The sequence below is a fragment of the Apium graveolens genome, chromosome 6, assembly GCF_009905375.1.
Source record: "Apium graveolens cultivar Ventura chromosome 6, ASM990537v1, whole genome shotgun sequence".
Taxonomy (NCBI): Eukaryota; Viridiplantae; Streptophyta; class Magnoliopsida; order Apiales; family Apiaceae; genus Apium; species Apium graveolens.
The window spans coordinates 274,996,734-275,068,822 of NC_133652.1; the positions used below are offsets into that span (position 1 = coordinate 274,996,734).

The 72,089-nt window shown below is 33.6% G+C and overlaps 4 protein-coding genes across 8 annotated transcripts; all 4 read left to right on the forward strand.

Moving 5' to 3' along the window:
• Positions 1-11,615: 11,615 nt before the first annotated feature.
• On the forward strand, positions 11,616-12,350 carry LOC141666073 (secreted RxLR effector protein 161-like). Its single transcript, XM_074472056.1, has one exon. It carries the CDS (start codon positions 11,616-11,618, stop codon positions 12,348-12,350), a length of 735 nt encoding a protein of 244 aa, XP_074328157.1.
• Positions 12,351-38,912: 26,562 nt separating this feature from the next.
• Positions 38,913-45,326, forward strand: LOC141663841 (uncharacterized). Of its 5 annotated transcripts, XM_074469677.1 has the most exons (7): positions 38,913-39,091; positions 40,589-41,839; positions 41,945-42,075; positions 42,759-42,898; positions 43,198-43,291; positions 43,357-44,513; positions 45,059-45,325. In XM_074469677.1, exons 2-6 carry the CDS (start codon positions 41,080-41,082, stop codon positions 44,170-44,172), a joined length of 1,941 nt encoding a protein of 646 aa, XP_074325778.1. In that variant the 5' UTR covers positions 38,913-39,091; positions 40,589-41,079; the 3' UTR covers positions 44,173-44,513; positions 45,059-45,325. The 5 variants fall into 5 exon arrangements, with proteins under 5 accessions (XP_074325778.1, XP_074325777.1, XP_074325781.1 ...); XM_074469676.1 differs by having other exon boundaries at positions 40,589-42,075; positions 43,357-45,326; XM_074469680.1 differs by lacking the exon at positions 45,059-45,325 and adding an exon at positions 43,047-43,116 and having other exon boundaries at positions 40,589-42,898; positions 43,198-43,496.
• A 1,716-nt stretch (positions 45,327-47,042) lies between these two features.
• LOC141667607 (uncharacterized) lies at positions 47,043-50,452 on the forward strand. The gene is made up of 6 exons (XM_074474157.1): positions 47,043-47,163; positions 47,627-47,815; positions 47,916-48,133; positions 49,443-49,670; positions 49,743-49,934; positions 50,034-50,452. The coding sequence occupies exons 1-6, from the start codon at positions 47,097-47,099 to the stop codon at positions 50,349-50,351; spliced, it is 1,212 nt and encodes a 403-aa protein (XP_074330258.1). The 5' UTR covers positions 47,043-47,096; the 3' UTR covers positions 50,352-50,452.
• Positions 50,453-70,729: 20,277 nt separating this feature from the next.
• On the forward strand, positions 70,730-71,464 carry LOC141666075 (uncharacterized). Its single transcript, XM_074472057.1, has 2 exons — positions 70,730-70,790; positions 70,980-71,464. Exons 1-2 carry the CDS (start codon positions 70,730-70,732, stop codon positions 71,462-71,464), a joined length of 546 nt encoding a protein of 181 aa, XP_074328158.1.
• The last annotated feature ends 625 nt before the right edge of the window (positions 71,465-72,089 follow it).

Consider the following 72,089-nt stretch of genomic DNA (forward strand, 5'->3'; position numbering starts at 1 on the left):
GGAAATGAATATTAACTTAATTTATTGTTATTAGATGGATTTAAATATAATCTAATAGATATCGAGGGGAGTTTTTAACCAAGGTGTTGTATTTTCTTGTGATTAAAATCAAACATTCTCATTATTAGACATTTTCATTGTCATTTTCTCAAACTCTTTGTGTGTTGAATTATTTTCTCAAACTCTTTGTGTGTTATGACATTTTCATTGTTTAAAGATTCAATTTTATTTTATATTAGAAATAAAGATATTTCAAAAAAATAATTTAGTAACGTGGAGTGCTTTAAAATATAGAAAAAATTACTATATATTTGTAACTATACAATCACTTGTACCTAAAAGTTTAAACTCGTTTTATTTTTTGATAAATTGGACATAATATCAGTATATGAACTAAATTTAATTTAATATACATCATTCATCTAAAAACTGGGTCACACCATGTGGCACCTGTGGATCAATATTCCGAGGTGGTAAATGATGACATGTCATATTATGACGTGTTAAAATTTTACGTGGCAGATCACTTGACATTCCAAGTCACACAATTGACTTATTTTATTGGAGTATGCTCCTGATGCACTGATTTGTATCGTTGTAGTTGATGACAAAAAGCATTGCATTAGGAGTCAAATCCAACGTTCGCCGCTGATGTAATGCCCATTTTCTGTTGCAAAATTCAAAAACAGGCTGTAATGCTTTTTTGGCCTATTGCCATATTAATAAAGTATTGCATTTGAGCATTTTGGGCGTAGTTCCAGAAGCACGAATCTGCCCTATTTCTTCTTTGAATAGGAATCTGTTTAATCAGCTGTCCGTCTCTTTCATTACCAAGATCATTTATGATATCATTATCCCACCTGTTTTGAGCCACATTATTTAGACAACTAACTTTATTATCTTTCAATTCTAGTGAAAAATACCATTTTATTGGCATGATAACCATGGTATTTTCCAAATGTTTGTTCCGTTATCATCTCCAATCCTTCTCCCACATCCTGTTTTAACCAAATATTGAGTTACCAGAATATTATGCCACATGTAACAAAGGTTGGCCCAAGATGTGCTGTCAAAAAATCTCCATCAGGAAAATACTGTGCCTAGATTATCATTATTCACTAGCCTCCTTCCTTGTTTAGCGAGCATAGCCAAGTTAAGATTTTTTAACTTTTCGACCCCAAGCCTCATCCTTTTTTAACATTGAATAATTTGGAGATGAGCATTAGTATAACTAGCAAGTTGATAAAATATACGTGCTCCACGAAGAACATTTATTGAAGATTACCTTCGAGAATTAGGAGCAATAAGTATTTCTCTATTCGTAGCCTAAATCATCTGCATAAGTTCCTTGAATTGGCCATCAGAGAAAGAGTTGACTGATGTTTCACTTGAAGATCTGAAGTCTTGGAGAAAGTCTAAGAGTTCTTGTCAAGAATAACACTATTAGCTTCAGATTTACCTTTATTTTGTTGATTTCTAGGTTTAGATTTGGGTTTACCAAATATTTTGGGCCATTCAAGGTAGTTATAAAGGCAGAAATATTTATCATGAAGGTGTCCTGTCATTTGACAAAATTCACAGAAGGGAGTGGTTGAAGTGTCACGGACACTATTTTTATTCTTCATAGATTGAAGTGTCTGTTACCATATTCATTGTTTTAAATGACATAGCAGATGAACCAACAAGCACATTAGAAGACATGTTTTCTCTTTGATATTCTTCATTTGATATGTTTCCCTTTAGGATGAATGAGGTATTATCATGAGAAGATGACCTCGAGTGACTGTAAAGAATCGTTTAATCCCATAAGAAATTGAGAGAGAAGACTTTTTCTTATGTACAAGTTCAATTTGTTATTGACTTCACATATACACTTATTGCAGCTATAGTAAGGCAACTCAGAAATTTACTCGAGTTTATCATTAAGAGCCCTAAATTTAGTGGAATGGAAACAAACATTGATCTCTGACTAAGATAAGCAATTTCACATTTGACAATAAAGACCTTAGGTATATTCGTATGAGCAAATCATGTAGCTAAATCATTCCATGTATCACCAGAAGTGTTCATAAATATTATACTTTGACAAATATCAGGAGATACGATATTTAAGATCTATGGGATGATAATATCGCTACATGATGCCAGTAAACAAGTAAAGCAGATGGAGATGCATTTTGCAAATAAGTTCCAACAACACTAACACTGGTGTTTGTTTTAACTCTATGGCAACACCCTCAAGTCAATAGCAACACAATATTGATGTTGATTTAATTGTTATTGCAATATCTTTCTCCATTTATGGCAACACTACTCTATTAACATTTCTTATTTTGCCAACACCTCATCACGTTATAGCTACACCAATTGAATTATTTTTGCCAACACTTTATAAGGCAAAGGCAACTTTTTTAGTGGTAATTTTTGAATAGCTTGTTACTTAAAAAGACCTCCCAGTTTTAATCAATTTCATCCAAAGAAATCAAAATAATACACAAACCAATTCCAACTAAGATATGCAATTTCAAATTAATTCGAATATAAACTTTAACCTCATATTTGAATAAACTTTAAAGTCATACAATTTCAACTATTATGACAAAACATAGATACATGGATAAGATTACTTGTTTCGGGCAAAATCTAACAAAACATGATAAGTATAATAGTTATAAGTTGATCACAAAAATAACAAAATATTACGATATAACTAAGAGATGCAGAAGTATCAAGGCCGTGCTTTCCTTGCTCCACTTGCACCACCAGTTCCAGATTTCACATGTGTTGTCCCATTCTCTTCGATCCACCCCTTAAATACACAACCAAATTCCCATTCACCAAGAAAATTATCAGGCCTACAATTTTTAGTGGCCATCTTAAGATCATTAAATGCAAATTTTTGAAGTCGAGAAGTAATTTTAAGTTCCTCTTCAAGTTTGGAAGTGGATGTATTACTTTCTGCAGTACTAGTTTTAGTTGATGAGATTGCGATAGTTTGGTCTTTCTTACTGTTGGCATATATGCTCTCTGCAGCAGCATAGAACAAGTCTGACAGGATTAATATATGCTAATATATTAACAAACTATAAGCAAGATATTAAATCAAATCATTTTGCTGCAGAAGCATATAAAAACCCAAGGAACAGAAGACTAACAGTTCAAACGTATATAACAAAAAGATCACTGATGTATAAAAAACTAGTTGGGAAATAATTATTAATAAGATGACACCAGTGCGATTAGAAATTTTATATAAAAACCTGAATATCTGAAGCAGGCCTCCCATAACCACGACTGCTCAAACAACTTTTAGCTATCATTAGAAGGATATAAAATTAGGAACCAGTGTTGACACTAATTCAATGTAGCTCAGCTTGTACAGGGCAAAAAAACAAACAAATATCAACTAACCTTTGATGTGGAGAACTGCAGCTCTAGAGCAAAAAGAACAAAAATAACACCAAATTATGTCACTGTCTCGACCTAAAAGGATAGAAACGAATTACTATGACTGATGCAGAAAAAGAATAAAATATACAAATATATGGAAAAATACAATAAAAGAAGAAATTGGGCAGACCATAGAGAATTTGCTAATACAAGGATTTCAAAAGCACGGTATTAAACACATAAATTGTAGCCCATACGAAAGATATTATCAACAGACAAGCTATCAAATATGTATGTGTATGGAATGACGCGGTGGGGAATATAACACGGGTAGACTCCAGGTAAACTAAATAAATACAACAATCTCTCTCCTATAAATAACCTGAAATATTTTATGAAAAATATAAATGTGAGGTGTGCTTACTTTGTTTGATTCAATTTAGTTTATTCCCTAGGCCTTGATGTTTTTAACCATGAACGAATATGTGATTTATCATCATAATCTCATCCACAACTGAAGTGGTGTTTTCTGGTTTACCCTCATACATTTTGAAGTGAACCTTTATATGTTCCCGCTTCCGAGATAAGTCAATTTGCACATCATATATCTAATTCATCAGTAGTACTTTAATAATATTGAACGACTCCTTGCATGGTGAACTTGTGATCATAAATAAGCAAACGACTCCAAGCACAGTTTCACACAATTAGCAAACTGCTTGCGGATAAAATAATTAAGAAGGTGCTTCATACACAAAAATGAACAAGTTCATAAACATTATATCATCATTTACCCAATATTTTATAAATTATTTGAACTCCTAACCAATAAGCTCAAGTGCTTTAGTAAATCAAATACAAGTAGTACAATTTTTGGCTCCACCTCATTTACCAGGTAGATGGTTTTATATCTTTGGCTTTACAATACCCTAACACCTCAACATCGCCTAAATCTATTTACAACAACTATGTAAAAACTTTTTACAACTAAATATAATTGGAGCCTGGATTCCTTACGTGCTTCAAGGGAACCAAAGAGTTTGAATGAAAACAAACTTGAACCAGTAAATTCCAAACCTGTTACAGTAGGAATGTGTTTGTTTTTATCTCACAAGTGTATCAAACTAGTTTATAAGCAATAACAACATATAACTTTTACGAATTAGGACATGCCTACTTTCATTTTTATATGGGGCAAAATGTTTGGATTTCATCATACCCTACTAAAAATCCTCTACACAAACGAAGAATATTACACAATGCTACAACAACAACAAAAAACATTGACAATTATGACCCCTAGCGTTTAGAAGAAAATGTACTATTTAGGTAAGCGCTTGTAGTTACTCGTGATACAAATTGTTGGTTTATCCATTTATTTCGGCACGTGCAACTCACCACCATATTCTACATGTACAATCCAGACAAAAATTCTTTACCTGGTTTCTAACTATTTAAAACCATCCAAATAAATCACCTACAGTATTATAGAAAATCAACTACATAAATCCATATTATATTCCCACACTACCACTCCCTCAAACTCAAGTTCCGCTTCACTAAACTTAGCTCAACTGAGTTCAATTCCAATAACTACAACATTTCTCGAGACAAACAAAAAGCGCAAACCAACACTAAACTCTTATCACAACATAAATACATAATATTACATGAACTCGACAAAAATGACTCACGTCCTGAGCCATTTGAGTAACAATATCCGCAAAATCCGAAGCAACACCTTCATCATCCTCCCTATCGGAAAACTCAATCGAATCAATCGCGATTTGCACCTCTGAAACGACAAGTCACCGCGAACCTACACAAACACAAAACATGAAATCACACCATAAATTCAACAAATTCATCAAATTCAACAAAAAAAGCACTCGAAACATCGAAACAATTGCATACCATAGACCAGTAAAGCTCGTAGAGAAATCTAACAATCGGAACCGATATAAATAGGGCACAAATATAAACCCCCCAAAATTAGGATTTGAAATCCCCATAATTAACAAATTAAAATTAGAATTTGTAAACAAATAATAAAAAAATGCCCCAAAATTAAGGATTATAAACCCCAGATTAACAAATTAAATCAAGTTTGTACCCGTAATAACACCTAAGTGGAGGTTTGAAACATAGCTGAAATGATGAAATAGAGTTTTGGCTTATTTTTGAAATATTAAACGATATTGGGCCATAATTTTCAGAAGTGACATTTTTGCCATTTTATATCCCAAAGTGACATTTTGGTCCATTTCTCGAAAAAATATTAGTTTAAAATCGAGTGAAATTATTTAAATTTAGGAGTGCCAAATAAATTCATTAGCAGAAAAATTCCATCCAGTTTTCGGGAAAAAAATAAATATAATATACGTGTTCGTAAGTAGGATTAGAAGGAGGTGGAATATAAGTATTTGGTTGAGCATTCATCATTAGAACCATGCTTTGATATGCACTCAGTTGGATGTTAAACTCTAAGCCCCTGTAAATGCTTCAACTTTAAATCTTAACTTTTATTTGAAACCTCAAGCTTGAAAATTAACACAATCCCTCAACTTGAAACTCTTGTCCAGTGGGGTGTTAAAAAATCATTGGCTGATGTTGTGTTACAAAATAAAAATGTATACATATGGTATGGAGGGGAGATGACTATATTTTTATAGGGGTTAAAGTAATTTTTTAATGTATATGTTGTAAATAAAAAGCTTGTGCTCAAAAGTAGGTAGAGATAATTTATTCATACAATTATATTATTTTGTCATTTTAGTTGACACAAATTATTACATCCTAATTTTTACTTTGTATTTGTAAATTTTGTATATAATGCACCCTAGCTTGCTACCAAAATGGCACATATAATTCTCAACATCTTGAGTTCTTCCATAGTCATGAACTTAGCATGAAAAAAATAATAGTCAAAATGAGTTTCTAATACTTCTTCAATTATAAAAATATCCATTTACCAACATGGTATAAAGTTTTCTCTTTCTAAACTTTCAAAAAAATTGCACAACATTTCTTCAATATCAAGGTGATAAAAATATTTGACCAGGCATGCTTTATATTTCTTCCCACATACATATTATATAACCCAACTTTTTAACATTATGAAATTAAATTATATTTATTTTTGCTTAAAAAAGTGGGTGAATCTATTTCACTAGTTGATTATAAATTATAAAATTGTGCTCACCCTAAACTAATTCATCTTAAACTAATTCATCTTGAAAATATAGATATTCCAGTACTTAAGAAATTAACAACAAAAAAATAATTAAGGAAATCACAATTCACCCACCATATATATGTAAAGATTGAGAATTGTCAACAAAAACCATGGAAATACTAATGATCTATATAGTATTAATGATTCATGAAATAAAAAAAAAAGAATCTTATGAAATCTTTTCATATCTTCTTTTTCATTTAAGGGGAAGCTTAAATGAATTCTTCACTCTGATGAGCTTTCCAACATCAACTAGTTGTTTAAGCTTACGAAGCAGGGTCTTTCTAAAATTAGTTGGAAGATGATAGTAATTGTTTTCTACAAATTTGGCTATTGCTATGCAGCTTGAACCCTTTCTACTCCCCAGAGTTGAGACTGCATGATTTATCATCTACATTTAGAAGAAAAGACCTTCAATACAATTTGTATCTCACAACTGTATGTAACTATTATTCAAACATCATTTACAAAATAAATATAATATACCTGTTCCTAAGTAGGATTAGAAGGAGGTGGAATATAAGTATTTGGTTCAGCATTCATCATTAGAACCATGCTTTGATGTGCACTCAGTTGGATGTTAAACTCTAAGCCCCTGTAAATGCTTCAACTTTAAATCTTAACTTTTATTTGAAACCTCAAGCTTGAAAATTAACACAATCCTTCAACTTGAAACCCTTTTGCTCCACACCCTAGTTCAAGGTCTTCTTGGTTGAAGTGAGACAAGGGGAATGATTTTATACTTGAAACCCTTTTGCTCTCACTTTAATATTTTCACTTCACTTATATTTCATTAACTGCTAGTTGAAATCCAAGAAACCAGGTCATCACATAAGCTAGATTTTTGAAATAATTATTTATTATTTTTTAATTTGTTTAACTTGAAATTTTACAAAAAAATTACATATACAAAAAGTACCAATAGTTACTTGTATTTCAAATTTATAAGCTACTAAAATGAAAACAAAATCAACTGCAAATTTATTATATTCTATGTCAAAATAATAATATAATTATAATCTTTTATCAAAAATATAAATGTTTATTTTTAACCGAAAATACTTGCATGTGTAAAACCTTTAAAAAATGATGTCCCATAGCTGTTTCAACATTCTAGAGGCAAATTCTTGGTAAAAATTTATATATATTAGAATAGACAGGTATGGTGCTAGAAATTAAAAAACTTAAATAAGGATGTGATTGTTGGTTTAATCTCAACATTGTTCATTTATTTATTTATGCAAATAAATGATGTACGTGCGTGTTTGTGGGTTTTCGATTTGTCTAACTTGGTCTGCAAACTGGTCTGAGTTTTCTAGGAGTTATTAGCAGTATGGAGTCTGTTTAACATTTCTGTTTTATCATTTCCTATTTTGTAGGTAGTAGTTCTCTCATAGTCTTTCATATATATTTGTATCCTATTGGCTTTAACAATAAGTTTATTAGCTTTACTTCTTACTTGTTCTCTCGTTTAAACACAAACAAATATATTACATATATACATAGTATTTGCAGGTTGTTTTTCTTTATTTTGGTATCAGAGCTTGGCTCGTAACGGATGCCCAAGTACATGTCCAAAAGAATAACGATGGAGACAAGTAAAGTCAAAGAAGCAGGAGTGACACTGAACTATCCAATGCTGGCTCGTAGTAATTACACAGGCTGGGCTATGAAAATGAAAGTCTATATGCAAGCTCATGCCGTGTGGGATGCTATAGAACCCAAAAATCCAAAGGCTGCTGTGGAAGAACGTCTTGACAAAATGGTTGTAGCTACGATTTACCAAGGAATTCCGGAAGATATGCTGTTATCGTTAGTAGAGAAAGACACAGCTAAAGAAGCATGGGATGCCATAAAGACAATGTGCCTTGGTGCTAATCGCGTCCAGAAAGCAAAGGTCCAGATGTTAAAATCAGAGTTTGAAGCACTTAAAATGAAAGATACAGAGAAACTCGACGATTTATGTATTAAATTGAATGGCTTGGTTGCAAACATCAGGGCATTAGGCGAGACCATTGAAGAGAATTATGTGGTAAAGAAGTTGTTAAGGGCAGCTCCAGCTAAGTTTTTACAAATCACTTCCGCAATTGAACAATTTGGAGATTTGGAGAGTATGACAGTAGAGGAAGCGATTGGGTCACTGAAGGCCCATGAAGAGAGGCTTGGTGGTTCGAGTGAACCCAGTAGTGGCCAGTTATTACTCACGGAAGAGGAGTCGGTTAAAAGAGAAGCTGGCGATGGGAAACTGCTGCTTACAAGGGAGGAATGGTTAAGAAAATCATCCTTCAAAGGACGTAACAACGGTGGAGACTATCGTGGGAATCATGGTGGCAGAGACAAGAGTAAAATACGCTGCTTCAACTGTTTGGCATATGGCCATTTTACAGTAGAGTGCCGTAAACCAAAACCCAAAAAAGAACAGAAATTAGAAGTGAATATGACACAAATAAATGACGATGAAGCAGCCTTGCTTATGGCTGTGTGTGTGGAGAAGAAAGTTTTGCTGAATGAGAAATACACAACACCCAGGTTGGCTCCCGATATTGAACACAAGGAAGTAAGCTCTAATATCTGGTATTTGGATAATGGTGCTAGTAACCACATGTCAGGACAACGCTCTAAATTTACTGAACTAGATGAAAGGGTGACAGGAGAGGTGCGTTTTGGTGATGGTTCAACCGTAAGCATTCGAGGGAAGGGTACAGTCATTTTCAAATGTAAAAATGGCGAGGAACGAGCATTCAAAGAGGTATATTTTATTCCTGATTTATGCAACAATATTCTGAGTTTAGGACAACTATCTGAATGTGGAAATAGAGTTGTTATGAGTGGTATTTATTTATAGATTTATGATGAAAAGGGTGTGCTGCTTATGAAAGTTAAACGATCCTCAAATAGACTATATAAAATTGTTTTAGAATGTCCAGAACCTGAATGTTTGATATCAAAGATAGATGAGATTTCTTGGCTATGGCATAGTCGTCTTGGTCACGTTAATTTTCAGGCAATGACTCTTCTATCAAAAAATAGAATGGTTGATGGCATTTCCATGCTAGCACAACCAAAGAAAGTTTGTACAGATTGTTTAATGTCGAAGCAGACTCGAAGTGTTTTTCCATCTCAGGCAAGTTATAGAGCGACATGTGCTCTTGAGCTGGTTCATGGTGATCTCTGCGGCCCTATAATGCCAGAAACATCAGGAGGGAACATATACTTCCTGTTGTTGGTCAATGATTACAGCAGGGCAATGTGGGTGTATTTCTTGAAAAGTAAAGACGAGGCATTTACTGCTTTCAAACATTTTAGAGCTCAAGTTGAAACTGGGTCAGAAAAAAAGATAAAAGTGTTACGCACAGAAAGAGGTGGGGAATTCTGCTCAAAAGAGTTCAATGCATACTGTGAGAAGGCTGGAATCTTACGCCACTACACTGCCCCGTACACACCACAAAAAAATGGTGTGGTCGAGAGGCGTAACAGGACAGTGGTGGCCATGGCGAGGAGCTTCCTGAAGTCGATGCAACTGCCATTATTCTTGTGGGGTGAGGCCGTACGTCATTCAGTATATATCTTAAACCGTCTGCCCACTCGAGCATTGTCAAATCAAACACCTTATGAGGTATGGACGGGAAACAAACCAAATATAAAGCATGTCCGTGTGTTTGGCTGTGTCTCTCATATGAAGGTTCCTGGTTCATAAGTGACAAAGTTGGGTGATCGTAGCTGAATTGTGATAAACTTGGGGAAAGAACCTGGAACAAAGGCATATCGCCTATATGACCCAATCATCAAGAAAGTCTGTGTAAGTCGTGATGTGGTCTTTGAAGAAAATAAAGCATGGAACTGGTCCCAAGTTGAAAAAGAAGATGGAGGACACTCAAAGCAAAATTATTTCACTATTTTTGGATCACATTTTACTGAGACAGAAGCAGCAGGTGATTTCACAGAGGCAGAGACTGTAGCTGATTCGAGCACATGTGAGACGGATGGATCATACATTTCTGGGAATGTAGTAGACAGTGATGGTAGTGAGCACTCACGAGCAACTTCAACTGTAAGCCCTGAAGACTCTGGTGATAGAACTGAAACTGAACCTGTGAGGCAAAGGCACAGAAGCATCAGAGACATATATGATGACATAGTGGAAGTGGAGTTGACGGATGAGTTAATGCTGATGGGGGTAAATGAGCCCATAAACTACACTCAGGCCTCTAAGAAGCAGGAATGGAGACTTGCTATGGAGAAGGAAATTGAGGCGGTTGAAAGAAATGACACATGGACCTTGACAAAATTCCCACTGGGAAAGAAAGCAATTGATTTAAAATGGGTTTATAAATTAAAAAAGGACACTAAAGGGGAGGTGGTGAAGCACAAAGCCCAGATTGTAGCTAAGGGGTACGTTCAAGAGTACGGGGTTGATTTTGAAGAAATTTTTGCCCCCGTCACTCGTCTAGAAAAAGTCCGTCTTCTCTTGGCAATTTCAGCAAGAAATGAGTGGGAAGTGCATCATTTAGAAGTTAAATCCGCTTTTTTTAATGGTGAGTTGATGGAGGAGGTATACGTAAAACAACCGGAGGGGTTCGTGAAGGAAGGACAGGAGCATTTAGTATACAGATGGTATAAAGCGTTGTATGGGTTACGCGAAGCTCCACGAGCTTGGTATTCTAAGCTGAGTAAGAGTCTTGAAAATATGGGTCTAAAACGCTGTCCTTACGAGTATGCCGTGTACACTAAACAAGAACCAGATGGAGCCTTGATCGTTGCTGTGTATGTGGACGACTTATTGGTGACTGGAACAAGCAGTGAGGTGATACAACGATTCAAGGAAAAGATGAATGCTCTTTTTGAAATGAGCGACTTGGGAAAACTTGCTTATTATTTGGGCATCGAAGTAGAACAGGGACGAGGTTTCGTGGAGCTAAAACAAACCGCTTATGCAAAGAAAATTCTGGAAAAGGCAGGCATATGAAGCTGTAATCCCACCAAGTATCCTATGGATCCAAAACTGGTCATTACCAAGGATGAAGGAGGTCAGCATGTAGATCCTACGAAGTTCAAGAGCATGATTGGAGGTTTAAGGTACCTTGTGCACAGACGTCCCGACATTTTGCATGCAGTAGGGATAGTCAGTCGGTTTATGGAACGTCCCACAGATATGCATTTGAATGCTGCCAAGCGTATATTACGTTATGTTAAGGGAACGTTGAGTTTTGGATTGGTATACTCGAAGAACAGTGGGAATAATATGTTAATTGGTTACTCGGATAGCGATCTGGCGGGAAACATAGATGATAGGAAGAGCACTGGAGGTATGTGTTATTATTTGAATGATAACTTGATAACATGGGTTTCACAGAAACAAAAATGTGTCGCATTGTCCAGTTGTGAAGCAGAGTTCATTGCTGCTACAGCTGCAGCATGCCAGGGAATATGGCTTCGGAAATTGTTAAGTGAAGTTTCAGATAGTTATGTTGGTCCGGTAGTTCTTTATGTTGATAACAAGTCTGCAATAGACTTGGCCAAAAATCCAGTGTTCCATGGGAGGTCTAAACACATAGACATTCGATATCATTTCCTCAGGGAGTGTGTTGAACGTGGTGAAATAATTATCAAGTATGTTAAGACAGATGAACAGAAAGCGGATGTCCTCACAAAGGTGTTACCAGTTGTGAAGTTTGAGAAAATGAGACAACTTCTGGGTGTGAAGAATCTAGCAGAACAAGTTTAGATTAAGGGGTTGTTTGTTGGTTTAATCTAAACATTGTTCGTTTATTTATTTATGCAAATAAATGATGTACGTGCGTGTTTGTGGGTTTTCGGTTTTTCTGACTTGGTCTGCAAACTGGCCTGAGTTTTCTAGGAGTTAGTAGCAGTATGGAGTCTGTTTAGCATTTCTGTTTTATCATTTCCTATTTTGTAGGTAGTAGTTCTCTCATAGTCTTTCATATATATTTGTATCCTGTTGGCTTTAACAATAAGTTTATTAGCTTTACTTCATACTTGTTCTCTCGTTTAAACACAAACTGATATATTACATATATACATAGTATTTGCAGGTCGTTTTTCTTCAGTGATTAATCACATAATAATAATGAGAATTTTTATTTAGCGCGATGTTGTTCCCTAGATTAGATTTAGTAAGCAATATATGTAAATAACTTGGCATTTGCCTCAAATTAGGGAAATGAGTATTAACTTAATTTATTGTTATTAGAGGGATTTAAACATAATCTAATAGATATCGAGGGGAGTTTTATTTTTTAACCAATGTGTTGTATTTTATTGTGATTAAAATCAACCATTGTCATTAAAGTGAATTATTTTCTCAAACACTTTGTGTGTTATGACATTTTCATTATTTAAAGATTCAATTTTTTTTAATATTAGAAATAAAGATATTTCAAAAAAATAATTTAGTTACGTGAAGTGTTTTGAAATATAGAAAAAATTACTATATATTTGTAACTATACAATCACTTGTACCTAAAAGTTTAAACTCGTTTTATTTTTTGATAAATTGGACATAATATCAGTATATGAACTAAACTTAATTTAATATACATCATTCATCTAAAAACTGGGTCCCACCATGGTGACGTGGCACATGTGGATCAATATGCCGAGGTGGTAATTGATGACATGTCAAGTTATGACGTGTTAAAATTTTACGTGGCAGATCACGTGGCATTCCAATTCATATAATTGACTTATTTTATTAGAGTATGCTCCTGATGCAATGATTTGTATCGTTGTAGTTGATGACAAAAAGCATTGCATTAGGAGTCAAATCCAGCGTTCGCCGCTAATGTAATGCCCATTTTCTGTTGCAAAAGTCAAAAACAAGATGTAATGCTTTTATGGCCTATTGCCATATTAATAAAGTATTGCATTTGAGCGTTTTGGGCGTAGTTCCAGAACCACGAATCTGCCCTATTTCTTCTTTGAATAGGAATCTGTTTAATCAGCTGCCCGTCTCTTTCATTACCAAGATCATTTATGATATCATTATCCCACCTGTTTTGAGCAACATTATTTAGACCACTAACTTTACTATCTTTTAATTCTAGTGAAAAATACCATTTTATGGGCATGATAACCATGGTATTTTCCAAATGTTTGTTCCGTTATCATATCCAATCCATCTCCCACTTTTAACCAAATATTGAGTTACCAGAATACTATACCACATGTAACAAGGGTTGTCCCCAAGATGTGCCGTCAAAAAATCTCCATCAGGAAAATACTATGCCTGGATTATCATTATTCACTAGCCTCCTCCCTTGTTTAGCGAGCATAGCCAAGTTAAGATTTTTTAACTTTCCGAACCCCAAGCTTCATCCTTTTTTAACAATGAATAGTTTGGAGATGAGCATTAGTATAACCAGCAAATTGATAAAATATACCTGCTCCACGAAGAGTATTTTTTGAAGATTGCCATCCAGAATTAGGAGCAATAAGTATCTCTCTATTCATAGCCTGAATCATCTGCATAAGTTCCTTGAATTGGCCATTAGAGAAAGAGTTGACTGATGTTTCACTTAAAGATCTGAAGTCTTGGAGAAAGACTAAGAGTTCTTATCAAGACTAACACTATTAGCTTGAGATTTACCTTTATTTAGTTGATTTTTAGGTTTAGGTTTGGGTTTACCAAATATTTTGGGCCATTCAAGGTAGCTATAAATGCAGAAATATTTATCACTAAGGTGTCCTGTCATTTGACAAAAGTCACAGAAGGGAGTGGTTGAGGTGCCACCGACACTATTTTTCTTCTTCATAGATTGGAGTGTCTGTTACCATATTCATTGTCTTAAATGACATAGCAGATGACCCAACAAGCACATTAGAAGACACCTTTTCTCTTTGATATTCTTCATTTCATATGCTTCACTTTAGGATGAATGAGGTATTATCATGAGAAGATGACCTCGAGTGATAGTGAAGAATCATTTAATCCCATAAGAAATTGAGAGAAGAGACTTTTCCTTATGTACAAGTTCAATTTGTTATTGACTTCACTGATACACTTATTACAACTATAGTAAGGCAACTCAGAAATTTACTCAGGTTCATCATTAAGAGCCCTAAATTTAGTTGAGTGGAAACAAACATTGATCTCTGACTAAGATAAGCAATTTCACATTTGACAATAAAGACCTTAGGTATATTCGCATGAGTAAATCATGTAGCTAAATCATTCCATGTATCACCAGCAGTGTTCATAAACATTATACTTTGAGAAATCTCAGGAGATACATTGCTTAAGATCTACGGGATGATAATATCGCTACATGATGCCAGTAAACAAGTAAAGCAGATGGAGAAGCACTTTGCAAATAAGTTCCAACAATAAAACTGAGTTTGAATTTAGAATAAAACAAAGTTATATATATATATGTTATTTTTGAGAATTGTAAACATAAAACTTATAAATACTATTAATTTATATAGTATTAATGATTCATGAAATTAAAATCAATCTTTCTACATTTTTTCATATCTTGTTTTTCACCTAAGGGGAAACTTAAAAGAGTTCATCACTTCAATGAGCTTTCCATTATCAACTAGTTGTTTAAGCTTACGAAGCAAGGTGTAATTTTTTTTGGAAGACGATCATAATTGTTTTGTATAAATTTGCCTATTGCTATGGAGATTTAACCCTTTCGGCTTCCGAATGTTGAAACCGCATGATATATCATCGATATTTGAAATAAAAGAAGTTGAATAAAATTTGTAAGTCATACCTATATATAACTTTTATTCATATCTCATTTATAAAATGAACATGAAAATGTGTTCAGAAGTAAGATTGCGGGGATGAGATGAAATATAAGTATTTGGTTCATCATTCAACATTATAATCATGCTTTGATGTGCACTAGTTGGGAGTTTAAATTGTAAGCCCGTATAAAAGCATCAACTTTAAAGTCATACAATTTCAACTATTTTGACAAAACATAGATACATCGATAAGATTACTTGTTTCGGTCAAAATCTAACAAAACATGATAAGTATAATAGTTATAAGTTGATCACAAAAATAACAAAATATTACGATATAACTAAGAGATGCAGAAGTATCAAGGCCATGCATTCCTTGCTCCACTTGCACCACCAGTTCCAGATTTCACAGGTGCTGTCCCATTCTCTTCGATCTACCCCTTAAATACACAACCAAATTCCCATTCACCAAGAAGACTATCAGGCCTAAAATTTCTAGTGGCCATCTTAAGGTCATTAAATGCAAATTTTCAAAGCCGAGAAGTAAATTTAAGTTCCTCTTCAAGTTTGGAAGTGGATGTATTACTTTCTGCAGTACTGGTTTTAGTTGATGAGATTGCGGTAGTATGTTGGTCTTTCTTACTGTTGGCATATATGCTCTTTGCAGCAGCACAGAACAAGTCTGACAAGATTGAGATATGCTAATATATTAACAAATTATAAGCAAGATATTAAATCAAATCATTCTGCTATAGAAGCAGATAAAAACCCAAGGAATAGAAGACTAATAGTTCAAACGTAAATAACAAAAAGATCACTGATGTATAAAAAACTAGTTGGGAAATAATTATTAATAAGATGAAACCAGTGCGATTAGAAATTTTATATAAAAACCTGAATATCGGAAGCAGGCCTCCCGTAACCGCGACTGCTCGAACAACTTTTAGCTATCATTAGAAGGAGATAAATTTAGGAACCAGTGTTGGTACTAATTCAATGTAGCTCAGCTTGTACAGCGCAAAAAGAATAAAATATACAAATATATGGAAAAATAAAATAAAAGAAGAACTTGGTCTGATGGACCACAGAGAATTTGCTAATACAAGGATTTCCAAAGCATGGAATGGAACACATAAATTGTAGCCCATAAGAAAGATATTATCAAGAGACAAGCTATCAAATATGTCTGTGTATGGAATAATGCGGTGGGGAATACAACATGGCCAGTGCTTTAGCATGATATCATCATTTACCCAACATTTTATAAATTATTTGAACTCCTAACCAATAAGCTCAAGTGCTTTAGCAAATCAAATACAAGTAGTACAATTTTTGGCTCCACCTCATTTACCAGGTAGATGGTTTTATATCTTTGGATCTACACCATCCTGACACCTCAACATCGCCTAAATCTATTTAAAACAACTATGTAAAAACTTTTTATAACTAAATATATTTGGAGCCTGGATTCCTTACGTGCTTCAAGGGAACCAAAGAGTTTGAATGAAAACAAACATGAACCAGTAAATTTCAAACCTGTTAGAGTAGGAATGTGTTTGTTTTTATCTCACCAGTGTATAACAACATATAACTTTTACGAATTAGGACATGCCTACTTTTATTTTTATATGGGGAAAAATGTTTGGATTTCATCATACCCAGCTAAAAATCCTCTACACAAACGAAGAATATTACACAATGCTACAACAACAATAAAAAACATCGACAATTATGACCCTTAGCGGTCAGTAGAAAATGTACTATTTAGGTAAGCGCTTGTAGTTACTCGTGATACAAATTGGTGGTTTATTCATTTATTTTGGCACGTGCAACTCACCACCAAATTCTACATGTATAATCCAGACAAAAATTCATTATCCGGTTTCTAACTATTTAACACTATCCTATATAAATGGTATCACCTACAGTATTATAGATAATCACCAACATAAATCCATATTATATTCCCACACTACCACTCCCTCAAACTCAAGTTCCGCTTCACTAAACTTAGCTCAACTTAGTTCAATTCCAATAACTACAACATTTTTCGAGACAAACAAAAACCGCAAATCAACACTCAACTCTTAATCACAATATAAATACATAATATTACATAAACTCGACAAAAATGACTCACGTCCTGAGCCATTTGAGTAACAATATCCGAAAAATCCGAAGCAACGCCTTCATCATCCTCCCTATTGGAAAACTCAACCGAATTAATCGCCAATTTGCACCTCTGAAATGACAAGTCACCGCGAACCTAGAGAAACACAAAACATGAAATCACACCATAAATTCAACAAATTCATCAAATTCAACAAAAAAAAGCACTCGAAACATCGAAACAATCGTATACCATAGACCTGTAAAGCTCGTTGAGAAATCTAATAATCGGAATCGATATAAACAGGGCACACATATAACCGCCCCCAAATTAGGATTTGAAATCCCCATAATTAACAAATTAAAATTAGAATTTGTAAACAAATATTAAAAAAATGCCCTAAAATTAAGGATTATAAACCCCAGATTAACAAAGCTAAGTGGAGCTTTGAAACAAAGCTGAAATGATGAAATAAAGTTTTAAATGAGAAGCTTCAGTGAGATGTGCGGCGGGGAGAGGTGCGGTGGCGAGATGAGCGGATGAGCAGCAGCGAGAGAGTGTTTGTGTGGAGAGTAAGATGAACTTGTGTTTATGTTTTTTCTTTACTAAGTTTTTTATTTTAATTTATGTGGGTTATTTTAGGTAGAGAGGGACTTTTCCCCCGTTTTTTTTAATTTTTTTTTGCATATCTAAGGCAACATGTATAAGGGTGTTGGCCTACCAAATTTAAGGCAACATTTAAAGTAACATTTGGTTATGATGTTGCTATATATCATTTTTTTCAATTTCATGCCACATAAGGCAACATTTTTTGTGGCAACATCATTTTTGGTTGTTGCTGAAGGCCATTTATGTGGTAGTGAGATGATGCCATGGCCAAGTACCTAAGGGTCGTGAAAGGAATATTGACTCAATTTGATAAATGGTATGCAGAACATGTACCGAGAGAGAAGAACACTACGTCCGACACCCTTTCCAAGTTCACCTCATCTGAAATCGAAAACTATCCAAGAAGTATCTACTTCCAAGTCCTGAGGATCCCGATAATTCATGCTATAAACCTGATAGCACCAATTAGTTTGACTAGTTGATGGATTGACTCCATGGAGAGCCACCTAAAGACAGGTTGGCTCCCGGATGATGCCCAAGAGGCACACAAGTTATCAGTAAGAGCATTGAGGTACTCTTTAATTAAAGGTCTTTTATGCAAGAGGTATTTCGCAATCTCATATTTGAAGTGCTTAAGACCTCATTAGCTAGAGGAGGCACTGAAGGATGTCCACGAAGGGATTTGTGGACATTACTTTTGGGGCAGGGCCTTCACTAATAAGATAACCCGGCTGGGGTTTTACTAGCCATCAATATTAGCCAGTGTAAAGGCTTATGTGAAAAAGTGTAATACATTCCAGAGGCACGTTTCTGTAGTTTTACAACACCCAGAGAGGCTTACATCCATTAGCTCCCCCATCCCCTTCACAATGTGGGGAATGGACATACTAGGTCCCTTTCCTGTAGCATCGGGAAAAAGTAAGCTCATCATGGTCGTCATTGACTACTTCACTAAGTAGATTGAGGCCAAAGCACTGGCCAAGATAACCACCAAGAAAATTTCTCAATTCTACTAGGAGAATGTTATATGTTGATTTGGAATCCCACACATCCTCGTTACGAATAATGGGCGATAATTCGACAATGAAAAGTTTAAGGAGTACTGTAATGATAACATCATAGAACTTCCATTGACCTTAATTGCCCATCCCCAAGCAAATGGACAAGCTGAGGTCGCTAATCGGATCATCCTTGATGGACTAAAAAAGAGGGCCGAAAGCCCAAGAAACACTTGGGTGGACGAATTTTTAGCTATACTCTGGGGATATCATACTACCTACAAAAATACAAGTAAAGCTACCCCATTCATGTTGGTCTACAGAGCCGACAGAGTGGTGCCCCTTGAGATCACCCACGGATTATCAAAGGTTAAAGCTTATGAAGCGGAAATTAATGAAGAAGGAATGAGGTTTGCTTTCGACCTTTTTGACAAGGTCAGCGATGAAGCCAACACCCGTAATGCAAATCATCCGCACAGAGCCTCCCTTTACCATAAAAAGAGGGTAAGAGAAAGGATTTTCCAGCAAGAAGACTTGGTGTTAAGGAAGATTGAGGTGTTAGAAGTTGGTGAGAAAGGAAAGTTAGCCCCAAATTGGGAAGGACCTTAGAAGGTCACAAAGACAATGGGATGAGGATCCTATAAGTAAGAGACTTTGGGCGGAGATGAGGTCCCCCGAACATGAAAATATGTTCACAAGTAAGATTGCGGGGATGTGGTGGGATATAAGTATATGGTTAATCATTCATCATTAGAATCATGTTTTTTGTGCACTCAGTTGGAATTTTAAATTGTAAGCCCCTATAAAAGCATCAACTTTAAATCTAAACAATTTTTTTAACCTCAGCCTTGAAAATTAACACAATCCCTCAACTTGAAACCCTTTTGCTGAACTGAGACGAAGAGAATGTTTTATATATGAAAGGCACCTATAATTGGTGCTTAGTATTTTCACCTAAATTATATTGCCTCTCACTTTCATATTTTGTTTCACCTAAATTTCATAGCCTGTCGTATTAATATTTCACTTGACCTAAATTTCATTGACGGAAACCATACTCACTAGCTAGATTTTTGAAATAACTGGTGATTATTTATTAATTCGTTAAACTTGAAATTTTACAAAAAAACTACAAATACAAGAAATACCATGAGTCACTTATATTTCAAATTTATAAGTTACTAAAAGAATAAATTTTTAACTCAAAAATTATTATATTTTATGTCAAAACATTACATAACTGTAATATTTTATCAAAATTAAAATTTTTTGTTTATAGCCCAAAATACTCACATGTGTAAAACCTTTAAAAAATCTTGTCTCATGTAGTAGTTATTTCAATATTGTAGACACAATTCTTGGTGAAAATCAATCTAGAGGAGAATAGACAATTATAGTGCCACAAATAAAAAATTTAAATAACAATGTGATTAGTCACATATTAATAATAATGAATATTGCTTACTCTATTGTTGTTGTTCCCTACATTTAGTAAGCAATATAGTTACCTTAATGTGGTTCCTTAAATTTAGGCTTATTTTGGTATTATTGTTGCAGACATGTGCAACACTTTTTGCTCAAAAGTTATGACAAAGGTGTTTGATAACTTCTAAAAGCCCATGTATCGAAAAGTGCTTTTGGTTAAAAAGCTGTTGTTAGGGAAAACATGTCCCGCATACTTTTAACAAAAGCTGTTTCATTTTCACCATCATACCTTCTCAAAAATATTATTTTTATATATTATATCTCAAAATATGCATAAATTAAAAGAATTACCAAACAATCATCTAATTTTTTTCACAGCACTTTTTTCACGAGCACTTTTTTTCACAGCACAGCAGTTTTAACCAACACTCCCAAACGAAACCTCTACTAAGGAAACTTATTCTTATGGAATTAAATGATGTAAATGAATTATTGTTTGCCCCATTAGGGATGAACTTGGGATTTAAATAGAATCTAATAGGTATGGAAGGGGGTTTTATTTTTATAACTACGTGATGAAATTTAACCATTCTCTTTAATGTGAATTATTTTCTCAAACTCTTTGTGTGTCATGAAATTTCCATCGTTTATAGTTTCAAAACAATTTCATGTTAGAAATAAAGATATTCAAAAAATTAATTAATTATATGGATTGTTTTAATTACTAAAAATACAAAAATAATTATCATATATTTAACACACTTTATTTTTTTATGAATTTGACAAAAAATCAGTATATAAACGAAACTTGATTTACTATGCATTATCCATCTACAAATAATAAGGTGGTGGCCCTAATTATCATTTTGAGGTAAAAAATGGTCCCAAAAACGGTTTGGTGAACCCTGTTAAAAATTGTTAAATTATGGTATACTCTTAAATATAAAAAATGAATGTTTGGAATCCATATTATGCAAGGAGACATTGTTTTTGCTAATTCGAATTGAAGGGTGATATAAAATCGGTCTTTTTCCGACATCATATCCATAGTTAGCAGTTCCAGCTCCGTATGAAGGTCACGATCGATATCGTCACTAGCATCAATATCCTCACTAGCATCAATATCCTCACTAGCATCAATATCCTCACTAGCATCAATATCCTCACTAAGATTATCCAGGAACTTGTTCAGAAATACCGTAATGAAAGGAACATGGGAGTTTGTCGCTAGGTATTTGACCAAATAGGATCGTCCAGTTCCTATAGAACCTATCACTAAAATACCCCTAGAGGGGGATAAGGCTAAGCGGAGCGAAAAGGGTTTTCCATGAGATGGGAAATGAAAACTATTAGCCCCACACGAGGTTTGTGAATAAGTGATTGTCTGATAATGAGCAAGGAATATCCGTCTTTCTGCTAAACATGATGTATTGAACTCATAATTCATTAGATACTTTTTATGAATGTCAACTAAGTATCGTAAGTAAATTGCTCCCGGTTGTTCAATCATTTGATAGCCAGAGTCATTCTTTGATAAATGATCACTATGAGTCAGACTCAATAGAATTTGATCAATCCTTTTTTCTGTCGTTAAGGTGGAGAACTGAACCAAGAATTCTCTTTCTTCATCATCAATCGAATCACTGTTTGCGACCCAGGATTCTATTTTATCATCAATCCAATACCCGTTCACATTTTTTCTTTTTCTTATCAATGAATAGATCTCTTTACTTGTATGACTTAGATGTCTCGTATTTCTCGAAAAAGTGATTCGATTGATGGGATTTGGTATGATACTTATGAGATCGATGAGATTGATATTCAAATATTTCTTCTTAGAACGTATTGATTTGACCCCATAAGCGGAATCACCACCCAATAGCATGTTGCCGCCAGAAGCAGAACCCCGTATTTCTTCTAGAGAATCTCCTAATTGTTCCAGAGCAACTAGAAAGATATTCGTCGAAGCCGTCCAACAGGAAGTTGGGGCTTTATCAGCTTACCAAGCCACCCAGCTAGTCGCTAGACCACCTTGGGGTCAGATGAGCTTTTGGGGAGATGTCTGATTCCCATTTGACTAGTTAAGGGAGATCCCAGAGGCTCGCTCGGAAAGGCTTCAAAGAATATCAATGCGGCGGGAGTATAACAACGGCATTAATAATTAGAATTCGGAAACCTTTGTCAGTCAAGTCCCTCTCTCGAAAAAAGCTTCGCCGTCGTAGAGCGGTCGACCTAAACGAGAGAACGTAACCCTCGCTATTTAATCTCCGGCTATTGATATTGAGCCAAATGGGACAGAAGGTACTCTTATATAGAATCTGCTCTGACTGTTCTCATAACCGGCGCTAGTGAAAGCAAATGACGTGAAGTAACATGATAGCCTTCAAAAAATAATGAAATGAAACAAAATGCTACATCGTGTAGAGTGTTGGGTTATTTTTGAAACATTAAACGATTTTGGGCCATAATTTTTAGAAGTGACATTTTTGCCATTTTATATCCCAAATTGACATTTTGGTCCATTTCTCGAAAAAATATTAGTTTAAAATCGAGTGAAATTATTTAAATTTAGGAGTGCCAAATAAATTTATTAGCAGAAAAATTCCATCCACTTTTTGGGGATAAAATTGGAGCCAACAAATATGGTCCAATTCAAAAAAATATAGCAAATACAAAGTATTAATTTGCTACTCTTATATGTTAGAATTTATTGGGACATGACTTGGTAGAATTTATGTGAGGTTGAGGTTGATTTTGTGTAGTTGTATTCAAGCCTTTATATGTGTGAACAATTTGACCAAGCACGTTTGAAAAGCAGACTCAAATATTGTAAGTGATAATTCATTTCGAAATTGTTTTATTTTGAAAATCTTGTCAAAGTCTACCGAGTAAATATACTTAAATACAAAACAAACCTTAAGAAATGAGAATCTACTAAAATAGAAGACAAACCATAAGAAATGAGAATATGTTCCCATTGTGTAGTTGTATAAATATTGTAAGTGATAATTCATATCAAAATTTATTTTATTTTGAAAATCTTGTCAAAGTCTACCTCCTTAAGTATACTAAAATAGAAGGCAAACCCTGATAAATGAGAATGTAATAAAATAGAAGGCAAACCCTGAGAAATGAGAATCTATTCCCCTGCCTACTAAAATAAATCTTGGTAATTTACATAACAAATTATCAACTCTTGTCCAGTGGGGTGTTAAAAAATCATTGGCTGATGTTGTGTTACAAAATAAAAATGTATACATATGGTATGGAGGGGAGATGACTATATTTTTATAGCGGTGAAAGTAATTTTTTAATGTATATGTTGTAAATAAAAAGCTTGTGCTCAAAAGTAGGTAGAGATAATTTATTCATACAATTATATTATTTTGTCATTTTAGTTGACACAAATTATTACATCCTAATTTTTACTTTTTATTTGTAAATTTTGTATATAACGCACCCTAGCTTGCTACCAAAATGGCACATATAATTCTCAACATCTTAAGTTCTTCCACAGTCATGAACTTAGCATGAAAAAAATAATAGTCAAAATGAGTTTCTAATACTTCTTCAATTATAAAAATATCCTTTTACCAACTTGGTATAAAATTTTTTGTTTCTAAACTTTCAAAAAATTTGCACAACATTTCTTCAATATCAAGGTGATAAAAATATTTGACCAGTCATGCTTTATATTTGTTCCCATATACATATTATATAACCCAACTTTTTAACATTATGAAATTAAATGATATTTATTTTTGCTAATAAAAGTGGGTGAATCTATTTCACTAGTTGATTATAAATTGTAAAATTGTGCTCACCCTAAACTAATTCATCTTAAACTAATTCATCTTGAAAATATAGATATTCCAGTACTTAAGAAATTAACAACAAAAAAATAATTAAGGAAATCACAATTCACACACCATATATATGTAAAGATTGAGAATTGTCAACAAAAACCATGGAAATACTAATGATCTATATAGTATTAATGATTCATGAAATAAAAAAAAGAATCTTATGAAATCATTTCATATCTTATGAACCCTTTTGCTCTACACCCTAGTTCAAGGTCTTCTTGGTTGAAGTGAGACAAGGGGAATGATTTTATACTTGATTTGGGAGATGCTAAATTTCTCAAAAAGGAATAATATATTTCTTTGTCTCTAGCGCCTATCTTTGCCGCTCATTATTTTCACCTAAATTTCAAAATATGGGTAAGGCGGCTACCTTTGGGCTCAACATTTTAGCTAAATTTCACTGCCTCTCACTTTAATATTTTCACTTCACTTAAATTTCATTGACTGCTCGTTGAAATCCAAGTAACCAGGTCATCACATAAGCTAGATTTTTGAATTAATTATTTATTATTTACTAATTTCTTAAACTTAAAATTTTACAAAAAAATTACATATACAAAAAGTACCAAGAGTTACTTGTATTTCAAATTTATAAGCTACTAAAATGAAAAAAAATCAACTCCAAATTTATTATATCCTCTGTCAAAACAATCATATAATTATAATCTTTTATCAAAAATATAAATGTTTATTTTTAACCGAAAATACTTGCATGTGTAAAACCTTTAAAAAATGATGTCCCCTAGCTGTTTCAACATTCTAGAGTCAAATTCTTGGTAAAAATTTATATATATTAGAATAGACATAATAAAAAATTCTAGTTATTTATATGGTGCTAGAAATTAAAAAACTTAAATAAGGATGTGATTAATCACATAATAATAATGAGAATTTTTATTTAGGGCGATGTTGTTCCCTAGATTAGATTTAGTAAGCAATATATGTAGATAACTTGGCATTTGCCTCAAATTAGGGAAATGAGTATTAGCTTAATTTATTGTTATTAGAGGGATTTAAATATAATCTAATAGATATCGAGGGGAGTTTTATTTTTTAACCAATGTGTTGTATTTTCTTGTGATTAAAATCAACCATTGTCATTAAAGTGAATTATTTTCTCAAACTCTTTGTGTGTTATGACATTTTCATTATTTAAAGATTCAATTTTTTTTAATATTAGAAATAAAGATATTTCAAAAAAATAATTTAATTACGTGGAGTGTTTTGAAATATAGAAAAAATTACTATATATTTGTAACTATACAATCACTTGTACCTAAAAGTTTAAACTCGTATTATTTTTTGATAAATTGGACATAATATCAGTATATGAACTAAACTTAATTTAATATACGTCATTCATCTAAAAACTGTGTCCCACCATGTTGACGTGGCACATGTGGATCAATATGCCGAGGTGGTAATTGATGACATGTCATGTTATGACGTGTTAAAATTTTACGTGGCAGATCACGTGACATTCCAAGTCACATAATTGACTTATTTTATTGGAGTATGCTCCTGATGCAATGATTTGTATCGTTGTAGTTGATGACAAAAAGCATTGCATTAGGAGTCAAATCCAGCGTTCGCCGCTAATGTAATGTCCATTTTCTGTTGCAAAAGTCAAAAACAGGTTGTAATGCTTTTTTGGCCATATTAATAAAGTATTGCATTTGAGCGTTTTGGGCGTAGTTCCAGAAGCACGAATCTGCCCTATTTCTTCTTTGAATAGGAATTCGTTTAATCAGCTGCCCGTCTCTTTCATTACCAAGATCATTTATGATATCATTATCCCACCTGTTTTGAGCAACATTATTTAGACCACTAACTTTACTATCTTTTAATTCTAGTGAAAAATACCATTTTATGGGCATGAAAACCATGGTATTTTCCAAATATTTGTTCCGTTATCATCTCCAATCCTTCTCCCACATCTTCTTTTAACCAAATATTGAGTTACCAGAATACTATACCACATGTAACAAGGGTTGGCCCCAAGATGTGCTGTCAAAAAATCTCCATCAGAAAAATACTATGCCTGCATTATCATTATTCACTAGCCTCCTCCCTTGTTTGACGAGCATAGCCAAGTTAAGATTTTTTAACTTTCTGAACCCCAAGCCTCATCCTTTTTTAACAATGAATAGTTTGGAGATGAGCATTACTATAACCAGCAAATTGATAAAATATACCTACTCCATGAAGAATATTTTTTGAAGATTACCATCCAGAATTAGGAGCAATAAGTATCTCTATATTCATAGCCTGAATCATCTACATAAGTTCCTTGAATTGGCCATCGGAGAAAGAGTTGACTGATGTTTCACTTGAAGATCTGAAGTCTTGGAGAAAGACTAAGAGTTGTTATCAAGACTAACACTATTAGCTTGAGATTTACCTTTATTTAGTTGATTTATAGGTTTAGGTTTGGGTTTACCAAATATTTTGGGCCATTCAAGGTAGCTATAAATGCAGAAATATTTATCACTAAGGTGTCCTGTCATTTGACAAAAGTCACAGAAGGGAGTGGATGAAGTGTCACCGACACTATTCTTCTTCTTCATAGATTGGAGTGTCTGTTACCATATTCATTGTCTTAAATGACATAGCAGATGACCTAACAAGCACATTAGAAGACACGTTTTCTCTTTGATATTCTTCATTTCATATGTTTCCCTTTAGGATGAATGAGGTATTATCATGAGAAGATAACCTCGAGTGACTGTAAAGAATCGTTTAATCCCATAAGAAATTGAGAGGGAAGACTTTTTCTTATGTACAAGTTCAATTTGTTATTGACTTCACATATATAATTATTGCAGCTATAGTAAGGCAACTCAGAAATTTACTCGGGTTTATCATTAAGAGCCATAAATTTAGTGGAATGGAAACAAACATTGATCTCTGACTAAGATAAGCAATTTCACATTGGACAATAAATACCTTAGGTATATTCGTATGAGCAAATCATGTAGCTAAATCATTCCATGTATCACCAGCATCAACTTTAAAGTCATACAATTTCAACTATTATGACAAAACATAGATACATGGATAAGATTACTTGTTTCGGTCAAAATCTAACAAAACATGATAAGTATAATAGTTATAAGTTGATCACAAAAATAACAAAATATTACGATATAACTAAGAGATGCAGAAGTATCAAGGCCGTGCTTTCCTTGCTCCACTTGCACCACCAGTTCCAGATTTCACATGTGCTATCCCATTCTCTTCGATCCACCCCTTAAATACACAACCAAATTCCCATTCACCAAGAAAACTATCAGGCCTACAATTTTTAGTGGCCATCTTAAGATCATTAAATTCAAATTTTTGAAGCCGAGAAGTAATTTTAAGTTCCTCTTCAAGTTTGGAAGTGGATGTATTACTTTCTGTAGTACTAGTTTTAGTTGATGAGATTGCGATAGTTTGGTCTTTCTTACTGTTGGCATATATGCTCTCTGCAGCAGCACAGAACAAGTCTGACAGGATTGATATTTGCTAATATATTAATAAACTATAAGCAAGATATTAAATCAAATCATTCTGCTGCAGATGTATATAAAAACCCAAGGAACAGAAGACTAACAGTTCAAACGTATATAACAAAAAGATCACTGATGTATAAAAAACTAGTTGGGAAATAATTATTAATAAGATGACACCAGTGCGATTAGAAATTTTATATAAAAACCTGAATATCTGAAGCAGGCCTCCCATAACCACGACTGCTCGAACAACTTTTAGCTATCATTAGAAGGAGATAAAATTAGGAACCAGTGTTGGCACTAATTCAATGTAGCTCAGCTTGTACAGGGCAAAACAATAAACAAATATCAACTAACCTTTGATGTGGAGAACTGCAGCCCTAGAGCAAAAAGAAGAAAAATAATACCAAATTATGTCACTTTCTCGACCTAAAAGGATAGAAACGAATTATTGTGACTGATGCAGAAAAAGAATAAAATATACAAATATATGGAAAAATACAGTAAAAGAAGAAATTGGGCAGACCACCGAGAATTTGCTAATACAAGAATTTCCAAAGCACGGTATTGAACACATAAATTGTAGCCCATAAGAAAGATATTATCAACAGACAAGCTATCAAATATGTCTGTGTATGGAATGACGCGGTGGGGAATATAACACGGGTAGACTCCAGGTAAACTAAATAAATACAACAATCTCTCTCCTATAAATAACTTGAAATATTTTATGACAAATATAAATGTGATGTGTACCCACTTTGTTCGATTCAATTCAGTTTATTCCCTAGGCATTGATGCTTCTAACCATGAACGAATATGTGATTTATCATCATAATCTCAGCCACAACTGAAATGGTGTTTTCTGGTTTACCCTCATACATTTTGAAGTGAACCTTAATATGTTCCCGCTTCCGAGATAAGTCAATTTGCACACCATATATCTAATTCATCAGTAGTACTTTAATAATATTGAACGACTCCTTGCAAGGTGAACTTGTGATCATAAATAAGCAAACGACTCCAAGCATAGTTTCACACAATTAGCAAACTGCTTGCGGATAAAATAATTAAGAAGGTGCTTCATACACAAAAATGAACAAGGTCATAAGCATGATATCATTATTTACCCAATATTTTATAAATTATTTGAACTTCTAACCAATAAGCTCAAGTGCTTTAGCAAATCAAATACAGGTAGTACAATTTTTGGCTCCACCTCATTTACCAGGTAGATGGTTTTATATCTTTGGCTCTACAACACCCTAACACCTCAACATCGCCTAAATCTATTTACAACAATTATGTAAAAACTTTTTACAACTAAATATAATTGGAGCCTGGATTCCTTACGTGCTTCAAGGGAACCAAAGAGTTTGAATGAAAACAAACTTGAACCAGTAAATTCCAAACCTGTTAGAGTAGGAATGTGTTTATTTTTATCTCACAAGTGTATCAAACTAGTTTATAAGCAATAACAACATATAACTTTTACGAATTAGGACATGCCTACTTTCATTTTTATATGGGGCAAAATGTTTGGATTTCATCATACCCTACTAAAAATACTCTACACAAACGAAGAATATTACACAATGCTACAACAACAACAAAAAACATCGACACTTATGACCCCTAGCATTTAGAAGAAAATGTACTATTTAGGTAAGCGCTTGTAGTTACTCGTGATACAAATTGTTGGTTTATCCATTTATTTCGGCATGTGCAACTCACCACCATATTCTACATGTACAATCCAGACAAAAATTCATTATCCGGTTTCTAACTATTTAACACCATCCAAATAAATCACCTACAGTATTATAGAAAATCAACTACATAAATCCATATTATATTCCCACACTACCACGCCCTCAAACTCAAGTTCCGCTTCACTAAACTTAGCTCAACTTAGTTCAATTTCAATAACTACAACATTTCTCGAGACAAACAAAAAGCGCAAACCAACACTAAACTCTTATCACAACATAAATACATAATAATACATGAACTCGACAAAAATGACTCACGTCCTGAGCCATTTGAGTAACAATATCCGCAAAATCTGAAGCAACGCCTTCATCATCCTCCCTATCGGAAAACTCAACCGAATCAATCACGATTTGCACCTCTGAAACGACAAGTCACCGCGAACCTACACAAACACAAAACATGAAATCACACCATAAATTCAACAAATTCAACAAAAAAAAGCACTCGAAACATCGAAACAATCGCATACCATAGACCAGTAAAGCTCGTAGAGAAATCTAACAATCGGAACCGATATAAATAGGGCACAAATATTAACCCCCCAAAATTAGGATTTGAAATCCCCATAATTAACAAATTAAAATTAGAATTTGTAAACAAATAATAAAAAAATGCCCCAAAATTAAGGATTATAAACCCTAGATTAACAAATTAAATCAAGTTTGTACCTGTAATTACACCTAAGTGGAGCTTTGAAACATAGCTGAAATGATGAAATAGAGTTTTAAATGAGAAGCTTCAGTGAGATGCGCGGCGGGGAGATGTGCGACGGCGAGATGAGCGGATGAGCAGCAGTGAGAGAGTGTTTGTGTGGAGAGTAAGATGAACTTGTGTTTGTGTTTTTTCTTTTCTAAGTTTTTTATTTTAATTTGTGTGGGTTATTTTAGGTAGAGCGGGACTTTTCCCCCTTTTTTTTTTATTTTTTTTGCATACACTACTAGAAAAAAGACCTTAGACATCGGTTTTTAACCGATGTCTATGTAAAAAATGTATGATGTCTTCGCGACTGATGTTAAATATATTTTCTCATAGACATCGGTTAAAAACCGATGTCTATGTAATATTACACATCATTTCTGAAAAATTTCTGATGTCTAATTCACATTGATGTTATATAATTGTTTAATGTCAAGTTTAGAAATGTAATATTAGGACGATTAGGCCTGTTTAAAACTATAACACACAATCAATATTTATAAAATAACATCGGTTAAAAATAAAAAACCGATGTCTATATCTTATTAGACATCGATCATTTTCTAAGTACCCGATGTCAATGTTGATAATAGACATCGATCATTTTCTAAGTACCCGATGTCAATGTTGATAATAGACATCGGTTGTTTTCTAAAAAACCGATGTTAGTATGATAAATAGACATCGGGTGTTTAATTTTAAATCGATGTTATTACCCTATTTTCATGTGTTAATATTCCTTTATTAACATCGAATATTTTATTTTTCTGGTGTCTTTGTGAATTTAAGACATTGCTTTTTTGTGTGTACACTGATGTTATTTATGGTTTTTTAACATCGCTTCTAATAACAATGTGATGTCTGTTTCTATTATAATTAAACTGAGCATCTCTGTTTTTGCATGAACCAGAAAACTCCATATGGTAAAATCCAATCAACCAACAATTTTCCATCCAACCAACCAACAATTTTCACCCCATCAACCAACAATTAACCCAGATTCAACCAACAACAGTTTTTATCCAATCAACAACCTAAAACATCTACTAGAAAATTCAGAACATCTACATTAACCAACCAACAACAAATATATAGCGAAAATAGTTCTAACACATTGTCAAACATGCATCTTACGAATTCGATCATCAAGTACATTATGAAACCAGAATTTACAGCAGCGAGGCAAGGAAATTTACAATCTACATTTTGTCTTGAATGAAGTCGATAACATCACAACGAACCTGGTCTAGCTCCTCTAGAGTGTAAGACTTGCGAGTCTTGGTCGCCCACTAAAAATTGAGTAAACTAAAAAGGGAAATCATAAAAAAATGCATCTAAAATGCCACATTCAGTCATACAAAAATGAATGTACGGACCTTAGAAGTAAAAGAAATTTCCCTGTACTCAATAATTTCCTTCATGTACCTCATGACCACATAACCACATTCAACTCCACCAGGCTGTTTCGGGGATCCCTGTTAAGATAAAAAAAAACTGGCTTTACAAACTGATTAAATCAAGATTACTGTCGTACTATAAAAATTATAATATAAATTACTTACTACAAGATTCTTGATTTTAGGAGCTTTGTTACCCCTTCCTGTTTGAGAATTAACTTGTTTTATTGTCCTGCATATTATAATGACACGGTGTCAAGAGTCATATTTCGAATACAAGAAATAAATGAAAACAACCTAAAAAATAAAAGGAATAATGTTACTCTGATAAAGCTTTTTCTAAATCATCAAAATGAGTTGGATGAGGCAAAGGATTGAGAATGTAAATGTCGCCATCCCATATTACGACCAGAATCCAGTGACAACTGTATTATTATAAATTTACACAAGTCAGATATTTTAAAAAATAGCCTAAAAACCTAAAAGAAAATTAAATTAATAGATTACAATATGCATTTAAAAATACTTACTGATGATTATATGGCAGGAAGAATATGTGATTTTGATTACCCTCTTTCAACCGACTACCAACATTTCGTTGAAAATCAGCATTCAAATTAAAGTTGGCGTCAGGATCAAAAAATCCATACAGGACCACATCATCATTCTTGCGAACCCTCTTAATTGTACTATGCAAGTGCCTATACATATGTGGGAGAAATTAAAATTACTAGCAGACCTGTTGTGTGATAATTCAAACAGAACCTATAACCACGAAAATAAATTACTTACGCCATATACGCAGATATCGCAGCTTGTCCAATCATGTCAAACTCTAATAATGCTTTTAAATTCTCATGCAATATATATATTGTCTTCTCAACTCCAAACACATCGGAATCACATGGAATAGGGATCGATTCCCCGCTGGCTTTCATAAATGTCATAACATGTTTGTACAATACCTTGTATTGGCGTGGCACTTTCTTGCTGACCTTGACGTGAGTGAACTCTTGTTGAATTTTATGCACCTCACCCTTGTTCTTTGACTGCGATACATCTCTTTTCTTTTTCTACAAAAAAATGAAAGAATATAAGTAGACATTTATTCACCTAATTAACCCCTATTTTTCAACTTTTATACAACTTTAGCAACCAACAAGCACATGTAAATACCACAATTGTCCGTAGGCTGATTAAATTTCGAGGCCATGCCAAGTGTGAACCAACGGCATCACGAACATGTTCAATTTCACCAGGTATAGGCACAGGAACTAAAGCATCTGGTTGGATATGTCCATCAACTGACACACGAGCATGTCCAGGCTTCAGGGCACTCCATGAACCGAAACATTCATGTCATCATCTTCGAAAATAGTACCAAAAGCAACCTTATTTTTGATGCTATCCACCGAAAGCTCACAAATTTGTGGACCCTATAATTGTAAGGAGTAAATTATATAATTAAAGAACATTTTTGGGGGTTGATCATAAGCAAGACAATCATCATTCACCAATATTTCTTTTGCTTTTGGTTCTCCTTCAACTGGTTGGCAACTTGCTCTCTCCAAAAAATTCGGAGACTGCTGATTAGATCCTGTAAACAATGACTTGAGCTCAACCATTTCCCGCCTTGTTCTTACCAACTCCTCCTGTAGCACTCTATCACGGGCCAACAACTCCGCCTTGGTAATTGCAGGTTTTCTCTCTTTCGGCGGATTAAAGAACATTTTTGGGGTGACAAAACCTCCAACTCCTCGAACCCTGCCTGAATGCTCAGGAGTTCCGAGTGCCATAGTCAACACATCATCAGTTCCAGATGGTACGAATTCACCCTTCTCCTTCTTTTCGAGTAATTCATCCTAATGCAGATATGAATACACATCAGATCTTAGGGACATATTATGAATAATGAAGGAATAAACAGATTTCTCATTATAATCTGTTTTTCTCGATTAAATGCAGTTTTTTTCATAATTTTTACTTATAATTCTGGAAAATACTGCTTCTTTATCTTCATCAAGTTCCTCAGCATCTAGCTTTGACTTTCGAGCCTTTTTCCAAAATATTGCCTGATCTGGTTTCTCCTCGGGCTTTAGTTTGCCTTTCTTTATCTGTTTAAGATGAGAAAAAATTAAAAGGTGCTTTATTTGTTGAAGATGAGAAAAAATTATAGCTAGGTTCTTACTTCATCCTCTTGTAAACCAATGTAACCCTTCCTTGACAAACGATGATGATATTTTCGATTACGCACTCTTTCGCTCTGCAGGGTGCGTAGTTTCTGCATCATACAACGAATAATTATATCCAAGTAAATATTCTAAATCCAAAAAAGGTACACTGGCAAAGAAAATGCATCCATACCAGCCACTTATCACCTGTCCTCTGCGCGATAAATCTCGTCCAAGCTTCTTGACCCACAAACCGATAATTTTTTGGAGGCCTCTTCAGTTTCTTCTTTTTTTCAGCATATGGCATCATGTGTTTAGTTGTTAAATCAGTTTTAAACTGTCTCCACTTCTCTCCTGCAGACTTAAGCACCATAGCCTCACTTTCCGGAGCAACTTTAAATGTACCCTATGGACAATAAAATACACAAGTTCATAAGGCTTAAATAGTAGTACTAAAAATAAGTTGTGTGTGTCAACTATAATTTAATACCTTAATATCAAGCCATAATTTATCTTTCAATTCCCGATCCACATTTGGCCAGCTATCAATGTCGATAGGAATCATAGTTCTTGCCAGGTGCCCTATGTAGGACTGTATAGTACACCTAGTATCTCCGACAAGAACTCCAAACTCATTGTATCTGATTTTAAATCTCTTTCCCTGGGCCTTCCTTACCAATACTTTTTTAAGAGAGGTAACACCTCGTGCAGCTCCCAACCTTCTTTTCGCAGAATTAGAATTAGTTATTGTTTCTTGTTCAGACTGTTGCTTTTCAGTTTGAGGTTCACTTGGTGCTTGTCCATCCTGATCACAGTGCTCTTCAACCTCCTGATCACAATATTCTTCGACCTCTTTAACTTTTTTAGATTTGCTTTTGTTGGTTCTCTTTTTCTTTGCCATTTTTGTCCTTCACTCTGAATAATAAAACAAGAAATAATTAGTCACTGAATAAATGAAACTCTACATGAATTAAAATACATTCAAAATTACATATGCATGAATAAAAATGCATTCAAAATTACAACTGGAAAATTTCAAAACAAATACAAAAACAAAATACAAAAAAATTATAAAAGAAAAATTACAAAAGAAAAATGCATTAGTCACTATAATTCATTTACTCAAAAAAATTACAAAGGAAAATTAAATATGCTGATTAAATTATAACAAGCAAAAAGTACAGAGAGCTAAATTAAGAGGATCATTTTTTAACCCAAATTCCCTCAACATTAGGCCTAATACTATGTGCAACGTCTTCATTAGTCACATCAGAAGCAGGGATGTTAGAGCAGAAGGGAGGATGTTCCATGATCATGTCACCCAAATCATCGTCGTTATACAACTCTTGATAGTCTCTAGTTGTGGAAGTTAACACGATCGACCAAGTAGGATCAACCAGATCTTTAATGTAAAACACCTGGTTGACTTGGTCAACAGAGACATATTTATCCTTCTTATGGCCTTGTCGATTGAAATCCACAAGTGTGAAGCCAAGATCGTCGATCTTTATGCCTTTATCATTCTCTGCCCATTTACACAGGAAGAGTGGAGCTTTGAACTCATGGTAATCCAACTCCCATACTTCCAAGATTATGCCATAAAAGGTCATATCACTCTCAATGGGGTTTAAATCTTTCGCACTGGACACCTGGACTGCCTTAGCAACCACAGAAACTCCACTATTTTGAACAACTCGCGCATCATCTCGGTCTTTTGTAAAGTATCGGACTCCATTGACTGAAAAACCTTGATAAGTTAAAACAGAAAATGATGGTTTTCCAGCGAGCCATCGTATCGTCTCTGAAACAGCATCGGGATTTCCCTTCATTTCACTACTTACCTATACATAATTTTATATAATAAAAAAATCCATCAGTTGCAAACTACAACTAACAACTATTTAAGTAGACAATACACAAAACCTACTTTTTTTTCAAACCAATCGGCAAATAGCCGATTGTGCTCTCCCATGAGCCAATGAACACTTTTTTTCTTCCCTCGGTAAATTTCATCCAAATACTCCTTGTGCATTCTGAGAATATGCATAAATATTAGAAATAACCCATAAAAATTACATCTTCAAACAAATAGGACAAGTTAATAAAATAAACGTACACGATATAGGAATACACTCCATCATTGTTTTGAAGGACATGCAAATGAGCCTCATCTCGCTCTTTTTCTTCCACGACCTTTATTATCGCGACAGATAATGGACCAGATTGCTTGCCTTGCTCAACTGGAATGCCGGCAGTTGTACAAGTCTGGCTCATAAATTCTGTGCAGAATTCTACTGATTCTTCTTTAAGGTAGCTTTCTGCCATACAACCTTCAGGATAATATCAGTTTCGTACGTAGCTCTTTAGCACTTTATTTAATCATTCGAAGGCATACATCCATCTATAAAATACCGGTCCACATAAACGCACTTCTAGGACCAAGTGGACAATAAGATGTAACATTACATCAAAAAATGATGAAGAAAATATTTTTTCTAGATCGCATAAGGTTATTATTACATCTGACTGCAATTTATCGAGTTTCGAGACATCGACAACTTTGCTGCATAAAGCATTATAAAAGAAGCACAGTCGTATGATTGTGACCCTAACATTTTTTGGGAGAACGGATCGAATGGCAACAGGGAGGAGTTGTTGGAGAAGGATATGGCAGTCATGGGACTTAAGCCCGTATATCTTCAAATCAGACATGGATACACAATTTTTTATGTTTGATCCATGTCCAGAAGGAAGTTTCATAGACAAGAATGTGTTCAACACTTTCTTTTTTTAACCTTCGACAAAGTAAAAGGGGAAGGAGGCAGATAGGTCTTCTTTTCTCCTACTTGAGGAGCTAAATCATGTCTAGCACCCATATCAATCATATCACGACGTGCCGCCTCACTATCTTTTGACTTTCGCATATTTAATAACGTCCCAAGTAGATTATCACACACATTTTTCTCGATGTGCATAACATCGAGACAGTGGCGAACATGATGATATTTCCAATATTTTAACTCAAAGAAAATAGATTTTTTCTTCCATGGACATTCCACCTTCTTCGACTTCTTTACCTCTTTTCCAAAACAAAAATCAATTCGTTCCTGACGCGCTAACACTTCTTCTCCGGAAAGGGGTTGACATGCGTTCCCCAACTCTTGTTGTCCGTTAAAGGCCGCCTTCTGCCTCCTATAAGGGTGCTGCCTAGGCAAATAACGGCGATGACCTTGGAAGCACATCTTCCTACTGTGACTTAAATATTTAGCCACAGTATCGTCACCACAAATTGGACAACTCTTATAACCCTTATTCACGCAGCCTGACAAGTTTCCATATGCTGGAAAATCATTTATAGTCCACAATAAAATTGCTTTTAGAGTGAAATATGATTTACTATAGGCGTCATAAACGTTTGGTTCACCTTCTTCCCAAAGTTTTTTCAGATCATCAATCAACGGTTGTAAATAAACGTCGATGTTATTTCCCGGCTCATGTGGACCAGGAACTAAAACTGACAACATCATGAACTTCATTTTCATGCATAACGACGGAGGAAGATTGTACGTTACCAACACTACTGGCCAGCATGTATATCGATTGACTAACCCATTAGTATGCGGGTTGATACCATCCGCTGATAAAGCCAACCTAATATTCCTAGATTCACTACCAAAGGCAGGCCACCGGTAATCGATATTCCTCCAAGAAGGAGAGTCGGCCGGATGTCGCATCTTGTCATCATTTATTCACTGATTTGCATGCCAAGTCATGAGTTCAGCAGTAGAGGGAGATTTAAATAACCGTTTAAATCTTGGAATTATAGGAAAATACCACATGACCTTGGCTGGAACATTGACCCTAAGTTGGCCATTCTTCCGTACTTTCCAACGTGACAGCTTGCAATGAGGACACTGAGAAGCATCAGAATATATGCCCCTATACAGTATACAATCATTGGGACACGAATGAATTTTTATATATACTAGACCTAAATCGGATAAAGTTTTCTTCGCTTCATATGCGTTAGGAGGCAACACATTATCTTTGGGAAGGATCGAGCCAACTGAAGAGAGCAGCTCAGTAAAGGCAGTGTCGCTAATACCAAACCTAGCTTTCCAGTTGTGCAATTTTAACATTGACTCTAACTTTGTGCACTCGCTGCCCTCAAACAACGGTTGTTCCGCATCAACAACAAACCTCTGAAAATCATATGAATCCTTATCATAATTACCCGAATTAAAAGCCGCTTCACAAACTTCAACAGTTTCTGATGTAACAAAGTGCTCTATAGGTTGGTCTGAAGCAGGACGTGTACTACCTATAGAAGACCTAGTACTCCTAGTAGATTTTTCTTCATGCCAAATCTAATTAACATACCCCAAACTAAAACCATGATCGTAGATATGTCCCCTTATGATTTTGGTTGAGAATTTTTTAAAATTCACACATCGACCACATGGACAAGGAATTCTTTTAGGATCTTTACAATTTTCTTCAGCGAAAATTAAGAATTCTTCGACGCCAATTTCAAATTCTAAGGAATCCCTATCTTTCGATATCCACGACTTATCCATAAATGAAAATGTATGACCAGCAATCTAGCAACCTAACCACCAGATGGTCATTTCAACATCAAAGCGCGAATTAATCAATGCAAGTGCACATATTCAAGTCACTACAAGAAATTAGACATTTACCTACTAATAATTTACCTACCAAATATTATTGGTAAGTAAAAGGCATTTTTACTTACCAATAATTATTGGTAAAAAGTATTGGTAGATAAATATAATATCTTAGAAAATTGTTGTAAGCTATCAATAATAATTGGTAAGTAAAGAGATTTACCTACATAATTAATTAAATCGATAATATTTTTAAAATATTTCTTTTTAAATTGATGCTTACGTGTAGCTTTACATTATAAAAATAATGGCTAAAGACAATCCTACCTGGCCAAGATCTATAAAATATGCAAGATCATTTTATTTAGTTTTTTTATTCAATTAATTATAAACCAATAATATACATTTTCCCAATGTCAATGTAACAAATAAAACTTCTATTTGGTTCGATTGCTCTTCTTTCTTCTTCCCAGTATACATGAACCCTAATTGCTTCTATACATGAACCCTAATTGCTTCTAGGTGAACTCTGCTATAGGCAAATTGATCAGTGTTCTCTAATCCATCTCATCTCTTGTACAGAGGTAATTAATCTATTCATCTTCTATATATAATACATACTTGTGTATATATACATGTTGTATGTATGTATATACTACCTGCTAATACATGATGTAGATCTAACTAATTAATTATAAAAATAATCATAGTGTATAGTTTAGCTTGATATGAGTTTAATTTCACATATTATTAGAGGAAATAGTATATTGTTGCTATTTGAAATTACAAGTTAAAAGATCACTCCTCGAATTTTAATACATTTTTACATGTATCCCTTTTGTCTTAGTTTTTAATTTTATATTTTTAAGCAGATCTGTAGTTTGCATACCATATTATAAATTTCTAAATTTATAATCTTTTTACTATTTTAGCTTTTAGACTAAAATAATATTATCATTTTTTAGATTTATTTTTTAACAGGGAGAAAACTTGAGATTTTTTTTTGTAGATGTAGATTCTAATATCAAAGTTTGTTCAATAAATTTTTAATAATTCGAATTAGGATAGAATAATGTTCCACGTTTCTTGAAATGTATCACTACAGAGCACTTGTGTGGTAGTTTGTCCAAAATTGATGAAGATTTTTATTATACTCTGTGCTTGAAATGTAAGTGAAAGGTGACACTTTATGAAACTTAAGCTCTAATCTAGAAAAAAAATATAAAATGATTAATTGTCCATAGAACTACAAAACAAAGAGGGAAATTTTCCCCTGTCCTATGTCCAATACATTGTACTTCCTCAGCTATTTGAAAGAAATATAAGGCCATTCACATATAAAAGTTTAATTTTGAGTAATTATTGTAAAAATGGTTTTAAGTAGATACTTGTAAAATAAAATAAGGGATGATAATTTTTTAGAATAGGTAAATCCTTTCAAGCAAGTATAAGATGAGTAACAATTTGTAATTTTTTGAGCCAAAATTAAGCTAATGTAGAATCTTGTTAGTAAATACTTAAATAAGAGGCAGAGTGTGCATTGCATACCTTCAGAAGATGATGTTTTGCTAGCCTGCGGACCTGAGAAGCATCTTTAGGTTTATGATCATAATAAGATGAGGTTAATAAGAGAACACATGAAATACAAACTAGAAACTAGTGCACACGAAATATCTGATATGCAGCATGTATGTGAATCTTATTCCACAATCATATTAATATAGCCTCCATACATATCCCTTAATACATATCCCTTATATACCTTTTTTATAGCATCTCTTTAAAAATAACTTTAAAAAAAGTTGTTTCACTATAAAAAAGACAAAATAGTAAGTTTTTTGAGTGAAAAAGTTTAAAGAGATCATAAATTAAGTATATACAGAAAAAATCTATTAAAAAGGGAATAAACAGAGATAACTACTGCCCAAATTTAAATTTAGGGGCGTCAAACCTTTTTTTATAGAAGATCATATTTGATTAGCATGTTGTTGTGGTATTTTTTATTGACTGCACCCTGATTTTGACACAACTTATTTTGCTTGAATATTTTTATTAACCTTTTCTGGTTTGATTTTTTGTAGGAGGGATATGGATCGCTCATGGATTAATGTACCAAATAAGTTGTCACCGGAATATGCAGATGGTATTGATGAATTTATAAAGGTCGCAAGCAAGCAAAAAAACTCCACAGGGATGGTCATATGTCCTTGTTGTCGATGTGTGAATAAGCTATTACAAAATCTCAAAGTGATTAGGTTACACTTGCTTACACATGGCTTTCTTAGTACTTATAAGATATGGTATTGTCACGGTGAACACGTAGATGATGTAGAAGATGAAGTAACCTGAAATAGTCAAGATGAGGATATAAAAGATGATCATGATGATTTGGTTGCAGGTCTTGAGGATGTCATCAATAGTAAGTATTTTGACATTGGTCCAAGTAGTGATTTTCTCAATGATTCTTCGGTTAATGTGGGTGTCAAGTATGATGCTTTATTTGAATCTCTTCACAAGCCTTTGTATGATAATTGTAAAGATTTTTTGAGTCCTAAATGCAGTGGTTAGGTTAATGAGTATCAAGGTGGTTAATAAATTAACAGATAAAGCATTTGAGGATATTTCAAGGTGTTTTAAAGAGATGTTGCCTGAAGGAAATAAAATTCCGGAGAATTATTACCAAACAAGGAAGCTTCTTTGTGAAGTAGGTTTGGGATATGAGCAAATTGACGTATGTAGGTATGATTGTTCTATATTTTATGGTGATAATGCAAATGTTTTATCATGTCCAGTGTGTCAATGTAGTCGTTATATACGAAATAAGATCCCGCATAAACGACTTAGATGGTTTCCTCTAAAAGATCGATTAAAGCATTTGTTTAGTTCAAAACATACTTCAAAAGACATGCGATGGCATAAAGAAGTACGTAAATTGGAACCAGGTATATTACGTCATCCGGCTGATGGGATGGCATGGAAGCATTTCGATAATGCATACCCTGATTTTTCTGCAGATTCTAGGAGTGTGAGAATGGGATTGGCATCAGATGGGTTCAACCCTTTTTCAAACTTAACATCAACTTATAGTTTGTGGCCTGTGATATTAATTCCTTATAATATGCCACCTTGGGCTTCACCAAACGGTACAAATTATCTCATGTCTCTATTAATTCCAGGACCAAAATCACCCGGAAAATACTATGATGTGTTCTTGAAACCACTAATTGAAGAGCTCAAAGAGTTATGGGATGGAGTTGATGCATATGATTCATATGGTGGGTGTATATTCAAACTTAGGGCGGCGGTATTGTGGACAATCAGTGATTTTCCAGGTTATGCATACTTGTCGGGATGGAGCACTGCTGGAAAATTAGCATGTCCCGTGTGTTTGGAAGATACAAGATCTAGAAGAATAACTGACAAACAATGTTTCACAGGGCATCGATGTTATTTAAATGCAAACCATTCTTGGAGAAAGAGCAGAGAATATGATGGATCCCGTGAGTTACGAGGTACTCCGAGAACTTTTACAGGCGATGACATTTTAAAACAACTGGAGGAAGTCCCGGTACGTACAACTGGTAAAGCACCAATTAGTTCTTCTAAAAAATGTAAACGTGCAGCCAATGAGTTAAATTGGAGTAAAAGGAGTGTTCTCTTTGACTTACCATATTGGTCAAAACTTTTACTCCGTCACAATCTCGATGTGATGCACATAGAAAAAAATGTATGTGATAATATTATAGGTACCCTTCTAGATATTGAAGGTAAATCTAAAGATAATCTAAAAGCTCGTAAAGATTTACAAGACTTAAATATTCGTGAAGAACTTTGGTTGAAAAAGACCGCTAATAATAAATTTGAAAAACCCCATGCTAGTTATACTTTTACAAAAGAAGAGTGTAAAAGTTTTTGCCAATTTATTCAGAGTGTCAGAGTACCAGATGGGTATGCTTCAAATATAAGCCGTTGTGCTACTGATAGTAATAAGCTCAAGGGAATGAAAACTCATGATTGTCATGTTTTACTTCATAAGATTCTACGAACATTACAACCTTACTTGACGAAGAACATTCGTGGAACTTTGATTGAGTTATGTCAGTTTTTTTCAAAAAAATTGTGCAAAAACAATTCGAATATCTGATATTGAAGAATTAAAAGATGGAATTGTCATAATTTTGTGTAAGTTGGAGAAGATATTTCCCCCGATATTTTTTACTATAATGGTCCATCTTTGTGTACACTTACCAGAACAAGTGTTGCAAGGTGGTCCCGTGCACTCGAGATGGATGTTTGAGACAGAACGGCATATGGGATTGTACAAGCATTATGTTAGAAACATGGCACGACCAGATGGTTCTATTGCTGAGGCTTATATTGTGGACGAAGCTGTAAGTTTTTTGTCTAGATATGTTTCAAACATAGAGACAAGATACACTAGACCAGAATGAAATTGGGATTTACCTTTTTCAAAATATCAAATGGGCATTTTCAAGTCTAATGTCCGTCCATTGGGGGCATCTTCTATCCAATTGTTAGGAAATTGGAAAAAGTCTATTCAATGGTATATCTTAAACAATTCTGTAGATGACATCCAAGAATATCTCGAGTAAGTAAAAATATTTTTCATGTTATTGCATCAACGTATTTTATATAAGGAATTGATATTTGATACATACTTTTTATGTAGTGAACACAGGAACATTTTGCAAGAGAGAGGCCTTCCAAATTCAGATATTGAAATTAAACAAAGAGAGGAATTTCCATTATGGTTCCAGAAGAAGGTTAGAGCTGGTTTTAATAATTTTTTAACTTAACTTTATAGTTTTTGATATTCATTTTTTTGTAGGTGTCAAAAATGCAAGTGAAAAAATCAAGGATTGTTAGTGATGATTTGTACTCTTTATCTCAAGATCCATTAGAACGATATAATAGTTACCAAAGTTGTATTGTCAACGGTGTTAGATTTCGCTGCAAAGCATATGATGATGCCCTTCGGACACAGTGTTCTGGAGTTTGCACCGAGGGTGATCATGATAGTGATGACATTGTGTACTATGGAACCTTAACAGAGATTTTGCAGCTGTCATACCAATTCAATCGAAAAGTTTTTTTATTTCGATGCAAGTGGTATAACTCTAATCCAAAAGGTAGATCAATCTATGTGGATAACAATATGACATCCGTGAATACATCAACAGATTGGTATCCTACCGAGCCGTTTATTTTGGCAACTCAAGCTCAACAAGTTTTTTATCTTCGTGATATAAAGCGTGGTTCAGACTGGAGGTTTGTCCAGAAAGTAAATCATAGGAATCTGTACGACATTCCTGAATTATGTGAAGTGTCAAATTATCAACCAAGTAATGATGTGTTCCAAGAAGAAGAATCAATTCAATTACCACCTTTTAAACCAATTGAAGATTTGATTGAAAGCTCATCATTAGTTCGAAAAGATGTTGCATCTTTAAGTGTTTCAGGTGAACTTGTCGATAAATTAATCGTCAACAATGAAAAACAACCTTCTTATGAAGAAGATGATTCAGAGGAAACTGAACTAAGTGAAGGTTATGATGATGGAGATATTTTCTTGAATGATAGTGAAATACTTTGTTCGAGTGACGATGACAGTGACGAAACTTTTGACACAGAGTCAGATGCATGATGATTCTCCTCAGAATTTTGTATAATTCCTTTATTTACTATAAGTACCTGATCCATGTACATGTTTTCAAGGTTTCTTAGAATTCTGTATAATTCCTTTTACGTTAGTAAATTGTAGTTTGTTCATTAATCTCGAGGACTCCTGCGAAATATTTGGTGTGTAATTAATTATATTTTTGCTAATGTGTAAAACTCTGTCTTAGATCATCATTAAAATTGACCAGATGCTCAATTGGATGTTTTTCAGGTTCTTTAACTGTTGTACTTGTTGTAAAATATGCAGACCTGGTGCAGGCTTATTGTTCCAGTGTTCTCTGCGATCTCTATAACCCTTTATTTACTGTAAGTACTTGTGTTATCTATGTACTTGTTTTCGCAGTTTCTTGGATTTCTTAATGTTTTTCCATGTTTTACTACTTTTGCTGTGATGTACAGGTATAACTAACTTGAAAAATGCATATAAATGTTGATTCTTTAGTGGTATGGCAATATGGACTGCCTCGTGGCTTTCTCTGAGTAGGAAAATACAATTCACTTGTAGTGTCACCTGTCTCTCACAGTTCTGAAATAATGTGACTTGTATGCTGTATTGAAACATATATCAGTGTTGGTTTAATTGTGACTACTTTGGCTACTAGCCTACTAAGGTGTGCAAATAGCCAAATAATATCTAAAAGCTATAATTGACTTACTTATGCAGCTGAGATTCCTTGTGCACTTATGAAAAATCTGAACTAAGCTATTCTTCTAAGAATCCTATAGTAAATTCTAACATCCTTGTTGCTTAATTTTTTTTTTTAATCTGTGGGACTCCAGGAATGCTCTGCAAAATGTTTGGTGCCTGATCAAATATAATTTGTTAATAGGTGAAATTATGTCCTTGTCAGGTGTTTGAGTACTTTGCATCATTTAAAGCCCCAGGAGAAGTTTTTATGAACCTGCAACCTGTCCAGTTCCGAAGCAAAGGTTTTCAAGACAGATCCAATGTTGGCATCACCATGATTTTTGTCTTAAAATTTATATATTATATTCAGTGCTATCATGGAGCTTTTTCCCAGAGAAGAAGTGGCACGGACAAATTATGCAGATTACTCCACTGATAAATTATTTTCATGGAAAAATATAGAAGAATTTTTCTGATATGCAATGCTTGTTTATGAATTTATTTGTGAGTTTGTTGCATTTATTAGAAAATCTCTTTTGAACAACCATTCATTTATTAAAAAATTCACTATGTAGCAAAACTTTGAAATTTTATGACCTAATTAGTTTTTGTAGTTATTTTCCCATTTAAATTATGTATAGATATGCACGGTACCCAAATATAATTAACACTTCAAAAAAAATTTAAAATAATTTAAACACATATACATTATTTATTTTGATAATCTTGTATACTTAATAATATTTTTTAGATAATTCATATGAAAGTCACTTTTTTAGATTATTCTTTGCTCTACACTTCTATATAATTATGACAATTCATGTCACTTGATCCGATTAAATCTATTTTTAAAATGGATTAAATATATTTTCTAATAAATTAGTTTTTTATAATTTTCTTAATTCTTCAACATATGTATTGGCAGCAAGAATTTAGTACATGATACATAATTTTAGATTGAGAGAGTAAATAACACGTTTTTAATCATACATAAAATATTTTTTTAAGAGTTTAAAATCAAAATCATATTTTTAAAATAATAAATAAGAAAATCCAAACAGACACTTTTATTAAAATTCTGATAATAGCTCTCTCATTTGAATTTACATTTGAGTTCATACATTTCTTCCTTATTCTATTTGAAATGACACGATGTTTTGTCGATTTAGATAATTTTCCAATTTTCATTGTTCATAGTTATTTCTTATTTTTTTCAATTAAGTTTCTAGGAATTTTCATTTAGTTAATTTTTGGATTAGATTAAAGTGATTTTTTTGAATCATTTTAAGAATATTAATTCTTATGTAAATTTGAATTTTTATTTTTATACAACAATTTCATATATATATATATGTGTGTGTTTGTGTTTGTGTGAGTGGGGCTTGACAGATTAAGGCTCTGTTTGGGATTAGGTTAAAAATTCTGTTAGAAAAAGTATTGCTAACAAAAGTGTTGTTGTAAAAATCAGATAAATTGTTTGGTAATTTTTTTGATATGTATATATTTTCATGTAAAAAATTAAAAATAATAATGCTTCTCGTAAGATTTGATGGTAAAATCAACATCTCTTTAACAACTTTTCATTTTTCTTAAAATATGGTTAGTGAAATGTTCGAATAATAAAATCTAATAAAAATTAAAATGAAAATAATAAATTTCATTTTAATGATATAGAGTTAAGATTAGTGATAAGTGACCTTATATTTTTTGTGTGTTTTAAAAATCATAATTTTACAATATGCTTCTCGTAACATTTGATGGTAAAATCAGTATCTGTTTAGCAACTTTTGATTTTTCTTAAAATACGGTTATGCGTATGTCACAAATTGATACAAAGAAAAAAACGAGTTGAATTTGAAAATTTTAATATATTTGATATTAATAAAATTATATAATTTTTTTGAGTAATTTATTTAAAATTAACTCTTTAGTAAATCATTAATTATTTTGAGCAAATAATAATACATAATAATTTATAAGATAAATAAACCTAATTATTTTAAAAAAGATCTAGCTAAATTTGATAGCTTTAATATTAAATTAAGAGTAATCTATATTTCAATAAGTGCAAAAATTAAGTAATGTGATATTCATGTTTCATGTAATGTGAAATTTTTGGTTGTGGCCTTTAACATTCCCCCCCTTTTTTTTATTAATTTTAAATATTTTATCTACCTAGATGCATAAGATTAGGTATAATTGTGAAAACTTATCCCCGGTTCCATCCAAAATTGGGTCATCTATCATCCACTTCTCAAACAATGCCTCCAAAGTTTAACCGCCTCCCAAGTTTAGCCAAAGCTAAGGGTACTGCTTATTCTCTAATCGGTAATCAATCTCTGGTTTCTTTACTTATTTTTCTCTCATCGCTAATCAATCTCTCAATTTCTTTATTTGTGTGTGATTAAACAAATAAGTTATATACGCATGAATCATCAATATGTATTAGTGTATGTATTTTGGTATATAGATGATAGGTATGACTATATGTGTGTTATAATCTAATACATTTAGTTTAAGATTACTGTGTGGAATGGGCTATTTGATTTGATATTAATATGCATCTAACTACTAAACAGGGAATTGACATCATGTTCTATAAAATTAAAACTACCCTTGATTTTAAAACCAATAAACTGGTCATGACATGGATGAAAATTTTTATAATATGAACTTTGAAGTTATTACTTCCCTACTGAATATTAAGGATGTAGCTAGTACTAAAAAATGGCTTTTTCCGTAAACTATATTTCTTTTAAGTAATCTTCAAATTTTGTAATCAATTGGACAGGACTATGTATCATGTCGCCTGGACGCCGCACCACTCGGTCTATTGCACGTAATCAAAAAGAGATACCAACAAAAGATACAAATGTCTGTACAATTGAATCAAAAGGAGACAGTCTTACTGATGCTAAGACTATAGAACCCAGTGCAAAAACTCGGTTGGCAGGTGAAAATGATAACAAAACAAGAGCAGGTAGTTTGTAATTTACTTTGTGTCCCTTTATTATTTTGGTATATTGCATTGTGAGTTTTTTGTTGAGATCATGTAAAACGAAAAGTTAACCCACGCAAAGCAACTCGTGGAATGGGGACTTCAAGAATTGCTAAGGCATCCGCAACAGGAAAGCTATCAGTTGTTTTTGATGCAGATTGTCGCCAACCAATATGTAATAATGCAGAGAAATTTAATAATGAGATTGGATTTATTGTTCGTAATCATGGTACATTTTCTTATAAAGATTGGAGACTCGTTCCTCAAGAGGTCAGAGCACCACTACGTAATTATCTTTTGGTAATTTTTCTAACATTGTTATGCATTTATGTATATATATATCCTATCTCAAGTTTCTATAAATTTGATAATATGCTTTTATATAATTTAAAGTACTGGCATATAATACTAATCAATGATTTTAAAACTACAATAATTTGTGTTGTCATTAACATATGATGTTAGTCGAGGTTATTTTTAATTTAGTATTATTCGATGTAATATAATCTACCAGGATACTCCTAATTACTCTGCCACGTCTTATATGAAAAAGTTATCCTCATGTATGCAAGCCTAGTTGACTATAGATAAGAAATATATAACATAACAAATTAAGTAATCATAACCAGCAGTGTTGAAATAGCACCTAATTTGCACACACAGTACTTTTATATATATAGGATTATAAGGTTTAACATTGTGAAGATACAAAACTCTTTGGCCCAAAGTAAAAAGCTGCATAATTATGTGATAAAAAAATTATAAGCACTGATTAGCAATGTGCAATATCTTGTGCTTATATTCTTTAATTATAAATAATTAACTCAGATAAGTAATTAAAGTAAAAAATCCCATTACTACGGTGACTCCTATCACCTAGCAACACATGTCCCTTTGATTGAATTTCTTGTCAAAAGACTTTCACTGCCGCTGTAATGTGAAAATGGAAATCAAGAGAATTTAATAATAATAAGAGATAATTAATATATATCATAACTATGATTTTAAATATGAAAATAGCAGAACATAATAAAAGGTAGATATAAAATGAGATTTTAAATGAAGTTTTAGTGAAAAAGATAAAGATATGATATAATTGTGCATGTACATGCAATTATAACTACTTTTGTTCTATCTGGTGCCAATATTTAAGTGGGAATTTTAATATGGAAGTACTTGTAGTGAGACGAGAAAACGTAAATATAACTATGCTGAAAAAGAAATAGGGCAATGATTTAGAAATGATTTAGAGTTTAATTCATCAGCATGTCTATTATTTTTTTAACCAATATAATTAGTAAATGATCAAAATCACCACTGCATCTTCATTTTGCCCTTGTATATATAGATTATAATATCATATAAATCACTTGTATAGGGAGGAAGATAAAATTTAAAATGGTATCCCTTATCTAGAAGGATATTAAGAAAATGAGTGTTTATAAAGTGTTTATCATGAAGTTTCAGGCAGTATAAGGTATCACTTAGATTATTTGTTAGATCCTATTTTCATTTATTTATTCTTTCGATTTATATCCTGTTTTCATTCATTTATTCTTTTGAGTTCCATAGATACCCGTTTATGATATATTTTATTTTATCTACGCAGGAAAATTTTGACATTGACTTGCAGGATAAAACTACTATATTGTGCATTGATGATCAAATGAGAAAAGCATGGAAAACGCACAAGTATAAGTTGCATATGTATTTTAAATGCATTGGAGGTATAAAAAATGTAGAGATGGCGAAGAAAAAACGACATCCACACCTAAATGAGGACCAACAAGAAGATTGGGAGATCTTATGTGATCGATGGTGCACTGATGATTTTAAGGTACTTTGTTTTTTTGATCACTTTTATTATTTTCTTAATATTTTATTAATTTACTCTATTTTATTTTCTTAGGAAAGAGCTGTTAAAAATACCATCAATCGATCTAAAAGACCATGGGAGTCTAAAAATGGATCAGTGTCAACAACACGCCATCATATTTGGCGTGGAATGGAATTAACTTCTTCAACAGGACAAATTGAAACATGGCGTCTAAATCATTTTGATAAAAATGGATGGACTGGTCCAGGCCTTCAAGAGCTATATGTGAGTTAATTTATCTTTGTTTTTTACCTGCTACACATTTAGTTACTTTGTTTCGCTCTGCTTTGAGGTACTGACTTAAAATAATGTGTAATTAACCAGGATAAAATGATAGATATTAGAGAAAGTTATTCTCCAGAAGAAATGTCAGATAAAGAATTCATGGAAGCAGTCCTTGGTCGTGATTCTGTACATTTACGAGGATGGGGAAGATCTGCTGGAAAAACCAACAAAAGAGCCTGTGGTACTAATATCGAGTCTAATAAACCGAGTTATCAAGAGTTAGTTCAACAGCTTAATGAGGCCAATAATAGTCTTGACGAAGTTGTTAACGTGCTACGCCAAAACAACCTTATGGCACCACCAAAGACATCTCCCATAAATGATGATTTGGATGCAAATTTAAATGATTTATTTTAAACTTTCTTTAATGATTGCAGGAACTTAAAACTCTATGTAACTTATTAGACATTTTTCATTTTGTAGGTTATTATGCGTTAAATAAAAGAATTATGTAATTATGGATTGTTTCTTTAATTCAAAAAAATTATTTGCAAGAAAATGTATTTGTATCATGATAAAATAAGATGTTACCATTAAAAAAATTGACAAATGTCACATTTCTGAAACACGACATGTCATAATTATAAATGAGGTGGTCATGATTAAGAGCTAACATGTGGTGCATTAACGACACATGTGGCACCTCAATGAGGAGCCACGTGGCTCATCAATGAGGTTCCATGTGGCACATCAAGGAAGTACCACTTGGAACGCCATGGAGGCGCCACATGCTATGACCATGAGGTGCCATGTGGCACCTTCAGACAGTGCCACGTGACACCTTCAGACAGTGCCACGTGGCACGTCTTGGAGGTGCCATGTGGAACGTCCATAAGGCGCCACGTGTAATTAGACTAGATGACATGGTGGCATGCCACATAAGTGACACATAAGCTGTGATGGCCATGTAAGCTAGTGACACATCATCTGATGACAAGCTATTATTGTGGGGTCCACAAATTATATTACCTAACAATATATAAATGTGTAGGTAATGAGTCTTTCTCCACCAACTTTTACCTACCAATCTTGACCAATACTTTATTGGTAGGTATTTCTATTTACCTACAGATATCATACTTTTACCTACTTATACAACTGGTAGGTAAAAGTCAATTTTCTTGTAGTGAGTGCATATAAACAAAACCAAGAAAGTCAACATTGTTTAACTAGCATAATCAATACAAGTGCACATATTCAAACGCGAATTAATAACAAACATGCCCTTAAAAAATTGAAAGATTTTATACAAATGACAACTAGTACATTCATGGCTTCTCATCTATTAAAAGAGAACGATACACTAAATCTGATACATAAACAACAATCCAAATTAAATAATGTATACATAAATAATGACAGATCGGTTACTGGTGAATCCCTTCCTACATAATGTATACAAAAAAAAGGAAAAAAGCAAAAATTTCTAACCTCCTTCTTGAAGTAAAATGTGCAGGCACTGTCAAATTCCGAGACTTGATGAGATAATCTGCAAATGGACAAAATTGAATTTAAAAACATACTATTACTTAAAACTTTAAACGGACAAAAATCGGAAGATATCAACCAGAAAAGAAAAATACATGCAAATATCAAACCTAATTGATATATTTAGGCAAACCTAAATATATATACACAAGAACACAAACCTAATTTATGTTAAAAAAATGCAGATTTATGTAAATATATATACATGCATATTTAAAACAACTCAAGAAAAAATATAAAATTAGAGTACAAACCTTATTTGGCTCAATGAATTTCAAAACCTGTTCAAAAAGGAAAAAACCCATTAAAATTTATGAACATTGAACAAATGTAACCTAATCGAACATACAAACCTAAATGAACAAACATACCTGTTCAGAAATTCGGGTTTCTCGTAGATGGATTTTGATTAACTGATGGTGTTCTTCCATTTGGGGTTTAATTAAAACCTATGTACTTATTATAAACTGATATGGTGTGTGTGTGAGATAGAGAGAGAGTGAGAGAGAGACAGGAAAAATAATTAGAGGGGAGAAACGGGTTTTTTTTGGTTAAGGGGGGGGAATATTTGGGGAATAAGGGGGGAAAGTTTCCGCGTTTTTTTTAATTTTTTTTAAGTTAACCATCGACAACGGTTGTAAAATACAACAGATGTCTATAAAACAAAGACATCAGTTATATAGAAAACCGATGTCTAACTAACGTTTTTTATTTTTGAAAAATAAGTATAGACATCGGTTATTTTCTGGACCGATGTCTAAAACAATAAGTAACATCGGTTTTAAAATAACCGATGTCTAAATGAACTTTACCATCGATCGTCTGAGCAACCGATGTCTAAGGACCGATGTCTATTGACAGAATTCTAGTAGTGATATCTAAGGCAACATGTATAAGGGTGTTGGCCTACCAAATTTAAGGCAAAATTTAAAGTAACATTTGGTTATGATGTTGCTATATATCATTTTTTTTCAATTTCTTGCCACATAAGACAACATTTTTTGTGGCAACATCATTTTTGGACGTTGCTGAAGGCCATTTATGTGGTAGTGAGATGATGCCATGGCCAATTACCTAAGGGTCGTGAAAGAAATATTGACTCAATTTGATAAAAGGTATGCGGAACATGTACCGAAAGAGAAGAACACTACGTCCGACACCCTTTTCAAGTTCACCTCATCTGAAATTGAAAACTATCCAATTAGCACCAATTAGTATCAACTTCCAAGTCCTGAGGATCCCGATAATTCATGCTATAAACCTGATAGCACCAATTAGTTTGACTAGTTGATGGATTGACTCCATCGAGAACCACCTTAAGACGGGTTGGCTCCCGGATGATGCCCAAGAGGCACGCAAGTTATCAGTAAGAGCATATTGAGGTACTCTTTAATTAAAGGTCTTTTATGCAAGAGGTCTTTCGTAATCCCATATTTGAAGTGCTCAAGACCTCATTAGCTAGAGTAGGCACTAAAGGAAGACCACGAAAGGATTTGCGGACATTACTTTAGGGGCAGGGCCTTCATTCATAAGATAACCCAGCTGGGGTTTTACTGGCCAGCCATATTATCCAGTGCAAAGGCTTATGTGAAAAAGTGTAATACATTCCAGAGGCACGTTTCTGTAGTTCGACAACACCAAGAGAGGTTACGCCCATTAGCTCCCCCATCCCCTTCGTAATATGGGGAATGGACATACTAGGTCCCTTTCCTGTAGCATCGGGAAAAAGGAAGCTCATCGTGGTTGTCATTGACTACTTCACTAAGTAGATTGAGGCCAAAGCACTGCCAAGATAACCACCAAGAAAATTTCTCAATTCTTCTAGGAGAATGTGATATGTCAATTTGGAATCCCACACATCCTTGTTACGAATAATGGGCGATAATTCGACAATGAAAAGTTTAAGGAGTACTGTAATGATAACATCATAGAACTTCGATTCACCTCAATTGCCAATCCCCAAGCAAATAGGCAAGCAGAGGTCACTAATCGGATCATCCTTGATGGACTCAAAAAGAGGGCTGAAAGCCCAAGAAATACTTGTGTGGACGAATTTTTAGCTATACTCTGGGCATATCATACTACCTACAAAGATACTACTAAAGCTACCCCATTCATGTTGGTCTACGGAGCCGAGACAGTGGTGCCCCTTGAGATCACCCACGGATTATGAAAGGTTAAAGCTTATGAAGTGGAAATTAATGAAGAAGGAATGAGGCTTGCTCTCGACCTTATTGACAAGGTCAGCGACGAAGCCAACACCTGTAATGCAGAGCATCCGCGCAGAGCCTCCCTTTACTATAAAAGTAGGGTAAAAGAAAGGATTTTTCACCAAGAAAACTTGGTGTTAAGAAAGATTGAGGTGTTAGGAGTTGGAGAGAAAGGAAAGTTAGCCCCAAATTGGGAAGGACCTTAGGAGGTCACATAGATAATGGGATGAGGATCCTATAAGCAAGAGACTTTGGGCGGAGATGAGGTCCCCCGAACATGAAAATATGTTCAAAAATAAGATTGCGGGGATGTGGTGGAATATAAGTCTCTGGTTCATCATTCATCATTAGAATCATGATTTTTGTGCACTCAGTTGGAAGTTTAAATTATAAGCCCCTATAAAAGCATCAACTTTAAATCTAAACAATGTTTTTAACCTTAGCCCTGAAAATCAACAAAATCCCTCAACTTGAAACCCTTTGGCTGAACTGAGACGAGGAGAATGTTTTATACTTTTAAATTTCTAAAACAAGAACAATATATTTTCTGTCTATCAAAATATGTGAAAGGACCTAAATTTTATTGACTCTCACTTTCATATTTTGTTTCACCTAAATTTCATTGCCTCTCATATTAATATTTTCACTTCACCTAAATTTCATTGACGGAAACCATACTCACTAGCTAGATTTTTGAAATAACTGTTGATTATTTATTAATTCGTTAAACTTGAAATTTTAAAAAAAAACTACAAATACATGAAATACCATGAGTCACTTGCATTTCAAATTTATAAGTTACTAAAAGAATAAATTTTTAACTAAAAAATTATTATATTTTATGTCAAAACATTACATAACTGTAATATTTTATCAAAATTAAAAATTTTTGTTTATAGCCCAAAATACTCACATGTGTAAAACCTTTAAAAAATCTTGTCTAATGTAGTAGTTATTTCAATATTGTAGACACAATTCTTGGTGAAAATCCATGTAGAGGATAATAGACAATTATAGTGCCACAAGTAAAAAATTTAAATAACAATGTGATTCAGTCCGATAGTAATAATAATGAATATTGCTTGCTCTATTGTTGTTGTTCCCTACATTTAGTAAACAATATAGTTACCCTAATGTGGTTCTTTAGGCTTCTTTTGGTATTACTGTTACAGACAGGTACAACACTTTTTGCTCAAAAGTTATGACAAAGGTGTTTGGTAACTTCTAAAAGCCCATGTATGGAAAAGTGCTTTTGGTTAAAAAGCATGTCCCCCATACTTCTGGAAAAAGCTGTTTCAGTTTCACCATCTTACTTTCTCAAAAATATTAATTTTATATATTATATATCAAAATATGCATAAATTTAAAAAATTACCAAACAATCAACTAATTTTTCTGACATCACTTTTTTCACCAGCACTTTCTTTTGCAGCACATCAGTTTTAACCAGCACTCCCAAACGAAACCTCTACTAAGGAAACTTATTCTTATGGAATTAAATGATGTAAATAAATTATTGTTTGCCCCTATAGGGATGAACTTGGGATTTAAATATAATCTAATAGGTATGGAAGTGGGTTTTATTTTTTTAACTACGTGATAAAATTTAACCATTCTCTTTAATGTGAATTATTTTCTCAAACTCTTTCTGTGTCATGAAATTTTCATCGTTTAAAGTTTCAAAAAAATTTCATGTTAGAAATAAAGATATTCAAAAAATTAATTAATTATTTGGATTGTTTTATTTACTAAAAAACAAAAATAATTATCATATATTTAACACACTTTAATTTTTTATGAATTTGACAAAAAAATAGTATATAAATGAAACTTGATTTACTATGCATTATCCATCTACAAATAATAAGGTGGTGGCCCTAATTGTCATTTTGATGTAAAAAATGGTCCCAAAAACGGTTTGGTGAACCGTGTTAAAAATTGTTAAATCATGGTATACTCTTAAATATAAAAGTATAAAAGAAAATAATATCGAAAACATAATATTAAGTGGTGTTTCAGCGTTCTTAAATATTACACCAAAACAAGCTCAAAATAAAAAAAATCATAAGTTAAGTGAAGTAACATGATAGCCTTCAAAAAATAATGAAATGAAACAAAACCCTACACCGTGTAGAGTTTTGGGTTATTTTTGAAACATTAAACGATTTTGGGCCATAATTTTCAGAAGTGACATTTTTGCCATTTTATATCCCAAAGTGACATTTTGGTCTATTTCTCGAAAAAATATTAGTTTAAAATCGAGTGAAATTATTTAAATTTAGGAGTGTCAAATAAATTCATTAGCAGAAAAATTCCATCCACTTTTTGGGGATAAAATTGGAGCCAACAAATTTGGTCCAATTTAAAAAAATACAACAAATACAAAGTATTAATTTTCTACTCTTATATGTTAGAATTTACTGGGGCTCTTAAATTGGACACGACTTGGTAGAATTTAGGTGAGGTTGAGGTTGATTTTGTGTAGTTGTATTCAAGCCTTTATATGTGTGAACAATTTCACCTTGCACGTTTTGAAAAGTAGACTCAAATATTGTAAGTCATAATTATCGAAATTATTTTATTTTGAAAATCTTGTGAAAGTCTACCTCATAAATATACTTAAATACAAGACAAACCTTAAGAAATGAGAATCTACTAAAATAGAAGACAAACCATAAGAAATGAGAATATGTACCCATTGTGTAGTTGTATAAATATTGTACGTGATAATTCATATCAAAATTTATTTTATTTTAAAAATCTTGTCAAAGTCTACCTCCTTAAGTGTACTAAAATAGAAGGCAAACCCTGATAAATGAGAATGTACTAAAATAGAAGGCAAACCCTGAGAAATGAGAATCTATTCCTCTGCCTACTATAATAAATCTTTGTAATTTACATAACAAATTATCAACTCTTGTCCAGTGGGGTGTTAAAAAATCATTGGCTGATGTTGTGTTACAAAATAAAAATGTATACATATGGTATGGAGGGGAGATGACTATATTTTTATAGCGGTTAAAGTAATTTTTTAATGTATAAGTTGTAAATAAAAAGCTTGTGCTCAAAAGTAGGTAGAGATAATTTATTCATACAATTATATTATTTTGTCATTTTAGTTGACACAAATTATTACATCCTAATTTTTACTTTTTATTTGTAAATTTTGTATATAATGCACCCTAGCTTGCTACCAAAATGACACATATAATTCTCAACATCTTGAGTTCTTCCACAGTCATGAACTTAGCATGAAAAAAATAATAGTCAAAATGAGTTTCTAATACTTCTTCAATTATAAAAATATCCCTTTACCAACTTGGTATAAAGTTTTCTATTTCTAAACTTTCAAAAAATTTGCACAACATTTCTTCAATATCAAGGTGATAAAAATATTTGACCAGGCATGCTTTATATTTGTTCCCACATACATATTATATAACCCAACTTTTTAACATTATGAAATTAAATGATATTTATTTTTGCTTATAAAAGTGGGTGAATCTATTTCACTAGTTGATTATAAATTGTAAAATTATGCTCACCCTAAACTAATTCATCTTGAAAATATAGATATTCCAGTACTTAAGAAATTAACAACAAAAAAATAATTAAGGAAATTACAATTCACCCACCATATATATGTAAAGATTGAGAATTGTCAACAAAAACCATGAAAATACTAATGATCTATATAGTATTAATGATTCATGAAATAAAAAAAAAGAATCTTATGAAATCTTTTCATATCTTGTTTTTCATTTAAGGGGATGCTTAAATTAATTCTTCACTCTGATGAGCTTTCCAACATCAACTAGTTGTTTAAGCTTACCAAGCTGGGTCTTTCTAAAATTAGTTGGAAGATGATCGTAATTGTTTTCTACAAATTTGGCTATTGCTATGCAGCTTGAACCCTTTCTGCTCCCCAGAGTTGAGACTGCATGATTTATCATCTACATTTAAAAGAAAAGTCTACAATTTGTATCTCACAACTGTATGTAACTATTATTCAAACATCATTTACAAAATAAATATAATATACCTGTTCCTAAGTAGGATTAGAAGGAGGTGGAATATAAGTATTTGGTGCAGCATTCATCATTAGAACCATGCTTTGATGTGCACTCAGTTGGATGTTAAACTCTAAGCCCCTGTAAATGCTTCAACTTTAAATCTTAACTTTTATTTGAAACCTCAAGCTTGAAAATTAACACAATCCCTCGACTTGAAACCCTTTTGCTCCACACCCTAGTTCAAGGTCTTCTTGGTTGAAGTGAGACAAGGGGAATGATTTTATACTTGAAACCCTTTTGCTCTCACTTTAATATTTTCACTTCAATTAAATTTCATTAACTGCTAGTTGAAATCCAAGTAACCAGGTCATCACATAAGCTAGATTTTTGAAATAATTATTTATTATTTTTTAATTTGTTTAACTTGAAATTTTACAAAAAATTACATATACAAAAAGTACCAAGAGTTACTTGTATTTCAAATTTATAAGCTACTAAAATGAAAAAAAAAATCAACTCCAAATTTATTATATTCTATGTCAAAACAATAATATAATTATAATCTTTTATCAAAAATATAAATGTTTATTTTTAACCGAAAATTTATATATATTAGAATAGACATGTATGGTGCTAGAAATTAAAAAACTTAAATAAGGATGTGATTGTTGGTTTAATCTCAACATTTTTCGTTTATTTATTTATGCAAATAAATGATGTACGTGCGTGTTTGTGGGTTTTCGGTTTGTCTGACTTGGTCTGCAAACTGGCCTGAGTTTTCTAGGAGTTAGTAGCAGTATGAAGTCTGTTTAGCATTTCTGTTTTATCATTTCCTATTTTGTATGTAGTAGTTCTCTCATAGTCTTTCATATATATTTGTATCATGTTGGCTTTAACAATAAGTTTATTAGCTTTACTTCTTACTTGTTCTCTCGTTTAAACACAAACAGATATATTACATATATACATAGTATTTGCAGGTCGTTTTTCTTCATTTTGGTATCAGAGCTTGGCTCGTAACGGATGCCCAAGTACATGTCCAAAAGAATAACGATGGAGACAAGTAAAGTCAAAGAAGCAGGAGTGACACTGAACTATCCAATGCTGGCTCGTAGTAATTACACAGGCTGGGCTATGAAAATGAAAGTCTATATGTAAGCTCATGCCGTGTGGGATGCTATAGAACCCAAAAATCCAAAGGCTGCTGTGGAAGAACGTCTCGACAAAATGGCTTTAGCTGCGATTTACCAAGGAATTCCGGAAGATATGCTGTTATCGTTAGCAGAGAAAGACACACCTAAAGAAGCATGGGACGCCATAAAGACAATGTGCCTTGGTGCTAATCGCGTCCAGAAAGCAAAGGTCCAGACGTTAAAATCAGAGTTCGAAGCACTTAAAATGAAAGATACAGAGAAACTCGATGATTTCTGTATTAAATTGAATGGCTTGGTTGCAAACATCAGGGCATTAGGCAAGACCATTGAAGAGAATTATGTGGTAAAGAAGTTGTTAAGGGCAGCTCCAGCTAAGTTTTTTCAAATCACTTCCGCAATCAAACAATTTGGAGATTTGGAGAGTATTACAGTAGAGGAAGCGATTGGGTCACTGAAGGCCCATGAAGAGAGGCTTGGTGGTTCGAGTGAACCCAGTAGTGGCCAGTTATTACTCACGGAAGAGGAGTGGGTTAAAAGAGAAGCTGGCGAAGGGAAACTGCTGCTTACAAGGGAGGAATGGTTAAGAAAATCATCCTTCAAAGGACGTAACAACGGTGGAGACTATCGTGGGAATCATGGTGGCAGAGACAAGAGTAAAATACGCTGCTTCAACTGTTTGGCATATGGCCATTTTACAGTAGAGTGCCGTAAACCAAAACGTGAAAAAGAACAGAAATTAGAAGTGAATATGACACAAATAAATGAGGATGAACCAGCCTTGCTTATGGTTGCGTGGTGTAGAAGAAAGTTTTGCTGAATGAGAAATACACAACACCCAGGTTGGCTCCCAGTACTGAACACAAGGAAGTAAGCTCTAATATCTGGTATTTGGATAATGGTGCTAGTAACCACATGTCAGGACAACGCTCTAAATTTACAGAACTAGATGAAAGGGTGACAGGAGGAGTGCGTTTTGGTGATGGTTCAACCGTAAGCATTCGAGGGAAGGGTACAGTCATTTTCAAATGTAAAAATGGCGAGGAACGAGCATTCAAAGAGGTATATTTTATTCCTGATTTATGCAACAATATTCTGAGTTTAGGACAACTATCTGAATGTGGAAATAGAGTTGTTATGAGTGATATTTATTTATAGATTTATGATGAAAAGGGTGTGCTGCTTATGAAAATTAAACGATCCTCAAATAGACTATATAAAATTGTTTTAGAATGTCCAGAACCTGAATGTTTGATATCAAAGATAGATGAGATTTCTTGGCTATGGCATAGTCATCTTGGTCACGTTAATTTTCAGGCAATGACTCTTCTATCAAAAAATAGAATGGTTGATGGCATTCCCACGCTAGCACAACCAAAGAAAATTTGTACATATTGTTTAATGTCGAAGCAGACTCGAAGTGTTTTTCCATCTCGGGCAAGTTATAGAGCGACATGTGCTCTTGAGCTGGTTCATGGTGATCTCTGCGGCCCTATAATGCCAGAAACATCAGGAGGGAATAGATACTTCCTGTTATTGGTCGATGATTACAGCAGGGCAATGTGGGTGTATTTCTTGAAAAGTAAAGACGATGCATTTACTGCTTTCAAACATTTTAAAGCTCAAGTTGAAACTGGGTCAGAAAAAAAGATAAAAGTGTTTCGCACAGAAAGAGGTGGGGAATTCTGCTCAAAAGAGTTCAATGCATACTGTGAGAAGGCTGGAATCTTACGCCACTACACTGCCCCGTACACACCACAACAAAATGGTGTGGTCGAGAGGCGTAACAGGACAGTGGTGGCCATGGCGAGGAGCTTCTTGAAGTCGATGCAACTGCCATTATTCTTGTGGGGTGGGGCCGTACGTTATTCAGTATACATCTTAAACCGTCTGCCCACTCGAGCATTGTCAAATCAAACACCTTATGAGGTATGGACGGGAAACAAACCAAATATAAAGCATGTCCGTGTGTTTGGCTGTGTCTCTCATATGAAGGTTCCTGGTTCACAAGTGACAAAGTTGGATGATCGTAGCCGAATTGTGATAAACTTGGGGAAAGAACCTGGAACAAAGGCATATCGCCTATATGACCAAATCATCAAGAAAGTCTGTGTAAGTCGTGATGTGGTCTTTGAAGAAAATAAAGCATGGAACTGGTCCCAAATTGAAAAAAAAGACGGAGGACACTCAAAGCAAAAATATTTCACTATTTTTGGATCACATTTTACTGAGACAGAAGCAGCAGGTGATTCCACAGAGACAGAGACTGTAGCTGATTCGAGCACATGTGAGACGGATGGATCATACATTTCTGGGAATGTAGTAGACAATGATGGTAGTGAGCACTCACGAGCAACTTCAACGGTAAGCCCTGAAGACTCTGGTGATAGCACTGAAACTGAACCTGTGAGGCAAAGGCACAGAAGCATCAGAGACATATATGATGACATAGTGGAAGTGGAGTTGATGGATGAGTTAATGCTGATGGGGGTAGATGAGCCCATAAACTACACTCAGGCCTCTAAGAAGCAGGAATGAAGACTTGCTATGGAGAAGGAAATTGAGGCGGTTGAAAGAAATGACACATGGGCCGTGATAAAATTGCCACCGGGAAAGAAAGTAATTGATTTAAAGAGGGTTTATAAATTAAAAAAGGACACTAAAGGGGAGGTGGTGAAGCACAAAGCCCGGATTGTAGCTAAGGGGTACGTTCAAGAGTACGGGGTTGATTTTGAAGAAATTTTTGCCCCCGTCACTCGTCTAGAAACAATCCGTCTTCTCTTGGCAATTTCAGCAAGAAATGAGTGGGAAGTGCATCATTTAGAAGTTAAATCCGCTTTTTTTAATGGTGAGTTGATGGAGGAGGTATACGTAAAACAACCGGAGGGGTTCGTGAAGGAAGGACAGGAGCATTTAGTATACAGATTGTATAAAGAGTTGTATGGGTTATGCCAAGCTCCACGAGCTTGGTATTCTAAGCTGAGTAAGAGTCTTGAAAATATGGGTCTAAAACGCTGTCCTTACGAGTATGCCGTGTATACTAAACAAGAACCAGATGGAGCCTTGATCGTTGCTGTGTATGTGGATGACTTATTGGTGACTGGAACAAGCAGTGAGGTGATACAACGATTCAAGGAAAAGATGAATGCTCTTTTTGAAATGAGCGACTTGGGAAAACTTGCTTATTATTTGGGCATCGAAGTAGAACAGAGACGAGGTTTCGTGGAGCTAAAACAAACCACTTATGCAAAGAAAATTCTGGAAAAGGCAGGCATAGGAAGTTGTAATCCCACCAAGTATCCTATGGATCCAAAACTGGTCATTACCAAGGATGAAGGAGGTTAGCCTGTAGATCCTACGGAGTTCAAGAGCATGATTGGAGGTTTAAGGTACCTTGTGCACACACGTCCCGACATTTTGCATGCAGTAGGGATAGTCAGTCGGTTTATGGAACGTCCCACATATATGCATTTGAATGCTGCCAGGCGTATATTACGTTATATTAAGGGAACGTTGAGTTTTGGATTGGTATACTCGAAGAACAGTGGGAATAATATGTTAACTGGTTACTCGGATAGCGATCTGGAGGGAAACATAGATGATAGGAAGAGCACTGGAGGTATGTGTTATTATTTGAATGATAACTTGATAACATGGGTTTCACAGAAACAAAAATGTGTCGCATTGTCCAGTTGCGAAGCAGAGTTCATTGCTGCTACAGCTGCAACATGCCAGGGAATATGGCTTCGGAAATTGTTAAGTAAAGTTTCAGATAGTTACATTGGTCCGGTAGTTCTTTATGTTGATAACAAGTCTGCAATAGACTTGGCCAAAAATCCAGTGATCCATGGGAGGTCTAAACACATAGACATTCGATATCATTTCATCAGGGAGTGTGTTGAACGTGATGAAATAATTATCAAGTATGTTAAGACAGATGAACAGAAAGCGGATGTCCTCACAAAGGTGTTACCAGTTGTGAAGTTTGAGAAAATGAGACAACTTCTGGGTGTGAAGAATCTAGCAGAACAAGTTTAGATTAAGGGGTTGTTTGTTGGTTTAATCTAAACATTGTTCGTTTATTTATTTATGCAAATAAATGATGTACGTGCGTGTTTGTGGGTTTTCGGTTTATCTGATTTGGTCTGCAAACTGGCCTGAGTTTTCTAGGAGTTAGTAGCAGTATGGAGTCTGTTTATCATTTCTGTTTTATCATTTCCTATTTTGTAGGTAGTAGTTCTCTCATAGTCTTCCATATATATTTGTATCCTGTTGGCTTTAACAATAAGTTTATTAGCTTTACTTCTTACTTGTTCTCTCGTTTAAACACAAACAGATATATTACATATATACATAGTATTTGCAGGTCATTTTTCTTCAGTGATTAATTACATAATAATAATGAGAATTTTTATTTAGCGCGATGTTGTTCCCTAGATTAGATTTAGTAAGCAATATATGTAAATAACTTGGCATTTGCCTCAAATTAGGGAAATGAGTATTAACTTAATTTATTGTTATTAGAGGGATTTAAATACAATCTAATAGATATCGAGGGGAGTTTTATTTTTTAACCAATGTGTTGTATTTTATTGTGATTAAAATCAATCATTGTCATTAAAGTGAATTATTTTCTCAAACTCTTTGTGTGTTATGACATTTTCATTATTTAAAGATTCAATTTTTTTTAATATTAGAAATAAAGATATTTCAAAAAAATAATTTAGTTACGTGGAGTGTTTTGAAATATAGAAAAAATTACTATATATTTGTAACTATACAATCACTTGTACCTAAAAGTTTAAACTCATTTTATTTTTTGATAAATTGGACATAATATCAGTATATGTAACTATTATTCAAACATCATTTACAAAATAAATATAATATACCTGTTAGTAAGTAGGATTAGAAGGAGGTGGAATATAAGTATTTGGTTCAGCATTCATTATTAGAACCATGCTTTGATGTGCACTCAGTTGGATGTTAAACTCTAAGCCCCTGTAAATGCTTCAACTTTAAATCTTAACTTTTATTTGAAACCTCAAGCTTGAAAATTAACACAATCCCTCAACTTGAAACCCTTTTGCTCTACACCATAGTTCAAGGTCTTCTTGGTTGAAGTGAGACAAGGGGAATGATTTTATACTTGATTTGGGAGATGCTAAATTTCTCAAAAAGGAACAATATATTTCTTTGTCTCTAGGGCCTATCTTTGCCGCTCATTATTTTCACCTAAATTTCAAAATATGGGTAAGGCCGCTACCTTTGGGCTGATATTTTAGCTAAATTTCACTGCCTCTCACATTAATATTTTCACTTCACTTAAATTTCATTGACTGCTCGTTGAAATCCAAGTAACCAGGTCATCACATAAGCTAGATTTTTGAAATAAGTATTTATTATTTACTAATTTGTTAAACTTAAAATTTTACAAAAAAATTACATATACAAAAAGTACCAAGAGTTACTTGTATTTAAAATTTATAAGCTACTAAAATGAAAAAAAATCAACTCCAAATTTATTATATCATCTGTCAAAACAATCATATAATTATAATCTTTTATCAAAAATATAAATGTTTATTTTTAACCGAAAATACTTGCATGTGTAAAACCTTTAAAAAATGATGTCCCCTAGCTGTTTCAACATTCTAGAGTCAAATTCTTGGTAAAAATTTATATATATTAGAATAGACAGGTATGGTTCTAGGAATTAAAAAACTTAAATAAGGATGTGATTAATCACATAATAATAATGAGAATTTTTATTTAGGGCGATGTTGTTCCCTAGATTAGATTTAGTAAGCAATATATATAAATAACTTGGCATTTGCCTCAAATTAGGGAAATGAGTATTAACTTAATTTATTGTTATTAGAGGGATTTAAATATAATCTAATAGATACCGAGGGGAGTTTTATTTTTTAACCAATGTGTTGTATTTTCTTGTGATTAAAATCAACCATTGTCATTAAAGTGAATTATTTTCTCAAACTCTTTGTGTGTTATGACATTTTCATTATTTAAAGATTCAATTTTTTTTAATATTAGAAATAAAGATATTTCAAAAAAATAATTTAGTTACGTGAAGTGTTTTGAAATATAGAAAAAATTACTATATATTTGTAACTATACAATCACTTGTACCTAAAAGTTTAAACTCGTATTATTTTTTGATAAATTGGACATAATATCAGTATATGAACTAAACTTAATTTAATATACGTCATTCATCTAAAAACTGTGTCCCACCATGTTGACGTGGCACATGTGGATCAATATGTCGAGGTGGTAATTGATGACATGTCATGTTATGACGTGTTAAAATTTTACGTGGCAGATCACGTGACATTCCAAGTCACATAATTGACTTATTTTATTGGAGTATGCTCGTGATGCAATGATTTGTATCGTTGTAGTTGATGACAAGAAGCATTGCATTAGGAGTCAAATTCAGCGTTCGCCACTAATGTAATGTCCATTTTCTGTTGCAAAAGTCAAAAACAGGCTGTAATGCTTTTTTGGCCTATTGCCATATTAATAAAGTATTGCATTTGAGGGTTTTGGGCGTAGTTCCAGAAGCACGAATCTGCCCTATTTCTTCTTTGAATAGGAATCTGTTTAATCAGCTGCCCGTCTCTTTCATTACCAAGATCATTTATGATATCATTATCCCACCTGTTTTGAGCAACATTATTTAGACCACTAACTTTACTATCTTTTAATTCTAGTGAAAAATACCATTTTATGGGAATGAAAACCATGGTATTTTCCAAATATTTGTTCCGTTATCATCTCCAATCCTTCTCCCACATCCTCTTTTAACCAAATATTGAGTTACCAGAATACTATACCACATGTAACAAGGGTTGGCCCCAAGATGTGCTGTCAAAAAATCTCCATCAGGAAAATACTATGCCTGCATTATCATTATTCACTAGCCTCCTCCCTTGTTTAGCGTGCATAGCCAAGTTAAGATTTTTTAACTTTCTGAACCCCAAGCCTCATCCTTTTTTAACAATGAATAGTTTGGAGATGAGCATTACTACAACCAACAAATTGATAAAATATACCTGCTCCACGAAGAATATTTTTTGAAGATTACCATCCAGAATTAGGAGCAATAAGTATCTCTCTATTCATAGCCTGAATCATTTGCATAAGTTCCTTGAATTGGCCATCGGAGTAAGAGTTGACTGATGTTTCACTTGAAGATCTGAAGTCTTGGAGAAAGACTAAGAGTTGTTATCAAGACTAACACTATTAGCTTGAGATTTACCTTTATTTAGTTGATTTATAGGTTTAGGTTTGGGTTTACCAAATATTTTGGGCCATTCAAGGTAGCTATAAATGCAGAAATATTTATCACTAAGGTGTCCTGTCATTTGACAAAAGTCACAGAAGGGAGTGGATGAAGTGTCACCGATACTATTCTTCTTCTTCATAGATTGGAGTGTCTGTTACCATATTCATTGTCTTAAATGACATAGCAGATGACCCAACAAGCACATTAGAAGACACGTTTTCTCTTTGATATTCTTCATTTCATATGCTTCCCTTTAGGATGAATGAGGTATTATCATGAGAAGATGACCTCGAGTGACTGTAAAGAATCGTTTAATCCCATAAGAAATTGAGAGAGAAGACTTTTTCTTATGTACAAGTTCAATTTGTTATTGACTTCACATATACACTTATTGCAGCTATAGTAAGGCAACTCGGAAATTTACTCGGGCTTATCATTAAGAGCCATAAATTTAGTGGAATGGAAACAAACATTGATCTCTGACTAAGATAAGCAATTTCACATTGGACAATAAAGACCTTAGGTATATTCGTATGAGCAAATCATGTAGCTAAATCATTCCATGTATCACCAGCATCAACTTTAAAGTCATACAATTTCAACTATTATGAAAAAACATAGATACATGGATAAGATTACTTGTTTCGGTCAAAATCTAACAAAACATGATAAGTATAATAGTTCTAAGTTGATCACAAAAATAACAAAATATTACGATATAACTAAGAGATGCAGAAGTATCAAGGCCGTGCTTTCCTTCCTCCACTTGCACCACCAGTTCCAGATTTCACATGTGCTATCTCATTCTCTTCGATCCACCCCTTAAATACACAACCAAATTCCCATTCACCAAGAAAACTATCAGGCCTACAATTTTTAGTGGCCATCTTAAGATCATTAAATGCAAATTTTTGAAGCTGAGAAGTAATTTTAAGTTCCTCTTCAAGTTTGGAAGTGGATGTATTACTTTCTGCAGTACTAGTTTTAGTTGATGAGATTGCGATAGTTTGGTCTTTCTTACTGTTGGCATATATGCTCTCTGCAGCAGCACAGAACAAGTCTGAGAGGATTGATATTTGCTAATATATTAACAAACTATAAGCAAGATATTAAATTAAATCATTCTGCTGCAGATGCATATAAAAACCCAAGGAACGGAAGACTAACAGTTCAAACGTATATAACAAAAAGATCATTGATGTATAAAAAACTAGTTGGGAAATAATTATTAATAAGATGACACTAGTGCGATTAGAAATTTTATATAAAAACCTGAATATCTGAAGCAGGCCTCCCATAACCATGACTGCTCGAACAACTTTTAGCTATCATTAGAAGGAGATAAAATTAGGAACCAGTGTTGGCACTAATTCAATGTAGCTCAGCTTGTACAGGGCAAAAAAACAAACAAATATCAACTAACCTTTGATGTGGAGAACTACAGCCCTAGAGCAAAAAGAAGAAAAATAACACCAAATTATGTCACTGTCTCGACCTAAAAGGATAGAAACGAATTATTGTCACTGATGCAGAAAAAGAATAAAATATACAAATATATGGAAAAATACAATAAAAGAAGAAATTGGGCAGACCACCGAGAATTTGCTAATACAAGGATTTCCAAAGCACGGTATTGAACACATAAATTGTAGCCCATAAGAAAGATATTATCAACAGACAAGCTATCAAATATGTCTGTGTATGGAATGACGCGGTGGGGAATATAACACGGGTAGACTCCAGGTAAACTAAATAAATACAACAATCTCTCTCCTATAAATAACCTGAAATATTTTATGACAAATATAAATGTGAGGTGTGCTCACTTTGTTCGATTCAATTCAGTTTATTCCCTAGGCATTGATGCTTCTAACCATGAACGAATATATGATTTATCATCATAATCTCAGCCACAACTGAAGTGGTGTTTTCTGGTTTACCCTCATACATTTTGAAGTGAACCTTAATATGTTCCCGCTTCCGAGATAAGTCAATTTGCACACCATATATCTAATTCATCAGTAGTACTTTAATAATATTGAACGACTCCTTGCAAGGTGAACTTGTGATCATAAATAAGCAAACAACTCCAAGCACAGTTTCACATAATTAGCAAACTGCTTGCGGATAAAATAATTAAGAAGGTGCTTCATACACAAAAATGAAAAAGTTCATAAGCATGATATCATCATTTACCCAATATTTTATAAATTATTTGAACTTCTAACCAATAAGCTCAAGTGCTTTAGCAAATCAAATACAGGTAGTACAATTTTTGGCTCCACCTCATTTACCAGGTAGATGGTTATATATCTTTGGCTTTACAACACCCTAACACCTCAACATCGCCTAAATCTATTTACAACAATTATGTAAAAACTTTTTACAACTAAATATAATTGGAGCCTGGATTCCTTACGTGCTTCAAGGGAACCAAAGAGTTTGAATGAAAACAAACTTGAACTAGTAAATTCCAAACCTGTTAGAGTAGGAATGTGTTTGTTTTTATCTAACAAGTGTATCAAACTAGTTTATAAGCAATAACAGCATATAACTTTTACGAATTAGGACATGCCTACTTTCATTTTTATATGGGGAAAAATGTTTGGATTTCATCATACCCTACTAAAAATACTCTACACAAACGAAGAATATTACACAATGCTACAACAACAATAAAAAACATTGACACTTATGACCCCTAATGTTTAGAAGAAAATGTACTATTTAGGTAAGCGCTTGTAGTTACTCGTGATACAAATTGTTGGTTTATCCATTTATCTCGGCACGTGCAACTCACCACCATATTCTACATGTACAATCCAGACAAAAATTCATTATCTGGTTTCTAACTATTTAACACCATCCAAATAAATCACCTACAGTATTATAGAAAATCAACTACATAAATCCATATTATATTCCCACACTACCACTCCCTCAAACTCAAGTTCCACTTCACTAAACTTAGCTCAACTTAGTTCAATTCCAATAACTACAACATTTCTCGAGACAAACAAAAAGCGCAAACCAACACTAAACTCTTATCACAACATAAATACATAATATTACATGAACTCGACAAAAATGACTCACGTCCTGAGCCATTTGAGTAACAATATCCGCAAAATCCGAAGCAACGCCTTCATCATCCTCCCTATCGGAAAACTCAACTGAATCAATCGCGATTTGCACCTCTGAAACGACAAGTCACCGCAAACCTACACAAACACAAAACATGAAATCACACTATAAATTCAACAAATTCAACAAAAATAAAGCACTCGAAACATCGAAACAATCGCATACCATAGACCAGTAAAGCTCGTAGAGAAATCTAACAATCGGAACCGATATAAATAGGGCACAAATATTAACCCCCCAAAATTAGGATTTGAAATCCCCATAATTAACAAATTAAAATTAGAATTTGTAAACAAATAATAAAAAAATGCCCCAAAATTAAGGATTATAAACCCTAGATTAACAAATTAAATCAAGTTTGTACCTGTAATTACACCTAAGTGGAGCTTTGAAACATAGCTGAAATGATGAAATAGAGTTTTAAATGAGAAGCTTCAGTGAGATGTGCGGCGGGGAGATGTGCGACGGCGAGATGAGCGGATGAGCAGCAGCGAGAGAGTGTTTGTGTGGAGAGTAAGATGAACTTGTGTTTGTGTTTTTTCTTTTCTAAGTTTTTTATTTTAATTTGTGTGGGTTATTTTAGGTAGAGCGGGACTTTTCCCCCGTTTTTTTTAATTTTTTTGCATATCTAAGGCAACATGTATAAGGATGTTGGCCTACCAAATTTAAGATAACATTTAAAGTAACATTTGGTTATGATGTTGCTATATATCATTTTTTTCAATTTCTTGTCACATAAGACTACATTTTTTTGTGGCAACATCATTTTTGGACGTTGCTGAAAGCCATTTATGTGGTAGTGAGATGATACCATGGCCAATTACCTAAGGGTCATGAAAGGAATATTGACTCAATTTGATAAATGGTACGCGGAACATGTACCGAGAGAGAAGAACACTACATCCGACACCCTTTCCAAGTTCACCTAATCTGAAATCGAAAACTATCCAAGAAGTATCTACTTCCAAGTCCTGAGGATCCCGATAATTCATGCTATAAACTTGATAACACTAATTAGTTTGACTAGTTGATGGATTGACTCCATCGAGAACCACCTTAAGACGGGTTGGCTCCCGGATGATGCCCAAGAGGCACGCAAGTTATCAGTAAGAGCATTGAGGTATTCTTTAATTAAAGGTCTTTTATGCAAGAGGTCTTTCGTAATCCCATATTTGAAGTGCTTAAGACCTTATTAGCTAGAGGAGGCACTGAAGGAAGCCCACGAAGGGATTTGCGGACATTACTTTAGGGGCAGGGCCTTCACTCATAAGATAACCCAGCTGGGGTTTTACTGGCCATCCATATTAGCCAGTGCAAAGGCTTATGTGAAAAAGTGTAATACATTCCAGAGGCACGTTTCTGTAGTTCGATAGCACCTAGAGAGGCTTACGTCCATTAGGTCCCCCATCCCCTTCGCAATATGGGGAATGGACATACTAGGTCCCTTTTCTGTAGCATCGGAAAAAAGGAAGCTCATCGTGGTTGTAATTGACTACTTCACTAAGTAGATTTAGGCCAAAGCACTGCCAAGATAACCACCAAGAAAATTTCTCATTTCTTCTAGGAGAATGTAATATGTCGATTTGGAATCCCACACATCCTCGTTACGAATAATTGGCGATAATTCGACAATGAAAAGTTTAAGGAGTACTGTAATGATAACATCATAGAACTTCAATTCATCTCAATTGCCCATCCCCAAGCAAATGGGCAAGCAGAGGTCGCTAATCGGATCATCCTTGATGGACTCAAAAAGAGGGCCGAAAGCCCAAGAAACACTTGGGTCGACGAATTTTTAGCTATACTCTGGGCATATCATACTACGTACAAAGATACAACTAAAGCTACCCCATTCATGTTGGTCTACGGAGCCGAGACAGTGGTGCCCCTTGAGATCACCCACGGATTATCAAAGGTTAAAGCTTATGAAGCGGAAATTAATGAAGAAGGAATGAGGCTTGCTCTCGACCTTATTGACAAGGTCAGGGACGAAGCCAAAACCCGTAATGCGAAGCATCCGCGCAGAGCCTCCCTTTACTATAAAAGGAGGGTAAAAGAAAGGATTTTCCAACAAGAAGACTTGGTGTTAAGGAAGATTGAGGTGTTAGGAGTCGGAGAGAAAGGAAAGTTAGCCCCAAATTGGGAAGGACCTTAGAAGGTCACAAAGATAATGGGATGAGGATCTTATAAGCAAGAGACTTTGGGCGGAGATGAGGTCCCCCGAACATGAAAATATGTTCAGAAGTATGATTGCGGGGATGTGGTGGAATATAAGTATCTCGTTCATAATTCATCATTAGAATCATGATTTTTGTGCACTCAATTGGAAGTTTAAATTGTAACCCCTATAAAAGCATCAACTTTAAATCTAAACAATGCTTTTAACCTTAGTCCTGAAAATCAACAAAATCCCTCAACTTGAAACCCTTTGGCTGAACTGAGACGAGGAGAATGTTTTATACTTTTAAATTTCTAAAACAAGAACAATATATTTTCTGTCTATCAAAATATGTGAAAGGCACCTATAATTAGTGCCTAGTATTTTCACCTAAATTTCATTGTCTCTCACTTTCATATTTTGTTTCACCTAAATTTCATTGCCTCTCATGTTAATATTTTCACTTCACCTAAATTTCATTGACGGAAACCATACTCACTAGCTAGATTTGTGAAATAACTGGTGATTATTTATTTATTCGTTAAACTTGAAATTTTAAAAAAAACTACAAATACAAGAAATACCATGAGTCACTTGTATTTGAAATTTATAAGTTACTAAA

Bases quoted from the DNA above. Each gene is read 5' to 3' on its own strand.
- LOC141666075 (XM_074472057.1), top strand. From the start codon at position 70,730: ATGGGGAATGGACATACTAGGTCCCTTTTCTGTAGCATCGGAAAAAAG. The intron at 70,791-70,979 runs GTTGTAATTGAC...ATAACATCATAG, and splicing joins AAAAAAGGAAGCTCATCGTG to AACTTCAATTCATCTCAATT.
- LOC141667607 (XM_074474157.1), top strand. From the start codon at position 47,097: ATGCCTCCAAAGTTTAACCGCCTCCCAAGTTTAGCCAAAGCTAAGGGT. The intron at 47,164-47,626 runs GTAATCAATCTC...TCAATTGGACAG, and splicing joins TACTGCTTATTCTCTAATCG to GACTATGTATCATGTCGCCT. The intron at 47,816-47,915 runs GTAGTTTGTAAT...ACCCACGCAAAG, and splicing joins TGATAACAAAACAAGAGCAG to CAACTCGTGGAATGGGGACT.
- LOC141663841 (XM_074469676.1), top strand. From the start codon at position 41,080: ATGAGTATCAAGGTGGTTAATAAATTAACAGATAAAGCATTTGAGGAT. The intron at 42,899-43,197 runs GTAAGTTTTTTG...CTTTTTATGTAG, and splicing joins CTTATATTGTGGACGAAGCT to TGAACACAGGAACATTTTGC. The intron at 43,292-43,356 runs GTTAGAGCTGGT...ATTTTTTTGTAG, and splicing joins CATTATGGTTCCAGAAGAAG to GTGTCAAAAATGCAAGTGAA.
- LOC141666073 (XM_074472056.1), top strand. From the start codon at position 11,616: ATGGATCCAAAACTGGTCATTACCAAGGATGAAGGAGGTCAGCATGTA.